Source organism: Papaver somniferum, chromosome 11, assembly GCF_003573695.1.
Source record: "Papaver somniferum cultivar HN1 chromosome 11, ASM357369v1, whole genome shotgun sequence".
Taxonomy (NCBI): Eukaryota; Viridiplantae; Streptophyta; class Magnoliopsida; order Ranunculales; family Papaveraceae; genus Papaver; species Papaver somniferum.
Window position 1 is genome coordinate 80,914,848 of NC_039368.1, and position 66,503 is coordinate 80,981,350.

General features: G+C 35.5%; 2 protein-coding genes, 1 non-coding gene and 3 pseudogenes across 4 annotated transcripts; 4 read left to right on the plus strand and 2 right to left on the minus strand.

Moving 5' to 3' along the window:
* The first annotated feature begins 11,639 nt into the window (after positions 1-11,639).
* LOC113325566 lies at positions 11,640-11,792 on the plus strand (annotated as a pseudogene).
* A 435-nt stretch (positions 11,793-12,227) lies between these two features.
* On the minus strand, positions 12,228-15,155 carry LOC113323122 (4-hydroxy-tetrahydrodipicolinate reductase 1, chloroplastic-like). 2 transcript variants are annotated; one of them, XM_026571388.1, is made up of 8 exons: positions 14,447-15,155; positions 13,802-14,039; positions 13,565-13,689; positions 13,392-13,466; positions 13,127-13,228; positions 12,754-12,863; positions 12,550-12,637; positions 12,228-12,449 (listed from the first exon to the last, which is right to left on the minus strand). In XM_026571388.1, exons 1-8 carry the CDS (start codon positions 14,732-14,734, stop codon positions 12,381-12,383), a joined length of 1,095 nt encoding a protein of 364 aa, XP_026427173.1. In that variant the 5' UTR covers positions 14,735-15,155; the 3' UTR covers positions 12,228-12,380. The 2 variants fall into 2 exon arrangements, with proteins under 2 accessions (XP_026427173.1, XP_026427172.1); XM_026571387.1 differs by having other exon boundaries at positions 13,565-13,698; positions 14,447-15,154.
* Positions 15,156-17,536: 2,381 nt separating this feature from the next.
* Positions 17,537-18,589, plus strand: LOC113324658. The gene has a single exon (XM_026572957.1). The coding sequence runs from the start codon at positions 17,537-17,539 to the stop codon at positions 18,587-18,589; it is 1,053 nt and encodes a 350-aa protein (XP_026428742.1).
* Positions 18,590-26,774: 8,185 nt separating this feature from the next.
* On the plus strand, positions 26,775-28,547 carry LOC113320907 (annotated as a pseudogene).
* Positions 28,548-28,765: 218 nt separating this feature from the next.
* LOC113325611 lies at positions 28,766-28,934 on the plus strand. Its single transcript, XR_003348072.1, has one exon. It is a non-coding gene; the product is annotated as a U1 spliceosomal RNA (small nuclear RNA).
* A 914-nt stretch (positions 28,935-29,848) lies between these two features.
* LOC113324659 lies at positions 29,849-41,429 on the minus strand (annotated as a pseudogene).
* Positions 41,430-66,503: the final 25,074 nt, after the last annotated feature.

The window sequence follows — 66,503 nt, forward strand, 5'->3', positions numbered from 1 at the left end:
ATCCCAGTAGGATACTGCGCACTTGATTCCCTTAGATGATCTCACCCACAACTAAGAGTTGCTACGATCCAAAATCGCAGGCTTTAACAATAAACAAATCTGTCTCACACGGACAAGTCTATCAAAGGATCAATATATCTCCCACAGATAAACCCTAAAGGTTTTGTTCCGTCTTTTGATAATAATCAAGGTGAACAGGAACCAATTGATAATCCGGTCTTATATTCCCGAAGAACAACCTAGATTAATCAATCACCTCACAACAATCTTAATCGTATGGTAGCGAAACAAGAGGTTGTGGAATCACAAACGATGAGTCGAAGACATTTGTGATTACTTTTTATATCTTGCCTATTGGAGATATCAATCTCAAGCCAATCAATCTGATTTTACTCGTACGATAGAAGATACAAGATCAGATCACACAACTACTATAAAAGTAGTATCGGTCAGGCTTCACAATCCCAATGAAGTCTTTAAGTCGTTAACCTGGTTTGAGAAAAGAAAACCAGAGGGTTAAAGGAGAATCGACTCTAGTACGCAAACTAGTATCACACGTAAGTTGTGGGGATTAGTTTTGCACAATACTAGATGTCTCCTTTATATAGTCTTTCAAATCAGGGTTTTGCCTTGGTCACAAAGCAAAAAATATCCACGATTAGATGACAACCTGATTTAGATTCAAGCTATAATTTCTCAACCGTTAGATCGAAAACTTAGCTCGTTATACACACTTGACAATGCACGCTTCTAGGTTTGTTAACAGTACCCAAACGTATGCACTTGTTGGTTCAAAAATAGTTAACCAAATGGTTAGCCCTATGAGCATCTCATATCAACCATGTTCTTCTTCACCATAACTAGTTCAAATGACTCAAATGAACTAGTTAGAGAGTTGTTCAATTGCCAGGAAGTATTATGTACTACACAAGACACAATTGAAGCAAAGATGATTTGATTCACTCGAATCATTTCATGAACTTTATAGTCACGGTTTGCAAACTGCATTCCTTAGTATTTATAAGTTTAAGTTCAGAAATCATCTTCAGATATATAACCTTTCTCAAGTTCGCAGGCTAGGTTCGCGAACTTAAGCAACCGGTAGAGTTTACAAACTCCAGCAGAAAATCTTGGAAAAGACTTTCATCGGTTCGCGGACTGCATTCGCGGACTAGTCTAGTTTGTCAACTCCAGCAGAATTTCTCGGGATGAGAAGTTCGGCAGTTCACGGACTTGGCTCACGCCATTCTCCGATTTCTCTTGATCAACAAAGTTCACAAACTTTGGTTCAAGGAATAGGACTTATACATAAATGTGTTTCCACAATAATGTTTATGTCCACCATTGGTTATGTAATCTAAACTCTCATTTCAATCATTGAAACATTCTTAGAGGATGTTATATAGTTGTCATTCACAAACCATTTCTCGTCAAAGCAATTTTCAAAGTGATTGAAACATATCATGACTTTCGTCATTAGGTAAAGATAAACTTGATCGAAGCGAAACGCTTACAACACATATTTCGAGATATAGATAGGCGAGGTATACTTGGCTCGAAATACCAAATGTGTATAATCCAGTGTATATATATAGCATACGACTTCTTGTCTCAAAGAATAGGAGATAGAGTAGATAGAATTTTGAGTGACAGATAAGTTCAAGTCTTCACATACCTTTTTGTCGAGAAGTTCCACCGGTTCCTTGAGTAGTTCTTCTTCTTGTATGATGAATCTCCATGAAGTCCTTGAGCTCAACTACACTTTCTATCCTAGTCCGAAACTTAGCCATAATAGACTAAAAATCAAGATTTATAGTTTTGATCACTAACATTGACAAACATGCTTAAGATAGCAACACATGCGAGGTTGACCGAGCAATGCTCTAACAAGTTGGATTTTCTCCACTTTGTCCTACCCCATTTTAGCATTTGTATCTCGTCTTTAATATCTGAAACAATTTGGCCTATTGAAGGAAAATTAACATCAAAGCACAAAGACATACTATACAAAGATATATAATAAGGTAAAAACTTGGTCTCGGAGCTAATGCTAATGAAATGTGAGCATTTCCATCCCCATCACTTATCTTTAACAAAAAATAAAATCAAAAATGATGGAGAGTATTTATAAAGATCGTTTTTTCCACGAAGTTTTTTTTTTTTTGTGAAGGTAAATCTCAAAGTTGAAAAAAGAACTATTAGAATAAGCCGTGATTGGTTATCTTCAATTTTAATCTAAAATTCCAAATACCATATCGTAAACTAATAACACGACACCAGTGACTTGAGTTTGAAACTCGCCAACACCAAATTCTTTACCAATCAAAATAAAAATAAAAACTAATAACATGATATCTTTGAACGTTATTACCATTTAGCCAAATTATAAGGCAAAACAGTTCAATTGTATTCTACTAAAAAGTCACATCTTGTACCCACTCTCTCTCTATCTCAATCTGAACAGTCGGACGCATCTTCATCTTCAAAAATGATGAAATCAGTTACCCTATCTTCTTCATTCTTTTTTTTTTGTTCAATCTCTTATCCAGGTTACCAATATAATCATCATCTTCAAAAATCACCAAGAAACCAAGTACCTCTCTTCTTCCTTCTTTTTTCTTTTTGTTTCTTGGTTTTTCTTCATCCTCTTTCTTTAATATCCTATTTCTCAGTAAATTAGAGGACATCCTTGTAGCAAGAAAGGCCAACATAATGCTGGAGAAGAAGGTTAGTTCTTATGCCATAGCTGAATGGCATAAGAACCACAAATGATGCAACTGTGATAATGAGTGAATTTAAATTTTTATAAATTAGGGATATTATAAATAAAAAAAATCGGGTTAACAAGGAAAAAATTATAAAAAAAAAAGTGAGTGTAAATTCGAATAACTCGAAAAGTAATAAAAATCGAAAACGTGAATCTTATCCGAAAAACAATGAAAGAGAAAAACGAATCTAATTTTCATTCAAAATTGCCTCTGCTTGAAATATAGTAAAAGAAAACCAGGTTTTACATCTTTCTATGAGCAGATAATTACTTATCTTCTTAATGTGGTTTGGATAACATTCACAGATTGAGAAGCAAACATTAAGTTAGAAGGTAAAATAATTCCTTATGCCACATCTTAACGGAATGAGAGAGGGATGTTACATGTGCAAGGAAGAATCCGTAAATCTAATGATGCGACGTATAAAGAAGTAAGTTTTTCAAACTTTTCTGTTTATTTAGACTTCTTGAAGTAAAACTTAGGGTTCTGAAACCAATTAAAGTTTTTGTATTCTTAACATGCATACAATTATGTTTTTAAACATGAAACCATCGGTACGCTTGATGTGATCTTGATACCCTTATAAATTAAGGTTTTAAGTGCCATGTAGTACATTAAGTTTAAAATGTTATATGTGTTTTGTATTTTTCGCCTTCATAATCCGTAAAAAATAAATATGACATGGGGAATTGTTAGAGTAACAGGTAATGATGCATTGGTATCTGCAGATGACCATTGAGTTGTATCATCTTTGAAATTACAACATTTGTGTATTGATATATATTATATATTTGTATTATTAAATGAGTACCGTAAATGTTAAATGCACACTTGAAGATAAACATTACATGTCTTTGCGCTAATAAGTTAAAATATAGTATTTATTTTTAAAATAAATAATAGTAGTAAAGTGTGGGAGCTCAGCTTGTCGCTAAACTCCAAGCCCAGTCTTAATTATAATTATTGTCATAAACGTCTTCAATTAAGTATGGTGATATGATAAAGAAAGATATCGATGTTTTTAAACAATTTGTGCTAAATTGTTGGGTTGTTCCCGATTTAGATTCTTGTGAGACACCAGGATGTTTGTGTAAACACAAGGCGGAAAAAGAAATGTGTTCTCAGATGGGAACAATGTGTAACCCGTGACCCTATCTGATGAATGCAAATGCGGGGATCAAAAGTTTCTATTTCCGATACTTTTAACTCTATCTTTATACCAGTTTAGCACTTTTCATTGGGAAACATATTTTCCTAAGCTGAGCTAAACAATTTGTTTCTATGTAAATTCCTAAGCAACTTAAATTGGAGAAACAAAAAAAACATGAAATATGCAAAGAAAGAAAAAAACCTAACATTTCAAATACGTAGATTGAAAATCAAATAAATCTCTTACTTAGTTATGTGGATCATTAAACACTTTCTAAAATGGTTGTATCCAGTGAATTCACTGTGCACAGGAAACAATCTCTTGTGCCATGTTGCTAAAGAGATTTGGCATGAGAAATCCTTTTCCTTCAATTTTATGATTTACACTCCTAATAGCTTTTTTCACTGAAAATTCCAAATTCTTCGATTAGAAGACAAGAAGAAGAAGACAAGAGAAGTAGAAGAAATTACCAGCGATATTACTAGAGTTGTTTTCTTAAGGATAAAGTTAAGTACAACTCCATATTCAGTAGGCGCCATTTTATTTTTGTGTTGTTAAATGAATTTTATCCTTTAAGAAAGAAAATTATGTCTATTTGTGTCATTTTTTATTTTTTTCGACACCTTTTATTTGAGTAGTAGCATGAAATAAAAATTTGGCAGTCCGAGGATCATAGTTCATCGCAAATATTTTTTTTTCTGTATAAATAATTTTTTTTGTCTAATAATGGAATAAACAGTGTTTGTGACGGATTCCGCAATTAATAAAATCAAAAAAATACAACTAAATGTTTTATTTAAAATGTTGATTCATTTTCAGTGATACTCGGTTACTCGCTATGCTTCCTAGGAGGTTTAAGGAGCCAAACCAAAATGTAATTACTTGACCGACTAATTCACCCAAGCCTATAAACTTTGGCGTTTAGCTTGTAACTAAACCGTTTGGAGGTTTATTTGTTGGTACGTCGAGAAACAAGATTTCAAATAGATTAGATTTATTTTTTATTTGGGAAGACTGTGAGCTAGCGAAGAGAGAAATTGTCATATTTTTCTTACTCATAACCTAGTTAAGATATTTTCTTGGAATAACAATTATGGGATATTTTCGATTTTTCTAATGTTAGTTTTGTAGGATTTAGTTAATCAAATTTAAAGTTATTTGAATTGGGTGTAATAATAAAAAAATGTGAAAACATCATATAAATATAAGTTGTTTGATACTTAGCTCCGTTGTAACGGAAGTGATTTGACGAAACGTGTGATGGATTGCATCACAACTTATCGGTGAGATGCAACAAATTTGACAAGTAATATATTTCCTCCTAAAATCCTACGTAGATGAGTAATTACTTGACGCATCTGATGTCTATGGTTTAAATGCATTTCTAATGAAATTGATATTTTTTTATTATTATTATTATTATTTCATTTTCAGTGATATTCGATTTTTGTTATCATTTTTATTTTTTATTTGCAAATGGTAATATTCGGTTACTTATTATGTTTCTTAGTCGGTTTAAGAAACCGAACCAAAATGTTATTAGTTGGCCGACCTAATTCGCCAAGGCTATAAACATGGATGTTTAGCGGATAACTGAACATAAGAAGGCTTGGGGGAACCTAATACTGGTACCATTGAGATACAAGCTTTCATATAAATTAACGTTTTTTGTTTTTAAGATGATAGTAAGCTAATCAAGAGAGAAGTTGTAATATTTGTATTTCTCATAGTCTAGGTAAGATATTTTCTTGTTATATTTATCGCATGTTTCGTTTTCTTGTTTTCATATATTATTGAACAACCGAAAAGAGTTCTCCTATGTGATTAAAAAAATGCATGCTATGTGAGGAAAAAAGTGCAATCCCCAAACTTGACGTTTTTAATTTCTTTCTTTCTTCTAATTATGTTAAATCTAAGTTAAAATTCATCATTTACCCAACTCTTATTACAACTTTCTCAAATGACCGTCGAATAAGAAACTGAAAAACAATAAATTTCTCCAATTTCAATTCGCTTTCTATATTGATTTTTCTAATCTTAGTTTCGATCGGATTTAATGGATCAAATTTAAAGTATTTGTGTTGGGTTCAATAACCAAAAATGAGAAAACATAAAATAAACAAAAGTTATTGATACTTAGCTTCATTGTAATGGAAGTGATCTGACGAAACATGTGATAAACTGGTAAATCACGCTCTCGGCACACATCTTATCAGTGAGATGCAACAAACTTGACAAGTAATATATTTCCTCATAAAATCCTACATAGGTGCATTGCTACTTGACGCATCTGATGTTTATGGTATAAATGCATTTTTTAAGGAATTGATCAATCTGCAATGAATTGGATGTTTATGGTTTTAAAGGCATCTCCCTTGCTCTCCGCATGGGTTGGTTCCTAAGCAACCAAGTGTTGACATGCTTGGGCATAATCTTGTGGAGAAACGAAAATTGTTTGGAAGAAACTTAGGTAGTAAGACGCAGGGTCCTGCTTCCTTCCCTATTTGTCTAGTCCTCAGGTAGATTCCTACTCCGCGCGCGTCTCTGTTTGGTTGGAAGATATTTAATGCCCGTTCAGGTAGTTATGTTCTAGCATGGGTTCGTACGATCATCGCGTTATTTATGGCTTTCCCTTTCCATATAAAGACAACCTGGTGGTACCCACGGTCTTACAATTATTTTTTGTCTAGCTTTTTTTCGTGCTCGTCCGTCGTCCGCCTTTTCCTTTTTTCCATACTCTATTGGAATGACGCGCCTCATCCATGGCTATGTGTTGACCTTAGCGCCCATACCCGCGCAAGTTACATTTTTTTTAAGCGCGCGGAGTTAACGCGATTATTTCTCGTGAAAGCTGAAGTGGAGATGCTTCGAGATCAGTGACAGGGGTATATTATGACTCTGGCGGCGGTGTCCGCCCTTGTTCACCCGGCCTACTTACAGATTGAACTGAAGCGCCTATGTGTGTTGTGGGAAGAGGTAGGTATGTTGCAGACTCTTAGGATGATCCATGAGGACAAATCACGCAAATAATATGATGAGCACGAGGATACTCGCGCTTGTGAAGGAGTCACATGCTTCCGACAAGGTCATAGAGGATGTTCATAGAGTTGTTGACGAGGCTGACATGTCTCTAGTTTTGGTGACCGTTCAACGTGAAGAATCGCTCTTGATAATGCAATCCTTGGATGATGATATTGCTCATTGTTGCGCGATTAAGCTTGCCGAGTGGAGGAACGCAGGTTTTTTTTTGCTTCTTTCTTCCATTTCTCTATTTGTATATAATATATGTTATTAGTTCGGTTGATGTGGGCATCCTCCTCTTTGTTCTTCCTTTATTTGAGGGTCTCCCGTTCGCGCGGGGAGTATCCCCTTCCCCTCTCACTTTTTGGTTGGGGTCAGAGTGTCGAATGCTCCTTCTCCCCTCCCTTTTTTTTGTTGAGAGTTGGTGTTTTGGGGGTGCGAAACGCGTCATTTCACCCAATATATATATATATATATATATATATTATTTTATTTTGTGGGAGGGGGTGAAAAACTTGCACTTCTTCAGAATACTCTTGTAAAAGTGTTGAAAGAAGTGTTTTGTCTTAAAAAACTGAAAGATCATTCCTCATTAGAAAGACAGATTATAACCTAAACTCATAAAATCAACTCAAATGAATCAAACGAAAAAGGTTCCACATCATTCATGTGGAACCTTATGGAAAAAGGTTCCACATCATTCATGTCGGAACAATCTTTATTTACATGAACCTAGTTAATTTTCCTACTAAAAACTTCCATAAGAAAGGGAAAGAAATCATTTCTGCTAAGAAAAACAATTAGAAATGGATTTTATAAAAGTCCTACAATTGTTTCTCACAATCAAACTGATGTACATGATAAGAAAATCCTTAGAATGAGAAGATCATATGAAAATCTCATTAACAGAATTAAAAAAGATTTATATATCTCTAAAGATTCTCACATCAGTTCATTTTCTCCTCATGATCAAACTTGCATGACAAGGAAAGATCAAATTCTTGGGAGAAAATACGTTGGGCAGAAATCTCCAAAGAGGAACATGAATAATGGTTCTGATACTCGTTGTAAGCATGTCAAGGTTTACTCCGATGCAACTTAGTTGTATGGAGTTAGTGCACTTTCATCCAGATAAAGTGCTCATATTATTCAGGATGAGGAAGCACATGAAAGGAGAGCACATCATGGTGTTTGTAAATATAAGAAATTTTTCATATTGTTTTTGTATCTTCATGATTTGCTTCATTCACAAACTTGATTGATGGGATCCGAATAGGTTTGGTTTATCTTTTGATAAATTGATTATTGACTAGGTGTATTAAGATCGACAAGCTGTCATTTGATTATACTCTTCAGTATCCGAATATGGTTGTTCTGTTTGACTTGATCTGGTTCACTTGTTTAATATAGATCTTGGAAAATCTAATAACGGACAAATTTTAATCTATGTTAAACATAAAATCCTTTGTCACAGTCGACATATATATTTTTGATTAATTTATTGAGATATGAGTGGTTACCAAACAACCTAGTACTTTACTATTTTAAAGACGATCAAAAGAGTTGAGTGCATAAGGTCTTCAGAGATACTGAAACAACTTAAGATAGTTGACTCTATCTTAGGATTCACGTGCGCCGGATAGATTGGTTGTAGGTGCAGGGGTACTGAGGAAACTAGGTAAGTAGGGTTAGTTTACTTGGTCTCAAATATACGAAGTTGGTAGTGTCTTTGTATAGCGGCTTAATTATGAAAGTATTCAAAACTGGACTAGGTGCCAGGGGTGTTCTGCATATGCGGTTTCCTCGTTAACAAAATCTTTCTGTGTTATTGACTTTACTTTCGTATTATAATTATTTAGTTATAGTAAAGTAAAAACATTGTACGTTAATCCAAGCAGTTGATATTGATCCTGTAGTTAAATCGGTCTTGTACCGTAACTATTATCAAGTGATTTCTTGTTGTTATATTTTCTCGACTCCATAGACGATCACACAAGGTATCGTACTTATAGGTTGGTATCGAAAAGATTTTGCCGTACTTGGTACCCTCGTCATTTCATTCATTACAATATCAATACCTCTTACCATACACAGACTGATGGTTAGACAGAAAGGACTAGTGCTTGTTTAGAATAATATCTCAGATGTATCATAGATACCACTCATAGACTATGGTCAGAACGGTTTTCCTTAGCTGAATGGTGGTTTAATGATAATTACCACATAAATTTGAAAATGACCCCATTCCAGGCCTTATATGGCTATCAACCAACCAACCAACCTATTTATCTTTTTCTTTTTACTCCACCACTTCTGTAAAAGTTGTTCAAAACTACTTACATGACAGCGATCACATCTTGCAACTACTTAAAGAAGACTTGTTGAAAGCACAAACAAGGATGCAATTATTTGCAGAATCACAGAATGGACATAACCCTCGAAGTGGGTGATATGGTTTTCCCGAATCTCCAATCGTATCGAAAAACTTCAATGGATATTCATAAGAATTTCAAACTATCTTGTAAGTAATTTGGACCCTTTGAAATCGTACAGAAGATTGATGTGTCACTTACAAGTTAAAGTTACCAGTTGGTTCGATAACACATCCAGTGTCTCATATGTCACAACTTAAGAAGAAAATTGGTCAGCATTTCACTTCATCTCCCTCAATGGTACTGGTTGATCAGAATGAATCTATTCTAGTAAAACCAGAAGCTGTACTTGACTGTCGTCTTACTCTTCGAGATGGAGTTTTTGTTCGTCATGTATTCATCCAATGGGTTAGTGCACCTCCAGAAGACATAACATGGGTAGACATAACTACATTAAAGCTCAATTTCCACACTTTATCTCTGAGGACAAGGACACTTAAAAGGGATGGGTATTGTCATGTACCCGTGGGATTAAAAGTCGTTAGACCCAATCATCTTTTTTTTTTCTTTTTTTTTCTTCTGTTTCTATTGTTTGTTTATTTGTTGTCTTTCCTTAGCTTGTTGGGGGACATTTCTGTCTTTTAGAGGGAATATAAGTGAGACTAGGTTAAGTAAGATCTAACGGCTAACAATCATTAAGATCCTTGACGAGAGTTAGCGAAGGTGTTTATTATCAATGATTGTAAAAGGCCTCGATCAGGTAATCAAGAAGTTAATTTGGAACGCACAATTGGGGGATAGAAAAAAAGGACAAAAACGGGGTTTAAATATCAAATCAGGGTCACCCCTTATCTATGTATTTTAACTAATTCCTAATCTACCATCACTAATCATGTTTATAGTTAAGTTAATAAATTAGTTTCATAATCATTGGAATAAATCATTATCATTGAATTTATTGATGCAAGATATTTATGATCATGAAAGCTTAGGTGAAGAACCAACCCAAGAAAGTAAACAAGATAAACACACAAGTGCTCCGATTACTCATGTATAGGTATTAATGTTTGAAATTTGATTTTTTTTCATTAAATTCGTCATTGTTGTGCCTGAAAAACTCATTATCAGGATGGTAAAAGTATGAATACCATTCCGGCAGGGACCAAATCGACATGGTATTCATACTTTCACCATACCGATACACAATATCCCCCAATTTTGAAATTGTAAGTACACTGTCGACACATAAAATTTATTATCGAGCATGCCGGCAATAATGTCGGCATGGTACATTGCTTAATTTTCTATGCCGACACATGATGTAAGATTTTCTGTATGTTTTTATCCTAAAATCGGCACGGTACACTTGAGAATCGACCATGCCGGCATAAGAAAATTTTGTGACAGATTTTCTGAGTTATTTTGGTCTCGGCATGGTTTTCAAACTAAAAACTGCCAGCACTAGATATCGGCATGGTATTCAAACTAAAAACAATGCCGACAAAAGATATAGGCATGGTATTCAAACTAAAAACAATGCCGACACAAGATAGCGACATGGTATTCAAATAAAAAACAATGCCAGCACAAAATTGGAACTGAAAATTTTCAGTTACAATTTTTGATTCTAACCTAAACAAATTCTTTTAAAACAAATTGATGATTATGTTTCTTTCAAGGAGGCATATATATATAATAGACTAATCGCCAAAGAAATTTTTGATACAACGATGAAATTGTGTTGAAATCGATGATGGAGAAAATGAAAATCAAAAGGAGAAGCCGACAGAGAAGGAGAAGAGAATGAAAAGAAGGAAAAGGAGAAGAAGAAAATAAATAAAAATACTAAAGGGTATTTTGAGTATTTATATATCCAAAAATCACCCCTTAGTAAAAACTGTTGGATGGAAATAGTAATTCATATCCCCAATTAATAAATGTATCCCCAATTGCGCGTTCTTAATTTGAGGCTATATCCTCCAAGGAAGAGAAGGTTATTGTCTACGAAGTATCAAATCTCTTAGTCAATTCACGGCATGTCTAAACTAGTTTTGGCACTGCCTCACGTACTTTTTTGGTTGTCCACTAACCTGAGTTTGAGTTACTTCGTAGTTTAAAGTCGCAATGTACATGTAGCTTATGTGAATTAACTACTCAAAGTTCGACTGGCATTCCAACGAAAATATAAGAGCACCTCCCAAAAAAAGTAAGAAACTAAAGTCATAAAATGAAAGATAATAATAGGAATTAATAGCACCACATTGGTCGGTCTAAACAAAAGATGGAGAAAACATGCCTATACGGATATCTTGAATTATGATTAAAACCATACTTACCTGGACAGGGTCTATGGTTGATCATGAAGAATCTTGACCTAGGCTAGTGACTTTTATTGCACTTTGGAAGGGCTCTCGCCTAAGATCTATCCGCTGAGCAGAATTTACGTCAGAATTTGTTTCCAAGGGTGTGGGCTTCCCCTGCCAATCTTCTACGCCCAAAATGCCAATCATCCAAGCCCAATATTTGCCTAGAGTTTGTTTCAGGTCAGATCTTTATGCACCTAATATCACGGTATAGCTTGTTGCTGGTGGACATGCACCGCATTTGCTTTGCACTACTGCAATGGCCTCGTGCACCCCTACCTAAGCTAAGAAAGATATTGTTTACCAGTTTTAGTTTATTGTTTATTGCAGGCTTTTGGTCTAGTTTTGGGCTAAGTTTCTGGCATTTGGAAACCAATTTGTTGATTTTATGTTATTACAGCTGGAACTTGTGTTCCAGTTTAAAATATAAACAACACAGGTCAATCAAACTCGTCACTGAACCTGGAAGTGGTGCAGTAATCTGAAGTTTCTCTCTAGGATCTTGTCCTGCGAACTGTTAAAACAAGGGAGCAGTGCAAATTTGATACTTACATAATTTAAAATCCGATTCTTGATTCTATAAAGGTGAATCTCATTCAACTATTCTTTGAAACTGATGAAAAAAAAAATATCACTGTTGAAAAACTGATGGCATACAACAACATTTTCCCGTGAAACAGGGTGAAAAATTACAAGCAACCAAGCATTATCGCATGTTACCCTCACGCAAGACGTCAATCATGCTATAGATATGTCTGTCTGCCTTGGACTGGACCTGCAACAAAAGTCCACGAGTCAAAATTTCATCGCAAGCCAAGTACAAATGCTGCTATTGAGAGTTAACCAGAGACGAGCATTTGTTCTTTTCATCTTACCTTCTTAGCCAGGAAAATGGCAGCATCTATTGCACCCTCAGCATATATGGAGGTACCACACACATTATGTTGAAACTCAAACGAAACCCTGTACGCGGAAAGTAGTTTAATACTCATCAGACAAGAGTGGGTTAAAGCCAGTGCTGAAATTGAAATTACATGTACATATATATGTATAGAGTGCATGGGTGGGTGAGAAATCACGTTTTGTCAGGTGACGTTAGATGATACACATGGAACGCATGGCCTTGCAAGTGCTCTTCTGGTACACCCACCATCTCGAGTTGTTGTTCAGGGTCACGTACTTGTTGCATCTGGTTAACAGAGTTACTCAGGTCATCGAAACAAGGTTCTCAGAGAACTTACAGGATTAGCCTAACAAAGAAATTGATGTCGGTATTGAAAAACAAGTAGCCTACAAGTCTTGCTAGTTGCTTAAGTACATAGTGCATCATGCAAAGTCTCGCTAAGACAAAAAGATAACTAAATCCAATCGAATGATATAAACTTAATACAAGAGAGAGAGAGAGAGAGAGAGAGAGAGAGAGAGAGAGAGAGAGAGAGAGTAATGACTTACTTGATCTAATTCATAGGATATCCCAAGCTTTTGGAAGCATTTGATAACATCCTTGGCTGTTCCAGAAGGGTCCAATTTGCTTGATTGATGAGACTCTATTACCTAAGAAAATGTATAGGAATCAGATACTTGTACATCTACAAATTCTATACAAATAAACCAATGAAAAAGATAGATTAACAACCAAAACAGAACAAGAACATAGAGATGATAAGGTTGATGCAATCACAGAGTATATGGCTATCTTTCAAGAGCAAGACTATACCTCTAAAGAATAGCCAGAAAAAGCACCAGGAAATTGCTCTGCCATGATATCCATGGCTGCAATAAATGCAACAACCTAACCAAACAAACAGCATTAGTTCATACGAAAAACCCAGATGCAGAATCAGAAGGAAAAAGAACCGCAATCGAGATGAAATATAAAGATTGTGTCACCTGCTTCCCCATTTGTGGTGAGATTACGGCATAACCTTTTGACTTTTCAACAGTATTGTACAACATCTCCCTGTCTCCTCCAGTAGTTCCCATTACAAAAGGAACTCCAACTTTCGAATATAATTCTGCATTAGCTACAAATCAAAGGTCCAAATATTAGAGAAGGAAACTGAATTTTCTCCTTAAACCAACAATGCTTAACTAAAATACCATACAAAAATTCCACGAAGATTTTACCATTAACCGTAGCCGGGACTGTAAAATCAATCACAATCATATTCGGGTTTTCTTTGAGCAATGAGGTGAGAATGTTTTCTCTTCTACTGGGACCATATATGTGAATCTCTTTACCACCTACTTCCACAATTTGCCCAGACTTCGATTCACTGCCGAAAGATACGGGAACCACCTGAAGCCCTGCAGAAACTCCAGCTTCTATTATTGCCTTACCCATCTTTCCAGTACAACCATTCACCTACAATATAATATACAGCTAAATACAAATGTTTTCACTTGGATCACAAAATTCACGTTTCTTTAATGGAAGAACAAAACAGGAAGTGGTATATCTTCAAGCCAATTTTGTTGCTTGATGCCAGGACGACTTCAATATGCTACATTGCCAGGGAAGCAATACAAAAACTCTATTTTGAATCAGAAAATCAAAACTCGAAACATAAGTTCTCACAAATTGGGGAAAATTTGGCCCTAAATCCCTAAACCCTTAGTTGACAGATAAATATATCCCTAGAAGGCTAGAATCAATATAACACCAGATTGTCAAATGTAACTCTATATTCAATCAATCTTACAACTTTATATGAAAATCAAAAGAAAACCCATTTTGGTATTATACAAAACTAAAAATGTTCAGAGTTTTACCATGATTGGAAATGCAAGATTTTCTTCTGAGACTGATAATGACATTGAAGAAGAAGAAGAAGACAAGGGTTTGTCATTTTTTTGAGTAGCTGTTATTGCTGTAATGGGTTTTTTGTTAATTGAAGAAGAAGTAGAAGTAAAGGGTTTAGAGATTGACGGTTTATGAAATTGTTGACCATTAATGAATTGAGAAACATGGAGATCTGAAGCGGAGAATTGTTTCTCTAGTTGATTACTAACGAAGAAGAGGGGTTTTGATGGAGATTTCAGAATTGAGAAAGAAGACATTTAATCGAAAAATCTGAGATTGGAAGTGTTAAACTCTGAAACATACTGCTTTTGGGCGCAGTGTTTGCAAGAAGATTATAGGTCTACAATACAATCTACATAGCCCAACCTCTCCCAATGCTTAGAAAACGAAGGTATAATAATAGTCCCACATTGTATAGAAAAGAGAAAAGATGGAGAAAACATGCCTATAAGAGAAGCTTGAACTGTAACAAGACAGTCATGCTTACCTGGACGAGGGCCATAAACGAGAAAGAAAGAAGAAGGCAGGTAGAAAGAAAGGGGGAGAGAGAGATTTATCAGGGCTGAATTGGGGGCCTGAAATAGTAATTGGGTAATTGGGCACCCTAACTACAGGACAAAAAAAAAGGTCATTAAATAGGACGGATAAAAAAAAGGTCATGAAATAGGACGGACAAAAAAAAGGTCATGAAATAATAAATAGTAAGTGGAAAAAAAAGGTCATGAAATAGGGCACCCCTAACTACAGGACAAAAAAAAGGTCATGAAATAGTAATTGGGAGTTATCCCTTATCCCAATTTTTTAGAAATGGCTAAACTACTCCAATTTTTTAGAAATGGCTAAACTACTCTTGGATTATTAGTGTTAATTGAGTGTTGATTAGTTGTTAATTAATTTGGGTAGATTAAAATCAGATTTAAGGATAAAAATTTGATAAAAGAAAAATTGTGTTTTTGTGCTGTGGAGAAGAAGAAGTTGAGTTTTGGAGGAAAACTTAGGGTTATTTGAATGAGTGATTCTAGTGGAGGAAATGATGTTGGCGAAGCTTCAAACAACATACATGATTATGTTGATGGTGAGATTGTCTCAACTAATCCTATGGATTGGATGTTTGATGAAAGAGATGTTAATAGAGGAAGCTTTGATAATTGTTGCAAATGAAGATCCTTTTGCTCAAAATGAAGGAACCAATACTCAAAATGAAGAACTCAAAGCTCTAAACAATCAGGTAAACTTCCTATACTCTTCAAATCGCATGAATGGTGCTCCAAGTGGTCGATTCATGGTCACTATGCAACAGTTCAGTGTGAGGGTCGTTAGGTCGTGAGTATAATTAACTAACGACCCTGTAGAGTCGTCAATGAATTGGCACCAAAATAAACGACTCCATTGTTCAGTTATGAAAAATCGTCAATGAGGTTCCTAAAAGCTGATGACTCCATCTTTTAGGTAATATAGAGTCGTTAACTTTATATGTTTAGAACCGAACGACTAAAAAACCTCTTACTCTCTGTAGCTGTCACTGTAAGGGTCGTCAGTTAAGCATTATTATATACGGACGACCCTTTCATATTAAATGAGAGTCGTTTTTTTATACATCTCTAGTATTGACGACTCAAACTGTTTTTTTTTTTTTATAATTTCTGATTTCATAGAACCATTTCATTGAATTGTAAAAGTCATACATCTTTCATAAGGTTAAATATAATACATGATAACGATTCACTTCTACACCCAATCATAAAGCATGTAATTATACATGGTTTCATTGAAGATATAGTAGCAATCATGTAACTCAAACTTTTCCCCACGAAGCACCTCGTAGTATCCATACGCCTTCTTCATCTGAAAGCGCAAACGCAAACATACTTAGTTAGTATCGATCATAGCTTTGGATAAGTTTTACCTCTTGTTTAAATACTTACTCTTATAGCACTCAGCATATCCGGAAAGGCTTCCCTTACGGCCGTAAATTCTCTTTTCAAAACATCACACTCGAATTTTATCTCCCTGAAGCGTTCCTTGACTTGTTTCAACGACCTTGAGTTGAGATTTCCGTCCAATTCCACAAAAACGATGAATATGCGGTTCCACCAAGCATCCGATGTTTCATCAATGTCTTTGTCTAGACTTTCAAAGTGGTTTGTGACTGTCAACCAAGCTCTCGCAATGGCGCAATTCTCTTCGAAAGTGTAGGGAGTAGTCATGGTATTTGCTCTTGTTTTGAGAAGGAGAAGAGAAGGTTGATAATTAGGGTTTTGATAAGGAAGAGGTGAGATATGGGTCTCTATTTATAACATTGAGCGACCCAACTGCCTCAACCACATTTGGTTGAGTTAAATTCTCCAATAAATGCAAATACTATCATGAGTCGTTACTAAAATTCGTGTACAACTAAACGACTCTTAGACTCAGTATATTTCGTCGTCAGGTTGGACATATATAACCGTACGACTCTAGAAGAAAACCGAGCAGAATGGTGTATATATATTTATCAGGGGTCGTTAGTGTACACGGAGAGTCGTCGACCTTTGTTAAAGTGTCAGAAATTATCATTTTAGCAGATTGACGACTCTAATGTAAAATGAATCAAAGTCGTTAATCTACAAAAGATTTGTTGACGACTTTATGTGGTGTCTTTGATCTGCATATAATATCTTGACGACCCTCTAATTTAATGGTTTTGTGTTTTGTTTTTTAGTTGGTAGTTCGACAATGCTCCCATCCAGAAACCGTATCTACATTGGGTCCGGATACCTCCCAACACTATATGACTGATTTGGTACGTTTACCTTAACCGAGTCGATATATTTATATATTCAAATAATTTTATTAGTGATCTCATGGTTGTATAATTTAATTGTTTGCTCAATGTCGACATGGGAAACCAAGGATGACATCAAAGAATGGCTTATCCCTAAGGCAAAAGAGAAGATGTGTGTGGTTGTTCAAAGTAGACACGTCGATGGTAACAAGATGGAAATGGTATATGCGAGAGAGCGGGTAAGAAGGGAGAAAGTCACAAAGGAAAGAATTACAAGTATGAGAAGAAGACGACTATGGTCTATAGAACAAATTCGAAGAAGTGTGAATGCCCGTTCAGGATTGTTTTCAAAAGACGCCATGAAGAGGATCTATTCCGATTGTATATTATTCCGGACGGTCGTCACAACCACCCTCCACCCACAAGTTTATATGGACACCCTGCATATGCCCGGTTGAAACCACATCAGATAGATAAAGTTAGGCAGATGAAGGGATTTAGACCACTTAAGATCCTAAATGAAATAAGGGCGGAAGATAAGGATAACTTGTCCACCATTTCCACAATCAACGCCGCCAAAGCAACGATTAAGAGAACTGAATGGGATGGTAGGTTCATTATGCAACAATCAAAGTGGTTAGCAGAAACTCTTAACTACGCCATGCAAACTAAGGTAGGTCCGGATGAGAAATTGATTCATATTTTTCTTGCACATCCAAGGATGATGGATTTAGCTCAGTGTTTTTACCAAGTTTTATTCATAGATTGCACCTACAAGACAAACAAGTATAACATGCCGATGTTGAACGTGATAAGCCATACTTCGGATAAAAATTCATTCACCGTTGCATGGTGCTTTATGGAAAAAGAAGAAATAGAGGACTATGTTTGGGCGTTGGAACAAGTGAGGTTGATTTACCGTGGAGAAGAGACGCCACAGGTTATATTTACGGATATATATTTTGCAATTATGAGTGTCGTTCGTCAAGTCTTTCCACTTTCTCAACAATTTCTTTGTACGTGGCACATCCAAACCAATCTTTTTTCTAATTGCAAGAATCAAATCCAAAATATCTATACTAAGAAGGGTAATCAACGTTCTAAGGAAGAAGATGAGCGTTTAAGTAAACTTTCCAAAAAAGAGCGAGTGGAAGAGAAAAAGAAAGAAAAGGAAAAATACGATGAAGATGGGGATGTATGGAAAGTTTTTTGCCAAGATTGGGACTATTTGGCTCATTCGAAAACAGAGGTTAAGTATTATGCCAACTTGCAGAATTTTATTGATGTTTGGAGCACAGATCATAAGAAGGTTGTTGAGTATTTCCTGAATACATGGTTAAATCCTTGAAAGGAGAAGTTTTTTTATGCATGGACCAATAGATACAAGCACTTCAAAAATGAGTCTACAAGTCTTGCAAAGCAGCCTCACGGGCGTTTGAAAAAAAAATTGGATCAAAATAGGGGTGGGGTAGTTACCGTACAAGAAGCTATTCACGAGCACGCAGAGGGATGACCTAAGAAAAATAGTCACTCAGATGGAGTTGAGTAAAGACCGTTTTTTGATGCAACACGTAAGGGACAAATCTTTGTTACGGTTGGTAGCACACCAAGTATCATGGTGGGAAATTAACTATATGATGGATGCGCTTATAGATTTTAGAGCAAAAGCGGAGGCGGGAAAGGTGATGAATACGAAGTGTAATTGTACAACCGATATTTGGCTCGGCCTCCTTTGTAAACATAAACTCTATGGGCACAAAGGTTCCATTCCTCTTGAAGATATCGATTCATTCTGGCAGAAACTTTCATTCATCCCAAAGCCCACGGGTTTAGCCGATGATGAATTTGGAGACTTGGAGATTGGCAAGTACATTAACGAAAAAATACCGAAAAATGAATTATGCAGGAAAACCCAATTTGACTGCTAACTTGTGGCCGGCCGCCCGTAAGAGCTTGGGGTTTGAAGAAGAGCTAATCAAACAAAAACCACCCGGAAGACCAACAACTAAAATGTAATTTAGAGAAACTGTTAACAATGACAAGGGTTACGATAGAGACCTATCACGTCATGAGCATGTCCAGGCGGAATATGAGGAGTACGAACAGTCTTTAATTCCTAAGAAACGAGGTCGGTCAAAAATGCAAGAAAATGAAGATATGGATATTATTGAGCATGCGGTCGGTACCCAGCAATGCAAAACTAGTGGTATGGTGACGATAAGAGGAATAAAGGGTAATTCTAAGACACCTAGGGATTCGCAAGGAAGAACACATCGTGTTGCTTACACTTTGTACAAAGAGTATACCGACCAACTTCCTTATGTCATCTTAGATCACCTTATATCCACCGACGACGTTGATGGGGATGGGAATTGTGGTTAGCATGTGGCAACCGAACAATTAGGGCATTTCGAGCAAGCCGACGAACTCAACCTCACCCAAATCGAATATATAAGAATAAGAATGGCGGCTAAACTTGTGGAGGAAAAGCAACTCTATTTAACCATGATCATGCAAGGGGATTCAAAAGAGAAAGAATTAAAGTTCAAAGAGTTGGTATCTAACATGAAATGGCGGAAGGGGTCGAAGAAGGCCGGTTATAAGTTTTGGATGAAATTCCTTTTGGCGGTCAACTTTTAGCGGACACATTCACTTGTGTTGTGATTGTATTCAGCAAAGGCTTTCCGGGTGGCTCTTGTATGTACGTACCCTCAAGAACTAGGTGCGAGGCGGCGATAAAGAAAAGAATAATTGTAATGGCACATGTCAACGATAACCATTACATAGGTTTGAAGATTTCCGAAGAATGTCCTCTACCACGGGTGGCCTATGGTTATTGGGGAGACTACACCTAGGAATGGACACACCAGTACGAGTATGGAATGAACATGTGGAATGCTTTGGAAGGAATACCAAGTACAATGCCTGAACACGTTGACATGTGCAACTAAATGTGGAAGGAGTTGTTTTGTTTTAGGAACTTACTATTGTGAAGCATACTTTTTGGATGTTTATATTATCACTAATACTATGGTCGTTTACATTTAAGCAATTTAGGATAACGACTCCTGTCTTATAAACTTGAGTCGTTAGGTATGTATTCATATATATAAACGACCCCTGTAGTCCAAATGTGATGGTCTCCTGCATGTTTTTGAAATTAACGATCGTTATCGGGCCCATTAAAAATTGAACGACTCTTATCATAGATTGTCAAAGTCGTTAACTGATTATCAATAAACTAACGACTTTGTTAGACCATAAACGAGGGTCTCCTGGATGTTTTGATAATTATGGGTCGTTATCGGTCCCATTAAAAAATGAACGACTCTTATCATAGATTGTCAAAGTCGTTAACTGATTATCAATAAACTAACGACTCCTGGATGTTGGTATACCGGAGATTTATTTGAAACAGGGTCGTTAGTTTACATAACCTCAACCCTAACGATTCCATAAATATACCTTCAACGACTCTTTTTGGAGATACTATTTCCCAAAAAAAAATAGCCGTTGGGCTATTTTCTATATAAAGATTCAACCATACTTAAAACAATCAAAGTATATCATTTTCTCAATGGCAAGTTCGTCATCAACTACCAATTCAATTGAAAGCATACTTAGAAGATGCAAGCGACCAACCAAATCAATATTGGCAATGAAAGAAGAGATACGTAAAAGAAACATGCGACCTACTCAAAAACCATACCCTTTTACGCCATATCCTACGAAGGAAGAAGAAGAGACGCGTGAGGCTAAAAAACGAGGAAAAGAACAAGCACATCTCCGGGAAGTATTCAAGCATGTCGAGGAAGAGACCGAATGGGTTAAAAACTATTACATCGTGAAAGATCTTCCCGAAGAACATCAAGATGAGAGTATATTTTGGACTCAAGTTGGTTGGAGTCCTTTCGTCAATTACCACAAGAAACTACGCTATGATTATCTACCATCCCACATTCGTGATAGGAAGATTCACGTTATGAGATTGTGCACCAAGTACAACGAGTTTATCAATAGGTACAAATGGGATAGACGTGCGGCCCAAGATGCATATACCAAATGGAGAGCAGAGCAGTTTTATCACATCGAAGCCGCAATGGTAGTTGCCTCTCGCACAAAGAAAAGGAATAACATGTAATGTAGATCAACTGTAATGCAACATAAAAATTTATTCCTATGCTACTATTTCCAAGTTTCTAGTAAGTGTCGTTAGCCTTTATATGGGTAGTACAATGACGAGTCAAATTTAACAGATGGGTCGTCAATGCAGAGTCGTTCACTTTTTATATAAATGTCAACGACCCTTTAATAAAATCAAACAGAGTTGGTGGTTTGGCCTACCCTGAGTCGTTGGTCTACAAAAATTGTCTTGACGACTCTAACATTCACTTCATTACCATAGGTTTTGAGTCGTTGATCTGCAAAACTTTTGGTGATGACTCTAACACTTAAAATTTTGAATTTTTCATCTGCAAAACATTTGCTGGCGACTCAAACAAAAAGTTGGCATATTTTTCGGATTTTCACATCATTTTAACATTCATATAAGCAGAACAACTTCTAACATAGTTGTAAACATAATTAACACAAAGATACCGATAGTACGAACTACAGAAAATAATTGTATCTAAGAAAGACGTAAGTTAAAGTCGACAATACTAAAAGACATAAGTTCTAGATGTTAAACCATACACTTAAAAGTTCTAGACATAATTTCTCCTCACCCATGACTACCACCTCGACCTCGGCCTCGACCTACGCCTTGACCTCTCTAGCTTCCTTGACTTGATGATGTGCGGCTTTTCTTTGAAGGACCCTGTCTAGGACTTCCCCTTGGAGAACCAGCTTCTTCTCCACTAGATTGATCATCACCATCTTCCTTTCCTTCACCCTTTTCTGCACGTTCTTGTCTTAGTTGGCTAGCTGTTCTCCTTGTCCTCTTACATTGCTTTGCTAGATCAGCAAACATTTTCTTTGCTTGTGGATTTTCAATGTGTTGGCAGTACTCAGCGTACATACGACTTTTCTCAGGTTCTATCACTTCTCTTTTGTCCGCTTTGCAGCAAAATGACTTCATAAAAATCTTCACCTGTTCCCTCTGTTTGCATTCAAATACCGATTAAGATTAACATAATTAAAATTGTATGTAAATGATTAACACAATTCGAAAAATAAGTACTTACCACAAGCTTAAGAATAGAAGAGTCATCTCTAGTGTCGGTCGTAGAAGCAGAGGAAGATGCTTTGTTGCTCCTCCTACCCGTAGTCTGATCAATCCTTATCACCCGATCGTAGGAGAAGCCTTCATACCATGGCATGTAATCATCACTTACCTCGTGACCTTCATTAACATGCTCCCACCAAGATATGTCTACCCTACTAGTAGCCATATGCCTATTATTCCAATGCTCAGTCTTAGGCTCAGGTTCGTAAACAACAGCCAACGCCTTTCTGTCCGCCTTGCATTTCTTTAACTTATATTTGAACGGTGGTACATAATCCTCATCAGGTGAATCTTGAATATACCCAAGCTGACGCATTACTCTATTTGGATTGTTCATTGAGTATCCATAAGGGTAAAACAGAGGTCCATGGTAATATGCAAGATCTAGGAGTCCACCTATTCTATCTTCCTTATAGGGATCAAAGTTTACCTCTTTTTCTGTCATGTTGTCCAATTTTTGGCGCATGGCTAACAACTTCAACTTCTGAGTTTCCTCCTTATCTTGACTTCCACTGTACTTGTATCGAGTTCCTCTTGGTTTAGTGTTGTTCCATGTTGGCTCCAATTGGATGTCTCCGTCGTCTTTGATCAATGAGGGAAAATGCTCGTAAATCCACACCTGAAACAACATTAAAACAATAAAAGAAAGTTAAATCTAAAAATATAAAACAACAAATATTACAAACAACGAACAAATTTGATAACTCAAATTACCTGAAGTAAAGCCAAATTCCCGTTCATTTGAGAAGTTCGTTCCCGGGAAGCCTTTCCCAGCTGAGCGTTCAAATGTGCTACTATGGCAGTCCCGACGAATACTTACACACATCCTCCAAGGGATCCAAAAGTTGAAGAAGGTTGACGCTGACTCTGTTTCCTTTGCTATTGGGAAATATAACCGAAGCAAGGACATACAACAAGTATGCGGCTGCCGTCGCACGAACTTCCTTCTCCGAGAGTAGTTCATTGTCTCCGTCTTTCTCAAGTGACCCCGCATACATCTTCCTAATTTCCTTAAGTTTAATCTCTTTCTTTGGGTACTTCTTTCCCTTCAAAAAAAGACCATACGTCGTCTTTTCATCCCATTCAAACAACTTTTCCGTCAATTCATATATTTTTTTCCAATCTAGGTTTTTCTTGAACTTGTCACTCGTGGATTTTCCCTTAACCTGTAATCCTAAAATCTGTTCTGCGTCTTCGGATATCAACGCCATCTCGCCAAAAGGGAATTGGAAAGCATCGACTTCGCCGTAAAACCTCTCAGTAAAACACGATACTGCAGCCTTATCAAATGCAATCACGGAGTTTTGAACGGCATCATACAAACCTGAGTTTTCAACAATGTCTCGCACTCTTGAACATTCACCTTCCAGGGGCCATTTTTCATTTTTGCATAAGAAGATTGGTGTCTAAAAAGACGCGTGTCATTCTTATGATCCTACGAAAGACAAACAAATATAATTAAAACATAAGAAATTAAATATCAACAAATCATATGAAAAGCAAAGTTGAGATCGTTACAATTGTCTCATTGATGGTACGGGCCCACGAGCTATCATATCCAAATAGAACTTTGCCGCCATCTTTAGGTTCACCTCTGGCTTTCCCACCGGGTAGACGAGTAAGCTGCAAACGCGTGGGTGGCATGTGTCGTGCACTCGGTGCATTTGGAACTTTCTTTTTCGGCTGTGGCTGTGGTTGTGTTTGCGCCGCATCCTCCTCATCCTCATGAATATCCTCCTCCTCATCATCATCATCATCACCACTACTACTATCATTTCTTTCCTTACCATTTTCATCATTACCATCATCCTCATCCCCCTCATCCTCTAGAATCTCCTCCTCCTCCACATCATCATCATCATCACCACTACTACCATCATTTCTTTCCTTACCATTTTCATCATTACCTTCATCCTCATCCCCCTCTTCATCACCGCTAGCACCACCATTTCCATCCTCCTCATCATCATCATCATCATTACCTTCATCCTCCTCCTCCTCCTGAATCTCCTCTTCCTCATTTCCATGATTACCACCATCCCCACCATCACCACCATTACCATCATTATAATCATCATAATCATAAGCAACATATTCACCTCCTAAAGCAATTTCGTCATGTTCTGCGACTTCTTCTTCTATGCTTCCAGTTGCAGATATAACAGGAGAGGGTGAAGAGGACAATTCAGACGAATCATCACATGGGTCTCTGGGTTCGCGGATAAGTAAGGCTACCTCACTCGCTGTTTTTCCTCGTAATAGACTGGCATTTAGGTATTTTGTGTTGCGGGGAGGTCTGGATGGAGGAGTTACCAGTGCAAGATTATCTTTTTTATTCTTGCTACTATAGGTCAAAGACAACAAAACAAGAAATATCAAAGGGTCGTCATATTTTTTTTAAAAATAAACGACCCTTTCATTATTGGGACAGAGATCTGTTTAGGCATACCAAAGGGTCGTCAGAATATTTTTTTAAATAAACGACCCTTTCATTATTTGGGACAGAGATGTGTTTAGGCATACCATAGGGTCGTCAGAATTTTTTTTTAAAAATAAACGACCCTTTCATTATTTGGGACAGAGATGTGTTTAGGCATGCCATATGATCGTCAGATTTTATTTAAAATAAACGACCCTTTCATTGAGTTGTGAATGGGGGCCTCACTCGATTAGTATTAGGATTTTAGGTTAGTTATTAGAGAAGGATAAAATAGGTATTTCACCCTCATTTTTGGAAGCCCCATATATTTTTGGGTGTGGGTATAAAATGTGTCATGGCCCCCAATTCAGCCCTGATATTTATCTAGAGACGAAATCAAAAACAAAATCTTGGGTCTTCCAAGATTTTGTTGAAGGAAAAAATAGCGTTTGGTCTTTTTTTAGGTGGGCCCATTCTGTTTAGTCCTTTGGAAAAACGCCTTTACTGTTTGGTCCACAATTATTTAAAAATATAAAACAGACAAAAGTACCCTTCCGTGTTAATTTTTACTTATTTTTTTGTAACAGTTCATTCGTCAAAATGAACTCCTGTTAATTTATACTTATTTTTTCAGAAAACATATAAACCAGAGTTCATTCTAGAAAATGAACTCCATATAAAAAGCTAAAAAAACAGAGTTCATTTCGGAAATGAACTCCATATAAAAAGCTAAAAAAACCAGAGTTCAATCCGGAAATGAACTCCATTTAAAAAGATAAAAAAAAAACAGAGTTCATTCCGGAAATGATTTCCATATAAAAAGCTAAAAAAACAGAGTTCATTCCAGAAATGAACTCCATATAAAAACCTAAAAAAACAGGAAACAGAGTTCATTCCAGAAATGAACTCCATATAAAAACCTAAAAAAAACAGGAAACAAAATTCATTCCAGAAATGAACTCCATATAAAAACCTAAAAAAACAGAATTCATTTGTAAAAATGAACATCATCATCATCTTCATCTTCTTCGACGTCTTCAACAACAGCAGCAACATCTTCGTCTTCAAAAACACCACCGTCTACATCATCAACTCCAGTAGCAATAGAAGATTTGGTTCATTTTTTTTGATGACTTCATCGTCAACAGCAGCAACAGATTTTTGGTCATTTTTGATAAACTTCATCGTCTTCAACGTCAACAGCAGCAGCAGCAGCAACAAATCTTTGTATTCTTCATCTTCTCCATCATCATAATCAGCAACAAAGACAAAAAACATTCAAAAATCAAGATCAACACCATCGACTTTAACGTCAACAGCAGCGGCAGCAACAAATCTTCATCTTCTTCATCATCATCATCAGTAGCAGAGACACAAAACATTCAAAAATCAAGATCGTAATCAACAACAACAACAACAAACACCGTCTTCAACAACATCATCAACATCATCTTTATCATCTTCAACTACAACACGTCATCATCTTCAACAAAACAACAACAAAAAGAAAACATCACAGTCTTGGTTGTGTTCAACAGTAGCAGAGAAAAAAGATTTGAGAGGAAAGAAAAACTAGATCTGGAGAAGAAGAGAGAGAATCTGAATATGAAAAATGAGATATTTTGCTGTTGATTTTTGTATATATGTGGTCCCCCTAGGACCAAACATTATTTTCTAGGACCAAACAATAATATAAGGGTACTTCTGCCACTACCGGATGACATTTACATTATCCATGACATCACCCTAGGACCAAACTATAAGTTTTTGGACCAAACTATAAATTTTAGGATCAAATAGGACCAAACAGACAATTGACTAGGTCAATTGGACTAGACTCTCTCTAATATATTATTTGTAGGACCAATTGGTATTTCCTACTTTGTTGAAATCTCAGAAATTGTTTGATAAATCGCCCAGAGACTCAATATGTTTGGGTTTATGAAATCTCCTATGAAAATAACAAGTGGAAATGTTATAAATATCCCTTCTTTTCATGGATTTCACAAATACCCTTATTCATCAATAATTATACCCCTCATCTTCTAAAATGTAATCCATTTAATTTTGAATCTTATAAATACTCTTTCAATATTAATAAAAATTTAGATGAAAATCATTTCATTCATTATCTCACATGCTGGAAGTGGTGGTGGTGGTGCCACCAGATTTGGGATCAACTTTTGTTGTTGATACCAGATTTTGGTGTCAACTTGGGTTGTTGACACGTAATCTTGATCAAACTAATTTCCGAGTTTTCAATCTTTGTAACAACTTGGGTTGTTGACACCAAATATGATATCAACTTCAGTTCCAAAATTTGGTGTCAACTTCGATTGTTGATACAAAAATCTGGATCAACTTCGGTTGTTGATACAAAAATATGGACCTAACTTATTTCTAAATTTTCAATTTTGTTATCAACTTGATGGAAACGGAGGTGGATTTGGAGGATATGGTGGTCACAATTACGGTGGCGGTGGTGACGATGAGTTGTGGTGGAGTTGTGACGGTGGAATGTTGATGATGGTTGTGAAGTGGTGGTGGTGGTGGCGATGGTTGTGGAGTGGTGGTGGTGGTGAATTTCCAACGCTGGAGTTGGAGGCGGTGGTAGAGTGATTGAGAAAGAAAATTATTGCGTTTTGAAATTAAAAAAACAAAAGTTCTGTGTAATAAATTACTAATATAATTTATTTTTAAAAGGATAAACTTTATATATAAGAGGAGGGGTATATTTAAATGTGATAGGGTATTTTTGAAGGATTTCAAAACTAAGGGTATTTAATTAATATACGCAAATGACGAAGCAGAACTCAGTTGATCCACCTGGGTCGTCTACATCGAACCCATTTGATTCTGATAACACTAAGCAAAGGATGAAGCCTGCAAGGAGGACATCTTCTGAACCAGTTCTATCTGATCAGAAGTCGAATCCCTTTGATGATGATGATGATGGTAGAAAACCCTCTTCATCATCGCACACAGCTAATAGGGGAGGAAGGAATAGCTATCAAAATGACTTCAGTGATTCTGGTGGTTTCGAAAATCAGAGTGTACAGGAACTGGAAAATTACGCTGTGTACAAAGCCGAGGAGACTACAAAATCGGTGAACAGTTGTTTAAAGATTGCCGGGGATATTAGAGAAGATGCTAGTAAGACTTTGGTTACATTGCATCAACAAGGAGAACAAATCACCAGGACTCATGCAATGTGTCAGATATTGACCAAGATCTCAGCCGAGGCGAGAAGCTTTTGGGAAGTCTTGGAGGTATGTTCTCCAAAACATGGAAGCTTAAGAAGACTCGAGCAATAACTGGGCCTCTCATCACTGCAGATGATTCCTCTAAAGCTAAGGCAAGCAAAGAACAAAGAGAGAAGTTAGGTGTAGCACCTATTCCCAAGGGGCCAAAGAACTCTCGAGGATCTGCTGCTGAATCTTCGAGTGCAATGCGGAAGGTCGAGGAGGAAAAGAACAATCAGGATGACGCACTCAACGACTTGAGCAATATTTTGGGTGACCTTAAGTCAATGGCTGTTGACATGGATCAGAGCTCGAAAGGCAAAACAAAGCTCTGGACCATCTTGACACTGATATCGATGAGCTTAATTCAAGAGGTAAACAGGCCAATGCACGCGTGCGCCGCTTGCTTGGAAAATAGAAGAGAAGAAAACCCCATGATGTTGTGCGGTACCAGATTCTTGAATCGTCCCAACCCAGTCTCTTTGTTATAAGAATGTATTCAGGTCATTCTTTTTCGTTCCAGTATAGTTCCTTACACAATATGATGATATAAATATAGTGTTTTGACTTTGTACCCAAAACATGATTATTGATTAATCAAAACATGGCTATTTAGTTGTAAAAAAAAAACAAAAAAAACTTACCTGGAGGGGTCTATGGCTTATCATGAAGGGCTATGGCCTAGGTTAGCTACTTGCATGGCACTTTGGAAGGGCGCTCGCCTAAGATCAATCCTAAGGGGTGGAGTCAATGTCATAATTTAATTTGTTCCTGATGAGGGGGTGTGCGTCCGCGCTGCCCCTGCATTACAAGCCCAAAAATTTAACAGCAGAGCTGTAATGGTTATGGCAGAAAGCTGTAACCTATAACCATCTGGTTCTATTTGTTGTCAACATATATGACCATCGTTTGGGATTTTAAAATTCTTGCTACATTATGGAGTCTAATTTCTTTTGAAAGTAAATCCGGAAATTTTACATTTAAGAAAAGAAGAAACAATTGTATTGTTCGTCCACTCAATTTTTGTTTCTACGGTTTCTACGGTTCCACATATCCTCTTATCCTTATAGTCTAATATTGACAAAGAAAAGGATTGATAAATGATTGAGAAAAATTAATGAAATAGAAGAGCAAGAGAGGATATTTTCCCCTTCTCCATTTCAACTAAAATCGTCAAAATCAATCAAATATATTCAACCAAATAACCAACACAAACTCTGTATCTTTAGGATACAAGATTTCGAAATATACAAAAACACTTCTCCTTACTGCAAGTTAAGAAATTGAAAATGGTTAACTGCCATTTTACAAAACTCATCTGGTTTGCTTTTTCTCTTAACACCATTCTGAACTTTGATATGAACAATGCCGTCAAACAATGGTTTGTGCTTCAAAAAAAACAACAACGGTTTGTTAGCTGGATGAATAATAGTGTTTTAAATCATGCATGCTACTGATAAGTTTGTGGATTGTCAAGCTAAGCCGAGTGGGTTGTATATCTTTTTCTTTTCCTTTTCCTTTTCAGTCTTGACGTCCGCTGCTTGTTAATGGCACGTTCTCGGTGCTCCTAGAATGTTTTCCTTTTCCTCCAATATTTAATTATAACAGACGAAACAACACAACTGTTACAAGAAAAGAAGAAAAGATGCAGATTCTTACACACCTTATAACTGACATGACATCAAAATACAGTACTTATACATTCTTACAAACTAGTCATTAAGGAAGTATGTAAGCATAAAGGAGCTCATTCCAAGTATCAGGGACTCCGGGGAGGCACCAATGCCAACAATCCGAATAACTAACGGGGTCTGATATTTTAACTGGAGTTGATGTATCCCATATTTTCTTAAACACGGATGAACGGGCATCTTTCCTGTATTCTGATAGTTGTGTAATGTTCAGTATTTTCACATCAACACCTCTAACCTTCAATTCATTGACTCTACTCTCCAAGGCCTTCATAAAGTCCGTATTTGTTCCTTGAAATATCGGTTCCGTTTCGTTGTAACAATTTCCTTCTTTGTTCTTTCCCAATTCCCGTGCCCTGCAACATTGTGATGATTGAGAGATATGGTAAATCTAAATGCATTTAGAGTTAATAGTTGAATAGAGTATATTGTTGAGACATAGAGATGATATACCTCTCATGTGCTGGTGATATGGTGTTGAAAAACAATTGCGTCTTTGTACGGTTGATATGATTTTCAAGCCAATCGGACCATGTTTTCAGACCCACTTCAAAATTACCCACTGTTCCTAAATCTTTGTAGATTCCTTCATTAGGTCTTTCAAAGGATCCCCATCTGTTCACAAGTACATGATTTTCTATTCTTACTAGTCGCGCGCATTGTTGCAAATTGCTCAAGAAACCTAATGCCTTCGGTATGATTCATTCAGCTAATAAATGGTTTGTCAAACTTACAAGACTTCCAGTTTTGGTTCCAACCACCAAACGTAGGAATCAAAGATAAGTATATCAGCATCAGACCAGTGAATTGCGTGTTTTTCAATAGCTCCGCTCTGACAATCCGATGTGGTACTCGATGGTACACCGGGTTATCCGAATTTGATTCAACCAACAATGGCGCCCAATATCTCTCATTGGTCGCATTGAATTCCTACACATATTTGTTGGTCAACCATAGATGAATTCTTTTTGATCAACAAACCATAGATCAATTCAAGCCATATATAGAGCATATAGAACTTACAATGGCTGTAAAGATCATCAGAGAGCCATTGGTGTGTCTAGATTTTAGTGCTGATGGGATCACATCTCAGATCTAGGAATTACTGTTTGGTACAGAAATGAGAGGACCGGTTAATGTGTAGTCCACCCATATATTATAATTATCCGCTGGTCCAAAAACATGTTTTTGGACCAGAATCTTTATTCCCTAGTCCATCAACGTGCGGTTGGCACAAGACGGTAGTTTAAATATGCCAAACATACCCTTCTGCAACTATTAATCATGAACAAAACACATTCAAACTCAGTTTCTTCTCAGATTCAGTCTCTCGTTTTATCTGCTGTTGCGTTTTGGTTCATCTCAGTTTTCTGGTAGTGTCTTTCAATTAGGTTCATCTCAGCTTCGAATTAGGTTCATCTGAGCCTCGAATTAGGTTTATTTGAGCTTCGAACAAGGTATTTATCTTTTAATCATCTTCCTCAGCTGTTGTTCTTGAAATCTTGATGAATAATTAGGTTTATTCTGATCCGATTTCTAACAGAATAATTGAATATGATGTATATTGTTATCTATCTCTTATGATTTCAGTTTTATGTTGATTTACATTGTCAATTCAGTTTCCGTTCGATTTTTTAATTTTTTTTTTGTTTGTTTTTTTGTGTTTCAAATAGGTATCTCAGATTCGAATTAGGTTTATCTCAGATTCGAACAAGGTATGTTACTGTAATCACGTTTTTATCTGCTGCTGTTCTGTTTTAGTTTCTTTTGTAAACTGATTTTTGTATTTTTTGATATAGGTTTGTTTTTCATTAGACAGATCATGTAGTAATTTTTGTTCTCTCTTTTTGATATAGCTGCAGTTTCATTAGCATGGTTTTTGTTGATATGATCATAATTCTCAAAATATATGGAACATATTTATTCATAGGCACGGTACATATTGATATGTTGTTTAATGTATGTTATTTATTCTACATGTTATATGCATTCAGAGACTCAATACATGTCAATACGTAGTGCATAGAACATGTCAATACATATCGAAATTTGGAACATATTTATTCATAGGCATGGTACATTTTGATATGTTGTTTAATGTATGTTATTTATTCTACATGTTATATGCATTCAGAGACTCAGTACATATCAATACGTAATGCATAGAACATGTCAATACATATCAAAATATGGAACATATTTATTCATATGCACGGTACATATTGATATGTTGTTTAATTATGTTATTTATTCTACATGTTATATGCATTCATAGGCTCAGTACATGTCAATACATATCGAAATGATACAATACATATCCATACAGAGACTCTTTTTGGTTCATCTCAGTACATGTCAATACGTATCATATCAATATGTGTATTACCAATAGTTAATTATTGGGTCATTTTTTACAGGGTAAAACATGTCTGACGTTGCTCCCGCACCATATTTATATTGTTATTCTCATGTGTACCATAAGCAATACCATTTTGCATATTTGGTTACATCGTTTTCAACTTTAGAGGATTTGAAATTTTGCATCTGTAATATGTGGAGCTGGTTGACTCCATTGACTATTTTGGTTAACTATTTCCAGAATCAAGCGATAGTTCCTATTCTTACAGATGTAACTCTCCAGGGAATCACTGCATTACATTCTGCAAAGCAATCGGCTTTCTTTGATTTGCAGGTAGATGTAATTTCAGCTGGCGCATATAGTTCTTCTAGGTGTATGGAAGTTGACAGTAATGCAGACTTAGTTTTCAGTGCAAAAAAAGTTATTTGAAAGATGGTAAAGAGGTCCCAAATGTGTTTTTTTCAGATGGTTGGGAGAAGATTTTTGATGATACTACACAATTAATCTATGGTGGTGTTTATGTCGTACGTATAGCATGCCAAAAATACTGCATGAGAACTGGATATGAGGTAATTAAGAAGAAGAATGACCTTGAGAGATTCACCGCCGTATGCAGCATGAAAGGTTGTTCATGTAGGCTTCATGCAACTTCCATTGGTAGTTCTCTTGATGTTTTTAAGATAAAGGAATATGAGGGAAGGCACACCTGTGGCGATGGTTATATGTTGAAGAATCCAACAGTTACGAGAAAACTCATGAACAATCTAATTCATGAGCGTGTCAGGCACAACCCTCGCGTAACGCCAGCAGAGATCGTAGATTATATTAAAGTTGCCGGATGGATCGATATCCAGTATCACCATGCATATCATGCACTTGAGTTGTCCCATAAACAGATTTTTGGTAATGATGTCAAGTCTTACACTGATCTTGCTTGGTGGGTGAATGTTGTTAGGGAAACAAACCTCGGGTCATTTATTGATTTCGACTTTAATGATGCTACAAAAAGATTCAACGGACTTTTTGTTTGCTTTGGAGCTTGTAGAGAGGGATATAAACTATGTCGTCCGATGATATTTTGTGATTGTACATTTATCACTGGAACTTTTAGGGGAGGTTTCATGGCGCCAACATGTCTTAATGGCAATCAAGGTAACTAGTTTTTTTTTTTTTTTTTTTTTTTTTTGATATGTAGTGTCTGGTAGTTAGATCACTCATTTTTACTACAATACTGACAATGAGGATACTACTACATATTGACCTTACTGGGTACGAGGTAAACCATACTTCATGTAAATATGTAGTGTCAGCTTTTCACATATCAACAAAGAGGTAAACCATACTACATATTTGACCTTACCGGGTATGAGATAAACCATACTGCATGTCAATATGTAGTGTCAAGCAGTTGGTTATTATTTTCCTTTTAGCAGTTGCTTAACATAACTAATAATTCCTTTTGCAGTTTTTTATCCCCTCGTGTTTGGTTTAGTATCTGGTGAAACTAATAACAACTGGGAATGGTTTTTCAAGAATCTGAAGGAGACTTTGAATGATGATCGCCCAATCACTTTTATGACTGACCGAGGTGAAGGGTTGGTTAAATATATTCTCAAAGTATTCCCTAATTCTCATCAAAGATATTGTTATTTCCACTTGGGCAAAAACTTACCTATCGCAAAGTCTGACGAAAAGTATAAAGAAGTGACTGATGCTTTCCGAAAGGCGACATATGCTCTTTCTCCTGCAACATACGAGGAAGCTCTTCAAGAAATGGTTAATTTGGTAAGGCCTTGGGTTGCTGACTACTGCCACAACATTCCAAAGGAAAAGTGGTCTAGTGCGTTCTTCAAGGGCTGTAGTTATGGTCAGACTTCTTCTAGCGTTGCTGAATCGTTCAATAACTAGATTAACCGCGAGAAGAAGTTACTTGTTGCTGCATTTGTTGACTCGATCAGGTTTGTATCAGTTTCCTTAGTCACAGTACAAGCTTATATGTAGTCTTAATATTTTATTAGTTTTCTTTTTGTAACAGTATTAGTATACATGTTCTGTTAATCTACGTATAACGTAGTATAATAGACTTGCTATTCCCTTGTCGTGTAGGCTACGTATGATGGAAATGATGTCAGAACGTCGTGAACAGAATGTCTTGATGAACCCAGAACTGCTAACCCCTGTGTATCAAGCCTTGATTGAACTACACATTCAAATTGGTCGTCCCTGGAAAGTTATCCAGTCAGATGCTAAGCGTTATGAAGTGCATTCTCCAAGGTTAACATTTACCCCTAATCTCTATCATTTGAATTTTTGTTATTTTCTCTTCTTTATAAGTAGCATGTTCTGTGATGTGGACTCTATCCACCAAACTAGTATCTTAGGTGTACTGAAGATAACATATGAATATGTACTGTGTATATATTCAGTAGATAATATGGGTGTTTTTTGTGTGTGCAAGTCTCATATGGTAGATTTAGAGAGAAAAACTTGTACTTGCCAACGATGGCGCGTTTATGGTTTTCCATGCTCGCACGTTACTGCAGCTATTACTAAATCTGGAGGAAGGATGTTTGATTACGTCGACGATTACTTCAAAGTTACCACTTTTCGTGAGCTATATTCAATAACTATTAGACCTGTTCCTAACCACGACAGGTATGAGTCTTTAATCAGTACATTTTTTGATATTGTTTTTGAGGAACAATATCAAAAACAATATCTATTATATGTAGTTAGGATACTTTATTTTTTCTCACAGACCTGATGAGTATCACATAGACGATACCGTTCTCCCACCAGAAGTAATTAGGGCTCCACCAGGCAGGAAAAAGGGGAAGCATATTAAATCATCATATGAGACTAGTAGAAAATCTGTCAAATGTTCAAACTGTAATTTGAAGACTCATCACAACAAGACAACATGCACTCTTATCCGTCAGTATGAACTTTCTGAAGAATGATTTTGTGCCAGGTATGTATTTCAATCAGTACATATTAAAGATATTTCTTGGGGTAGGATGATACAATACAATGTATTTTTAAGTAAGTAGTATTTCAATCATTACATACAGTACCAACTGAATGTGGTTAATAACTGTTTCTTTTATAGTACATACATCACAAGTGTACTGAAATTACTGTTTTTGTTGTTTCTTAGACATCTTTTGGTTTTTGAAACATTATATGTCTATCAAAATGTAGTTATATTGATCTTTTCGAATAATGAAATATGTCGTTAAGTCTATCAAAATGTCATCATCTATCACCAGTAGTGTAGTATTACATACTGATATTACATGTCAGTATTGTAGCGTAAGCATCTTCAGTATGTAGTGATTTGTAGTGTAACCATACTAATACTACATATCAGTATGTAGTGATTTGTAGTGTAAAATATCATATCAGTATTTAGTGATTTTTGTAGTGTAACCATACTGATATTGTAACAAGAATACAATCAGTAGTTGTGGTGTAACCATCTTCCACTACATACTGACATTCACATCACTTAAAACAAATTTGAACAATTCCATAAGATTAGTTTCAACTTTTGTGGTTTCCCAGCTGATTCACCATCTACAGGGGTCGAAGGGGCAGCGTATCAAAATTATTAATGTGTAGTATACTACACAACAAAGTAACACAACTGGAATATCACTAATATGTAGTATGTAGTATACTAGTAGTAACTAGTACTAGTACTAGTAGTAATATGTTATATATTGGTACTACATATTAATATGTTTTATGTTATATATTAATACTACATATTAATATTGATATGTACTATGTTGTATATTGATACTACATATTAATATGTAATATCAATATGTTATTTTCAACATTGTCATGTTATGTATATAATGATACTACATATTGATATGTAGTATGTTATATATTGGTATGTAGTATGTTTGATACGTAGTATGTTATATATTGATACTACATATTGATATGTAGTATGTAGTATGTTATATATTGATATGTAGTATGCTATGTATTGATACTACATATTAATATTGATACTACACATTAATATGTAGTATCAATATGTTATTTTCAACACTGTCATGTTATGTATATAATCATACTACATATTGATATGTAGTATGTTATATATTGGTATGTAGTATGCAACATGCTATGTAACATTACATAGCAATATGTAATGGTAGACACCACTACAAGAATGTAAGTATCTACCACTACATATTGATATGTAACAGTACATATCAATATGTAATGATAGACACCACTACAAGAATGTAAGTATCCTACCACTACATATTGATATGTAAGTATCTACCATTACATATTGATATGTAATGGTAGACACGACTACAAGAATATAAATATCTACCACTACATATTGATATGTAACAGTAGATACTGATATGCTACTTAGACTACGTACTGATATGCTACTTACCTGTGTGTTTTATTTTCCTTTTGTCTCTTGTATATATTTGACTTTTTGCTCCAAATTAGATTTAGCCCAGTTTTTAACCTCAGAACGCTGAACTTCAACATCATGGAACTTCAATACTGCAGGTGTTGTTGACAATTCAACTTCAGAGGTGGCATTAGCATGAGTTTGATCTTTCGGTGTTGACAAACCAACTTCATCATTGTTGATATTAACATATGTTTGATCTTCCGGAGAACCTTGCATTTCGACCTCAACTATTGGGTCCACATTCAACTCTTCATTGAGTTTGGTTTGAGTAGGTGTACATCCCAAGCTAACATAATCTTCCTGGCTGGCTTCTCTCTGCAAAGGGAAAGCTTTCAGATAAATTTCATGCAACATGAACTCAACCTTTGAAGCCTCAACCGTTTCTCCCTCTTGCTGCATTGTGTTGACTTCACTCCATTTAGAAGATATTGTACTCCTCAAATTATCGTATTTGATCTTCCAATCTTCTCCCCCCAATACTGAGTCATCTTCTTCTTCCTCTTGTTCTTTCTCTTCTTCGGATTCGGAATTGTCATCTAAACAACAAGCTCCAGTATTTTCTTCCTCTTGAATCCTTCATGAGATACGATTAAGGATTTGTTTTTATTGGTTTGTGATCTCGTCTTTGAAATCAACATGGAACTGGTACAAATCAAATAATGTAAAAAAACAACTACATATTAGATATTACCAAAAAAAAAACCTTTTATATTTCTTTCTCTATTAGATACACAGGGAGAACTACATATTGATATGTATCCACATATTTGAATGATAATAAATACATATTGATATGTATCACCACATATCAATATATATTTTCGATGTTATGTATCACTACGACATATTGATATGCTAATAACTACTTATCAATATATACATATTGATGTCGAAACCACATATTGATATACTAATAACTAGTTATCAGTATCCACATACTGATATGTATCACCACATATGAATATGTTATGCTAATAACTACTTATCAATGCAAATATCACTACATATCAATATGTCGAACTACATATGCTTATCAATATATATTTTTATTCGACAAAATATGTACTGCAAGTTTACCTGATACTCAGAAAGATCAATATCCTTTAGGAACTCAGTACACATATTTGTATGATTCCACCTAGCCACTCTTGGAACATACATTCCTTCAGGTTCTGTCACTATATCCTCGGGCGCCACCAAATGGGTATGCTCCGCAAACCATGGCTGCAAGTACATATTAAAATGCAGAAAACACACAAAACAAAAATATATACTATCAAAATGTAGGAAACACACAAAATAAAAAGATTTTTAAAGTAGAATAAACAAATAAAAAAATAAATAGATTCTTACCAATAAATAAACAACACAACCATTTGTGTGTTCTAGGGATTCCACGTTTTCATTCATCTCTTTCTTTAAATGAGAATGGGTGAGGTCAGGCCATGAAATATTCTTGGCCTTATCAAGATCAAGGACGAAACCGATATATTTTTCATTCAAAGCGTTTGCATCACTTGTTGCAAAAAATAATGAAGTGCACATAAATAGGAAGATAAGCCTAACAAGATCTTCGGCATCTTCCTCGTCTTCCTCAGATTCTTCAGAATCTTCATTTGATTGATCACCCACGCTTTGCAGAGACTCTTCATCAAACTTCTTCTTTTTCACATTAATTGGTGTTCGTTTAAGGATTTTCAAGATTGCCTTCACAATCATTGGCCTAGTCACTTTATCACCAGCTTGCATATCAGCAGGAAAAGTCCTTTTGAAGAATTCTGTTTCACGTCATCCACTTTGTTTATTGACTTGTGTAAGCCTTAAATCATAATATTCCCTATTTGAAATTCTTGGCATCCCATAAACAAGTGTCATTTCTTCTGGTGTGGATAACAGCTCATTTGGTGAGCCATGCTTTTCAAAGCAAAATGTAATCTTGTTTGGATCTTGAACTATCACGTAACAACATAACATTTTGGTCATTGCATCTTCAATCTTCAACCAGTGTTCCAACTCAAATTTTGTGTACCAGAACATTAGGAACAGGTTCTCGTATGATGCTTCAGAAATCAGCTTCAGCTGCAACTCAATCAACATAAGTTTTTAAGTGGTCTTAATAGTCTTCGCAATCCCTCACAAGCCCCTAAAACCGCCACGGTATAAACTTCGTGGTTTTCCAGCTCCTTTCTTACGCTTATTACAAGAATCTAAAACTATTACACTACATATCAATATACTATATTAACATGTAGCTATATCATCAATATGTAGTTGTAATATCTATAAAGTACTTGAAATTACATATTATTAACAGTACATATTACTAGCAGTACATATCATATGTAATGGTAGATACCACTACAAGAATATAAGTATCTACCTCTACATGTTGATATATAATAGTAGATACCACTACGTATTATTATAAGTACATATCAATATGTAATGGTAGATACCACTACAAGAATATAAGTATCTACCTCTACATATTGATATGTAATAGGAGATACCACTACGTATTATTATAAGTACATATCAATATGTAATGGTAGATAGCACTACAAGAATAGAAGTATCTACCTCTACATATTGATATGTAATAGTGCGTATGGCATATGTATCTGCTTTGATACAGTAAAAAGTGTACATTAAAATCACATATTTCATATTCCATGTATCTACTGTGATACATGGGAAAGTGAACATTAAAATCACCCTATTCGATTAGTTTCACCATTTACGAGGGTCGAGGGGGCAGCTCCCCCTTGTTATTAAGAATTAATTTGGTTTTAACACTACAAACACTTTTTATTGTATCAAAACACTACATACCTTCTTTCAGGGATACATTACCCCCCCCCCCCCCCCCCTCCCCTTTTTTGCTTTCCCCTTTGCTTTTGGTGAAGGAGTAGCATCTCTCAGGACAAGTGCTTTGTTCCCCTTTGCTTGCAGTGAAAGAGTAGCATCCTTTGTATCCTTTTTTCCTTTTACTTTAGTAGTTGTCGTTGCTGCTTTTCTTTTGCTTTTTTCTTTAGGAGTAGCTGATGCTTTCTTTATTTTGGTTTTTGCTGTAGTAAACCAAAAACAACATCAAAAAAAATATCCTACATATTGATATGTAGTGTCCAACAATATCAAATATCCTACATATTAATACGTAGTGGTATCCACATGCTAATCTACCAACACTACATATGAATATCACACTGCATATCAATATGTTGTGTCAAATTACATACACAACTTATGAAAACATATCAATATGTAATCACAGAGATGTTGTAATTCTATTGAACAAAAAAATATATGAATCACATACTGCATGTCAACATGTTGTGTCAAATTACATACACAACAGATGAAAAACATGTAAAACATATGACTCACAGAGATGTTGTGATTCTATTGAACAAAAAACATATGAATCACACACTGCATGTCAATATGTTGTCTCAAATTACATAAACAACATATGAAAACATGTATACCAGACACTACATACAAATATGTAGTGATTCTATTGAGCATAGAAATCAAAAAGAAAATCGACAACAACTTACCTATTTTCTGATCGACATGTTTCTTCCTCTTTGTTGGTGAAGGAGTAACAACTTTACTCTTACTTCTTGTTATTGGTGAAGGAGTAACAGCAGGGGGGTTTCTTCGGGGTTTGTTGTTGGTGAATCATCATCGTTTTTTCTTCTTCTTTTTGCTAGAGAAGGGTTTTCTTCTGTAATTGTCCTCTTAATTTTTCTATTCAATACCATTTTTTCTCTTCAACTGAATGAAATGAAAATTAGGTCGGAAAGTTATGAAAATTAGGTTTTCTGTAACTGTTGTTGATAGATTTTCGATTTCAAATTTCGGTAACCGCTGTTGATGATCTTTATCGATTTCGTTTTCCTGTAACTGATTTCAAATTTCGGTAACTGAATTTCTGCAACTGTTGAAAGAAGGGAGAGAACTGAGAGAGAAGAAAACTGAAAACTGAGTAGAAGAAAAATGAAAAAGGAACTGACATAATCCCGTGTTATGGGTATAAAGGTAATTGCCGCTGCTTTTTAAACATTTTTTGACCAGCGGATAATTTGTTTATCCCGCTGGACTACACAGTAATCCCGGGTCGGGTTTTTGACTAAACAGAAAATTTCTCATCACAGATTCCACCATGCAAACCATGGAATCCCACTGAGTTGTGCCCATTGAATCTCCAACATAGACCATCATTTTCCCTCTCAGTCTCTCTAGTAATTCTCTGGCATTGAACCTAGCTTATGTTACATTTAACCAGTATAATTAAGATTAAGAGTTTACAAAAACCAAATGTTAATTAGTTGAATCAAAGCTCAGATTGGAAAACATCAAGTAATTAATAAAAGTAGAAAGAATCATAATGACCTTGGTAAGTCACACTGGTCGGATTGCCATCTCCAATTCTGATATCTTAAATCCTTTCTTCCAAACTTCTCACAGGTATACCAATCATTCCAGAGTGAGCACTGCTTCCAAGAATACAAAGGAGGTAGTCGAATTATCGAAAACCCATTTACCTGAAAAGAGATCACAACTTTACTGTGCAGTTGTCAGTTCGCCATAGCCCTTCAATGTCGTCTCGTTGTGCTTTATTTTCGTGTTGTTGTAACCCTTCATTGTGGTTCTGGACATTGTACTGACATTTTCAAAGAAGGGCCAACTACTTTCGCTTATCATATAAACAGCAATGACAACAAAGATGGCGACTAAAATTGTTGTTAGGATATGTAAACTTGGCATGAGAGTTCCAGGCACAACCATTATAGCACTTGTTTTTATTAGTCTCTCTCTATCACTACAATGTTGTTTCTGTATCTCCTTTTCTCTCTGTGTTTCTTTCTTCATTCACGCATATTAGGTACGATCTGAGAGTTGCTGATAATCATACCTTGTCTTTAGAAAAAGTCTTTGAACTAAAATTATTATGAGGTTTTGAATTCTTGGTGTGGAAAGTAGTTGCTGTATTATTTATTCCAAAATTGAGGGGATCCGAATCTGCTCATCCGTAGTTGCGGTGTTAATTTACTAGTGGTGCGTTGCACGTACGGGCACAGTTTGGTTCTCCATAGAAAACAATTCATACCTTTCAAACTTCTTTTATAATTTAACATCCTTTAGAGTATATATATAGGTTTACATCATCCTTTCTTGACTACTTGGAGTAAATGTACAGCGATTCACAGTAAGAAAAACGACATTATCAATCTCCCTTCTTTAAAATGCTAAGTCATATAAGCTTCCACGTCGCACGGTTTGGGTCTCCTGAGGCCGTCGAGAATTTCTGGAAGGGCTCCCTCTAATCAAGGGTAAAGCCCTGCAATATTTAAAACTAATACTTTATACAACGCATCCATATGGACTGCAGATTGTGCAAAATCTCTGAAACATGTATGTCCTCTAGCCAAGGCTGGGATGTTGTATATAAAAGGTTTAATAGTGCTGCTTGTGATTCTACTTATCATGGTTTCTGCATCTTGCTGCTATAAGGAAAATCTTCAGAAAGGTCGGGAGAGGCTCAAGTCATAACCAAGATTCTTAACAATGGAACTACAAAAACTGCGTGGCACACTAGGAATCATATTATGCAGATAAGAGAAACTACCAAATAGTTTCTCTTCATTCCTTCAACTATGGTATCAGCGGCAGGTTCCAATCCTAGGAACTGTGGGTTATGGACTTGTGGTTTGTTCTGCGTTCACCGGCAACATAGCTGATTGGTGGTTTCCTCCCAACTTCCCTTCTTGTATTGCTCCCCTAGTTATTAGTACTGGCAGCACTTCTTTTTGTTAGTTTGTTTTCCTTTTTCTTTTATATTGCAAAAACTAAAAAGATGATCTGCTGATTCACTCATCCAATTCTTCAGTCATGGTTACGAGATTATCTTTGTGTAGTTCATTCATTGGCTGTTAAAATTTAATTTTTAATTCTTTTAATAACATAACATAACATATTCTAGTTGATCTTCCCGCCTAGTGAACAACATAACTACCCTGCCTTAACAGAAAAGAAAACATAACTACCCACATCATCAAATCTGACAATCCTATGGTTTTGTCTGTGATTTTATTCTCCTTCACCTTTATAGGTCACAAAGTATGAAACGCGGACATTACAAAATATCAAACCGAGACGACTACCAACAATAGTCTGGTTTGAAAAACTAAAAAGACAATGTTGAGAAACTGCGATTTAACATGTGTGATTGCAATTTAACAGTCTCCGTATCTTTTCATCTACTTTGAAAAAATAAATAATGATGTTGAGAAATTGCAATTTTTTTTTTTTTTTGCTAAGACAATAAATTTCATTTCAAGAGAAAGATTACAGGTTGAGGAGAAAGTCAGGCTTACCACCCGACCGTTCACCCGATTACATTGTTTCTTCTACGATGCTTTTCTTCCTTATCAGCCAAAGATATGAAAACTCTATTAACATAATCTAATTTTGAAAAATAGAATTTAGTCAAAAGAAATTGACGGTCATCTAAGATAGTTTGAATCCAATTAAACCCACAAAATTATGGTTGAAGCTTTACAATTTAACTTGGAACTTAACTTGTGTGATTGGTTTGCTTGATGGTTTGGAAATGGGCCTGGTAATAATACGAGGCTTATATGAAACATGGTCTAAGAACGATTTTTTGGGATCAGCCTTTTTTGGGACCATTGTTTTATAAGACCATCTACTCTACAATGCTAACGGGTGTCCTAAAGTAGCGAGTTTACTAATTTTTCCAAGCCCTAATTAACACTAACTCTACCTTAAATCGTGAAACCTAATCTAAAAGAAAAAAGAAAAAAAAAATCTGACGCAAGGAGAACTGTTTTCTCCTCTTCTTCTTCATTTCAAACTCGTCTCTATCGATTAATCGTCGATTCATAAAATTTTCATCGTCGATTAATCAATCAACTATATAAATGGTTCGTCGAAAGCAAACCAAAAGACTCCCAGGAAAAGGTCCACCATTAGGACATCTAGCTAATCAAGCAAATAGAATTGAGGAAGAACTTGAACTGGAAGGTGAATAATTGATTCGGCGTAACAGTCGCAAGAACAACCCTGAGTCTGCCATGGGACCGATTCGCAGGTATTTCCCGACAAACTCATTACTTTTAATTTGATTTTCATCGGTTCAATTGAGTAGAAATCATCAAAATAGTGTTCATATGGAAGTTACAGTGTTGAGTTCGGTTAGAATGTGTTTTATTGTTACCCTAGTTTCTTCACCGAACTACCTGGTATGAAGAACACGAAGAACAATTCGGTTCTATAGGATTTAAAACTAGGTTACCGAACTCTGAGTTCGGTTATTTCGTAAAAATTGTTGAAACTGCCGTGTAACCGAACTCTACCTGTATTACAAAAGAAACTCTGTTTGGTTGTTTCGCATAAATGTTTAAAACTGCCATGTAACCGAACTCTACCTGTATTACAAAAGAATTTCTTTTTGCCATGTAACCGAACTGTTCTTTTTTTCCCTGTGTGTTTAGTACCCATACAACCGAACGTTTTCCAATTTGTTCGGTTGCTTCGCAAAAAATTTTGAAACTGTCATGTAACCGAACTCTAACCATATTTGAAAAGAAAAACAAACTTTTCCATGTAACCGAACTTTACTGTTTTTCCCATTATGTTGAGTTCTTTTATAACCGAACTCTGTCCAATATGTTCGGTTTGTTCGCAAAAAACCTTGATAAACCGAACTCTTGGCTAATTACATATATATGTGGAGTTCGGTTTGCTCGCAAAAATGCTTGAGTAACCGAACTCTGCCCTGGAACACGATTTTTTTTCTTGAGTTGTTTTTTTTCGTGAATTATTCCTTATTTCTTTTGTTTAGTGGCAAAGGTAAGAAATCCAACCAACCATTACCATAAGATTTGAGAACTCCCACACCTCGAGGGAAAGTATATTGTGATGTCGGTAAGCGTGGAACCAAAAATGCTAAGTATGGACGTGGGTCATTGTCGGGTGTTGTCATCCAAGACGATGTCAATAGAGATAATGTTGACTATGTGATACAACAAGTTAATGAAGAAATTGTGGAAGACATGGGTAATCAAGAACATAATCAAGGAGGAGGAGAGGAACCATCTAAAGTCATGGGTGGAAATAAGGATGATGGGGATGACAATGAAGAAGATAAGGAATATGGAGATAAGGATGATGTGGATGACAATGAAGAAGATAAGTAAGATGGAGATAAGGATGATGGGGATGACAATGTTGAAGGTGAGGAAGGTATGGATAAGGATGGAGACAATGAAGATGAAGAAGCAGTGGACGACTCGGATGAAGAGGAAGTTGAACAGGAAGAAGTCAAGAAAAAAACTAGAAAGGCGGCTAAAAAACCTTGTGCTAGATATGCATACATTCCTGATGACGATCTGTGTTTTCCACCAAAGAACCTAACTTATGGTACTCCAAGAGATGGAGGGGACGTCTTGTTTGGCTACAAAAACTCATGGGATGATAAGATCTATTCGGCAAAGGTATTGAATCTAACCATGAAGATTTCTCAACGATTTTTTTATATTTTGACATATATTTTTCTATATATATTAGTATATAAGGTAGGATGTTGTTATTGTAAGACCATAATAATGTTGTCCATGTTTTAAAACGTCAAAAGAACAAGATATGGAATGTATAAAATGAGTGTGATGATGTCCGGTTGGCGGTATATGATTGTGTACTTTGGAACGCGATACAACACGCGCACCAAAAATTTGATACTTTCACTGTTACTGCATTTGCCGAGAGGGCTTATCCAGAGACGGATACCTTTCATCTACCGTTTGGCGAGATGGCAATAACTCCGGATGGTTGTTTTTGAATCACAAGCCTACCAATTACAGGAACAAGTGTTCTAGAAGGCTATGATCACTCAATGAGTTATGAATGTCTTGAAAAGTTGGTCGAAAAGTGTCTAGGATGGAGCTCTAGCAAGTCATAATGTGAGTTTAGAAGAGCTGCAAAAGAGCCTGACGAAGGTGATGAGCATAATCCGTTTAACAAATACCGCACGTGCAAGAACATGTTGAAAAAGATCAAGATGACAACCTTGTTTGATGAGTTTAGTGGGACGATCAAGTTGGTTCTTGAACGAAATTTGGTGATGACTGAGGTAAACATTAAGCACCATGTGACTGCTTATTTGTTATATCAACTAGGAACCATTTTCTTTCCCGACACTTCAGGTCACGTGGTAAATACCCATTACCTCCAGTTATTGGACCCCCTTGATGAGGTGAACAACTACTGTTAGGGCATTGCGGTTCTTTCATTCATTCAAGCGGATTTATGAAAAGCTTCGAGGCTTAGGAGTGTTTTCTTTGGAGGGTTATACACCCTTGTCCAGGTACGTCGTTGAATTATCCTTTGTGTGTTTGAAAATTCTCATTGTGAACAAATTGAACTTTGTTTTTGATAAGTGAATGAATGTGTATTGTTACTAATCATACTGCGAGTGTATCATTTGTGGGTTCTTCTCATAGGTTTGGGTGTACGACCACTTCCCTAAACTGAAATTGTCTCATGCTCACAATCCTTGGCCTTATAGGAAGCCTGCAGATGGTAAATATGAATTTTTGAACTCACGGGACAAGAATAAGGAAGAGAAGGTGTTGAGGTTAAGGGAGAAATTGGATGATTTAACGGTTGAAGATGTAGTTTTTCATCCATACACCCTTAATGAAGATGAAGAAGAGGAAGATGTTGATGTTATTGGTTTCTAACATGTCGCGGGTTACAATGAACCGTTGTTTTATCCTGGCGGTTGTACAATGTACAATCCTCGAAGAGTATTGAGACAATTTTCTTGCGTCCAAACTGTCCCAAAAGCGGAAAAGTTCAACTTCAAGGTGATGAAGCAGGGATCTAAGAACAGCAAAAAGAATTTTTTTTCCCAAATACGAACCTGCTCCATCTGTGGCCCATTGGAACAACTTTGCAGATTATATTGTTCCAAATGAAGACTTTCCAGATTCGTATGATGAGCCAAATGTCGCTGACCCAGGATACATTCAATGGTATGAAAGATTTTCTCATCCTCGTGTGATAAAAAAAGTCCAACAAGCCCGTGCTGAGAAAGCGAAAGCGAAGGAAGTGGAGAAACAATCTCAGAAGATTATGAAGAATACACCTACCTGTGGTGATGAGGCCTTGGTCTTATGGAATGTGGCGGTAAGAGATTTACTCTTTTTTGTGCTTTTCAAAATGTTATGAAATATTGAAAAACAAATAGTCATTTATTTATGCTTTTGATTGCAAAAAGATTAGTCAGGTGCTAAATTGATGGCAAAGATTCGGACTGGAGACCCCATGGACACTCGAGAACAAACTGACCTCTACAACCAATTGGGTATTGTTTTTTCACCCAACAATGTTGAAGATCCAATGCCGGTGAAAAGGAGTCGCCAAGAAGAGGAAGATTCTAGTCGAATGGTTCAACAACAAAGCAGTGGAGAGGACACTCATAGTGGCGAAGGAAATGCTAAAGCTCCTAAACGCAAGAGTAGAAAAGTTTCTCGTAGTGGTCGTCGTAAATGAGTGATTGCAACAATTACTACTTTATTTTCTTATGTTTGGAAGACTTTTTTATTGCGGATTGGTAGTTTGTTTTCTTATGTTTGGAAGACTTTTAAATTGTGGCTTTGGTAGTTTATTTTCTTATGTTTGGAAGACTTAAAACAATTAATTATGGTATCCTTATGTTCTTGATGTTCAACTCATGTTTTCCATTACATTTTTTAGATTCAATAAGGTAGTTCGGTTTGATGGCTATATTTCAGGTATAACCAAACTCTGAGTTCAATTTGATCGCAATATTTCAGGTATAACCGAACTCACAGTTCGGTTTGATCACAATATTTCAGGTATAACCGAACTCACAGTTCGGTTTGGTCGCAATATTTGAGGTATAACCGAACTCCCAGTTCGGTTAGGTTCAGAATTTGAGGTATAACCGAACTCAACTCTAAAAGAAAACTCAGAAGTTTCAGTGTTGGGTTCGGTTACCTGGTAAAAAGTTCCAGGTTACCGAACTTATTTGTTCGGTTTCCTGTAAAAAAACAGTATGTTACCGAACTATGGGGAACAAAACATTTTCCTAGCCAATGTTTTGTTCGGTTACCTGCAAAAATTTACCAGGTAACCGAACCCAATACTGGAACTTCTGATTTTTTTTTGAGTGTTGAGTTCGGTTATACCTCAAATTTTGAATCTAACCGGACTTTAGCTCTGAGACAACAATGTACTTGATCTGACTCAAGGAACGACTATTTTTATATCCGTTATACACCTCAATGGTATATATATATGTGTCTTATGGTTACCATTTGTTTCAAAATTTCATAAAAATGGCAGTTCCTAGTCATAAATTTACTCTAGAATAAGATCTTTCTCTTTGTAGAAACTACGTACTATGCTATCCAAAGAGGGGTGACGAACGAAGAGTGAATGGTATTATGAGTAATAGTTTTTGGGGGGAAACTCATGAGAAATTCTGCTCCGAGATAGGTAACCCTCATAACCTTGACCAAATGGCTTTGTTCATTCGATTTCAAAAGATTAGAGAAAGAGTTGTGGAATTTTTGCCTTTATTTCGGATTGTAAGGAGGAATCGACTTAGGGGTGAAACATACGAGGAAATCGTTTTAACATCAAAAAAATGAATGGAGACGATGGAAAAGAAAGGATTTCAAATATGAAGATCATTTCTGCATCCTTAAAGACTTTTTCATAGCGTGTATGGGGTATTAAGTGTTATGTAATTTTATTTCGGCAATGTCCTGTAATTTCATTTCCTAACCGAACTTATGTCATGTAATAGTTGGAAGATGTCCTGTAATTTCATTTCTTAACTGAACTTATATAAGATGCATTTCAAAAAACACAAAAATATGACCAAATAACCCAAAAAATAAGACCAAATTCCAAAAAACACAATCTTTCATTCTTATGTTCATGTTTAAATCATCCTTAGTCTAATTAATGGTACATTTAATCATCCTCAAGTGAAATTTTTCCTTCGTGTATAATTTTGTCCGATTCCCACAAAGCTTTCCACATCTCCATGTTATGTTCATATATAATGCACCAACCCAACATTGTGTCAGGGTTAAATCCAGTCCAATAAGAGTGACTGCAGATCGGAGGCAATGGACAATTGTCTTGTAACCGGAGACCGATAAAATGGTTTTTTTTCAATCAACGCAATCACCACTCTTCTATGTCTAAGTTTCTCGACACATATGGTTGTTTTCGGAGTGTATGTGAAACTAGCACCTTTTGAAAAATAGTGAACCACGCAATTTAATGTGTCGGCGATTAAGTGCCCACATATCGGCATGCTCATCCAATGATCCCTTGTGATTGGATTTGCCCCGTGGAGACGGATTTGATACCTAACGAATTGCATATTGAGACTAGCATCTCCATCGGCCAACATTGTCTTGTAAAATTCCGGTTTCTCCTTTAGATTCATCAACAACCTTTGACATTGACGGACATAAGTGATTTGATTATCGTTATATAACTTGGCACCGTGAGTGAAAGTCCCTAGTTGTTGTACGACAACGTGGAAACCGCAATTACCATCCGGAGGGACGTCATCGGTGGATATGACGCAATCTCTAATGTAAGGAGGTAGATCTTCCAAGAACCTTTTATCAAGATTGGTCCTTTCTTGAAGAGGTGGTGTATCATTAATTGAAGCCTTTAGCTTCACGTCTCGTTGAGTTGGTTGGCTCGGTTCCGACGGAGTAGGTTGAGAGTGCAACATTGGTCCTTTCTTCTTCATATCACTTGTCTCACCCTTTTCAATAATATTCCTAGCCCTTTTCTTAGAATCTTCTTGGTACTTCGCCGCGATATGCTCATGCCCCGAAGGATCTCTAGTAAAAGGGGTCATTTCACTTTTCCTCTTAGCTAACACCTTTGCATATTCGCTAACTTTTTTTTTTGTTTATTTGGTTTTTGGCCTACCTTTTCCCTTGCCTTTATTCGGTTCTTGCACATTCTCCAAAGTGTGTTGATAAATGATTGGACGCATGTCATCCCAAAAGATTTTCCTTTCGAGTTTGTTCTTGTTCTGGTACATCTCGATACGATTCTACCCATTTCATTATCACCAAACTGTTCTCCGACATCGCCCTTTAGAGGAGGGACAAAAATTAATTGTTTCCAATGTGGATTTATATCGCTTAAAGGATATGCCATGTTCATACTTAGCTATCATGTGGCGACAAGGGATTCCCATAGACTTCATCATATTGCAAACACACACCTCATACGGCTTAGTTACCCATAGGTCGATCAAATTCACCTCAACCATTAAAATATTAATGCAAGCATGTGAAACATTATAGTGTAGTCCCTTGAAAAACCGAAGGTCCTCCATTTTCTTGATGTTACCACCTTTGTCTACAATCTTTTTGTACTTCATGATGCGGCTTTTTTGAAACTTCTCTTTAAATATCTCAATCTCGCGGTTGAAGCAACTCTCCATTGCGTTAAACACAACCACAAAATTATCGACACATCCAAAGAGATTTTTCTTCAACCGGTGGTGAGTCGATTCTACCAAACTTGTCGCTTGGTTCCCAAAGTGTTTATGGTGGTTGGTAAAAGCATAAACGAAGCGCTCTTTGTGCGGTTCCAACCATTGCTCCACCACATACGTTACAATATCCTCGGGATATTCGGGGTTAGACCAATGTTCGGTAAATTCGGCAAGATTTAGATAATACTCTTCTTCGGTGAGAGACCAAGTCAATGCCTCCCATTCCCCGAAGAAGGCAACCCATTTAGCAAGATTTATGGTGTATTGTTTATCGAATACCTCTTTTGCATCCGCTTGTTTATCTTCCGGTAGCTTACTAACTCTTCCAATCCTATCCTCTTAGGTGGAAAAAGTTGAGGATTGCACCTATTCATCACATTACACCATATATGAAATTTACAAAGCATATTATGCGCTAGCGGGAAGACTTTCTATATTGTGTTCATCAATGCTACCTCATTATCCGTCACGATAACCCCGGGGATATCATCATCTCGGTAGATCGCCTTCACTTGTTGTAGCGCCCAAGTATAACTTGGTTCTTGCTCGTCCTCTAGAAAACAAAAAGCAACGGTAAATGGTGACTTCGTCGACGTACGACCAACAATTTTCAACGATGGCATCTTGTATTTGTTTGTCTTGTAAGTGCAATCCATTATAAGAACTTCATGGAAGGATTGAGTCAATTTAACACTCTTCGGATGAGCAATGAAGAGATGAGTTATTTCTTCTTCCGGACCTACCTTCTTTTGAACCGCGTAGCCTTTCTCTTGAGCCAAAAAAAAACAATTGTTGCATTACTTATCTATCCTTCCATTCATTCTTTTTAATTGTCTCATTTGAATTGTAAATGGTGGACAAAGATGATACGTTATCCGGGTTATCTTCCTTTAATAAGCGAAGTATAACGGAAGGTGGAATACTCATTTTCCTATACTTCGTAATTTTTTCCATTTCTTGAGGAGTGAGCCTTCCGGCCATTGCATGTCCTTCAAGATCTTCCGGACGAGGGTGGTTATGACGACCTACCACCTTATCCATAGCTAGAAACCATTTCTTCGTTAATTTGCTCTTGCTAAATACTAGCTTGAACGGGCATTTAATTTTCTTTGAGCATGTTGTGTTCTTCCTCGTCGTCTTTCCTTTATACTCATAACCCTTCCTTTTATGATTAACATCGGGATCTACACTTCTCTCACAAACCATTTCAAAACGAGTTTGCCTTTATTTTCCATTCAAAACTAAGACACACTTGACTCTCTTAGCATGTTCTCTAGCCCAATTCTTCGCATCAATAGGTAAGTCAAATACCAACTCATTAGCATAGTGATGAGATGTATCTTCGAACAACATATTAACCGGAGAAGGTTGATCATCCATTGGTATAGGTTGGCATTTCATATACAAGAAATATAACAATATCAATTGGAATTACATTAGAGTTCGGTTACTTGTAAATTTTATCACAATAACCGAACTTGAGGTTCGGTCCATAAAGCAAAGTTGACATGTAGCCGAACAAATAACAAATAAAAAGTTCGGTTACTTCCTATTTTATCTAGGTAACTGAATAGAATCCTGGAACTTCAGATTTTTTGTTTGTTTTTTAAGTTCGGTTGTTTGTGCTTTTGTTTCGAGTTTGCGAAACAACCGAACTTAATACACTTAGTATGTTCTTATATTATGTAAAGTTCGGTTAGCTAGGTTGTAAACATGCAGTTTGCGAAACAACCGAACTTTGTACACTAAGTTAATTCTTATGTGTACGTATGTTCGGTTAGTTATTGGTTAATTGGTTGCGAACCAACCGAACTTTGTACACTAAGTTATATCTAATTTTTACGTAAAGTTCGGTTTGTTAATTTGTTGCGAACCAACCGAACATAACACTGGAATCCTAGAAACTTCCATTAATGGAGAGTTCGGTAACCTGCGTGTTTGGAGAAATTAACCGAACAACACTTTCAGATGAGTTCGGTTACTTGCGTGTTTAGCTAACGTAACCGAACTACATTTCCAGATGAGTTCGGTTACCTGTTCTTCACATAAGGTAACCGAACAAGCCCAAATCCACTTGAAAAATGTACATTTTTAGGAAATTTTTGACCAATTCAACATACATTATCTAAGTTTGAGCATACCTGGACACCGAAATACTCTTCCTCCGGTTGTGGTTGATAAAATCCATCATATTCATCTTGAGATTGAGTTTGGGGAAGAATAGAATCACCATCTAAGAAATAACTCATATCCGGATCATTGTAAAGATTAACAAATACTCTAGGAGAGGATGGGGATGAAGAATCAGATGAGTTTTCATCACTTGAATACCCAAACTTAGTGAATTGGAAAAAAAATTATTTTCCATGTTTTTCTCCTTCATCTTCTCTAACTTTACTCTCTCAATAATTCTACTCATCTAATAAAAAACCCATCTATTAATTTTCTCACTAATTATTTTTAACTAAATCATTTCACTAATCACAGCCTAAAATTAATTATGAGGGTAATTTAGGTATTAATATAAATATCAGATATGGGGTGACCTAGATTTACTTCTAATGTCTTTACCCAAAAAAAAATCATGGTCCAAAAAAAAAAACAGTGGTGCCCAAAAAATCGTTCTAACTAAAGAAAGATTTTGTGGGCACTATTCCTTTTGGAGGGGATCATGATTCTCATTTCATTAGGTAATTTGAAATACCCTTTATCCACATATTTTAGTTAATGGCCAAAGTGTCCATATATTATTTTAATTATTTATTTAAAAAATTATTGTTTATTTTATTCAATTTTTTTTTAAATGTTCTTAAAGAGGATGCATAATCATTTGTCTAGGTTTGATGTCGGTTCAAATAAGTGTTTTTTTTTTCACAGATTAGGGATTGTGATTCTGAAAGGTGTTGGAGCCAAGCTTGTCTCTAGGATTGAAGCTTCTTGTCAACCAATGATCATGATAATTTATAATTTATCTAAGAAATCTTTTTTTTTTTTATTAGGTTTGGTTCTACGAGATCCTGATTCTAGCAATATACAAATTCGCATGTATTTTCCCACAAACCCATTACTTTTAATTCTTTTTTGATTGAAAAGTAATAATCATCAAAGATTCAAAATAGAGAGAAAATGGAACTTAAAATAGCAAGTTGATTTAAGTTTTAAAAAAAAAAATCATAGTTTGTTAACCGAACTTTCTGGAACCAAGAACACGAAGAATACTTCGGCTAGAACGGAATTTTTTGGGCGTAACCGAACTTTTTTATATAACACAAAATGCAGAATTCGGTTAGTTCACAGAAAAAAAATTTACTCAGCCGAACTCTTTTCTGTAAACCCAAATGCTGAGTTCGTGAGTTCGTATTTTTATTCATAGCCGAACTTTTCTGTTCATGTAATTCGGATACTTTTTATTTATTTTCTCCTACCCAAACTTCAAGTTCCACTAGATTTGTTTTTTTTCTCCTTAACCGAACTCTTCTCTGTAACTCATATGTTGAGTTCGGTTATTCGTATTTTTTTCCCTAACCAAAATTTTCTGTTCACCTAGTTCGGCTACGTTTTATTTATTTTCTCCTAGCGAGGTTCGACTATATTATTTTTTTTCCTCCTAGCCGAACTAAATACAAAAAAATTTTAAAAAAGAAAATTAAAAAAGTTTAAAAAAAATTAAATCAAAAACAAAAGTAAAATGAAAAGGTAAATATTTATGTAATTAATGGGTAAGTTAGTCATTTTGTAACTTTAACACCACTTACAAGCGTAGGACGAATGGGCACATCATGGTCCCCTACAAAAAAAGAAAAAAAAAAGGGTGCCCAAAAAATCGTTCTAATTGAAGGCTGTGAAATGCAGACTGATGGGAGAATAAGAAGATATTGTCCTCTAGGGAAATCAAACAATCTCTTCTGCAGTAACTATTCCATGAACATTCTTTTTAACATTTACTAAAATCAATTTTGATGCCTCTCTTTATAAACAGAGCAAGCGAATGGCTACGAGACCAATTGTGATTAACGATGCAGGTTCAACCCTTGAAGCCTGGTAAGGCCCAAACAATGGAGGGGTGCTTTCTGTCATCTATCAAATATACCAAAAAAATTAAAGTTGATAATTCTATATATATAATGTACAAAACAATATTTATCTTAGTGTTTTTAACTTATTAAAGGCCGTGTAGGACTATAACTGAAACATGTAGTTTTTTAACTTATATTTGTTGAGTCAGTTTATCTTCTTAATCTCTTCGCATTCGATTTTTCAATTTTGTTCATAATATACTACAGTGGAATCTCAATATATTAATAACCTCGGGTCCAGTTATAAATAGTATAACAACATCTACAGTTTAATGTTGATGATTTTTCAGCCTTGTCTTAAGAAATTTATCTCCATATATTAATAATCAACAATATAGTGAAAAAATATGGATCTTGTTATACGAAACTATTATTCATATAAGTTCTTTTGGAATGACATTTTAATTTGTTCGGAAGAAAATAAATTAATGATTTATCTTCTAATATATGTAATAGTATTATTAATAGTTATCAAAAAAATCAAAAATTCCCTAATAGCATCACAAGTCATGGATATATACATGCATTTCTGTATGGAACAATAAAAATGTATGTACATCATCTAATACAATTATAAATACATTGAACATACACTGAACATAAAATTTGTGTGTATCTCTCTATATTAATAACTGAAAAATATGGGGGTACCTAAATACACCACCAACTTTTTCTTAGGCAACCTGTATGGACAAACTTAAATATAATTCTGAGAGTTCAACTTAATGAATCTCAATCAAGGAATAATATTCAGAGTTTTATCTCTTTCTCTCACAATCAGAAAGTTGACATAACCAAATCCGTGGACCTGATTTACGTGTGAGAGTTCTTGGACGATCTCAAAAATCAATATCCAAAAATCAATCAAGTCGTATCCAAAAACAACAACAATGGATGTATCTACTTGAGTGAATAACGTACAACCTGTGATATTTCAATTATAAAGATAAACAATATAATGTGGGAAAAAAAAGACACCAAAAATTTTGTTAATGAGGAAATCGAAAATACAAAAAAAACCCGGGACCTAGTCTAGATTGAACACCAAACTGTATTAAGCCGCTACAGACACTATCCTACTACCAATTAACTTCGGATTGGAATGAGTTGAAACTGAATTAAACCCTCACAACAATTCAGTTACAGTCACGCTCCTTCCGCCTCTTGAATACCAGCAAGACTCCACGCAATTGATTCCCTTAGATGACGTCCTTTACAGCCTAAGAGTTGCTTCAACTCAATTGGAGACTTTAAACCAATCTGCCTCCCACAGATAAGCATATATGTGTGATGTTTTGATCGTAAATCAAGGTGACACTGGAAATCGATAGCAATAGACAAAGTATAGCTAACCTCAAAATCCGGACTTATGCTTCCCGAAGAGCAGCCTAGATTATTATTCACCTCACAAGTATTAAACTTGTGGAATCAACAAATTCTGAGATGAAGAGAACTTTGATGATTTATATCTATCTTGATTGATGGAGCAATCTCAACAATCTATCAAGATCAGGATACTCGAGCTATCAAGATAAACGATAGATGGACCTGGATTCACAAATCCCTATGAAGTTTTTGTAGTCGATAAACCCTAGAAGGGTTTTAGGAAGAGGACAACTAGGACACACAAAAAAGTAGTGTCGGGATTCAAAGATCTTAGTTGCTTGAGGTTCCACTTTTATAGACTTTCAAAGCATAGGTTGCTTTAGGTTTAAGATAAGATAGCTTTGGAACCAAGCAATCAATATCCACTGTTATATGAATCTTTGAAATGTGATTGACATATCAAGATATACACTCTGGTTATGATGAATCGTAACCAAACCGTGTATAAAGACAACGTTCATAGCCGAAACTAGCCGATTGAATAATAAACTTAATTATTTTCATAAACACTTAAAACTTTAAATTTCAATCACAATCATAAGTTATAATGTGTTCAATCATGTCTATATAGTGTTCTTAGAGATTTATTCAAATATAAATTATACCATAGAAATAATTTTATGTGCATCTTTAAATATTCGACAGGGAAAGTACGTGTACCAAGTACATGTACTTCATCCTTGTTCGTGACTATATTTGTCATGGTACATGTACCGGGTTTGTGTACCCTTAAGACAAAAATAAGTTCCAGAACATACAAAACTTTTTTGATTTGCGTACCGGGTATGGATACCACACTAGCTTCAAAACCTACAGTTCTTTTTCGGTATACCATTCCTGGTTCACGAGTTCACAGACTTTTTGTGGTATGGATGTCAGGTATGCGTACAACTAAGTCGCTGTCGAATTACATCTACGTCGGTACGTGTACTGGGTATATGTACTACGCCTCCGGACCTATAATAGGTTTCCCACTTTGTTAAACTGGTATGCATACTGTCATGTATCCAGATTCGTAGTAGTTCAATATTTATCTCTAGATTAATTCGAAACATTCACAAATAACATCAATGACACATATCACTTTTCCAAGATATTTTTGAATGATAATCTTGATTATGAACAATAAATTTTTTCTTCACCAAAATTCATCTAGTATGAAAAAATGTTCATTAAGCTTAGTCATATATATTTCGAGGACTAATTACAAGATAAACTTGGCATGAAATTCTTGATATGCCTAAGATAGTCTAATTAGTTATGCGACAACTTCTCATAGATATAAAGATGAATATAACTTGAGAAATAGGTGGTTCAGTCTTAACTTACCTTTTGTTGAAGAAGTTCTCCAGAAGCTTCGGTTGATCTTCGCCTTCAAACGGTAGAAAGCAATGATGACTGTCGTGATGTCCTTTTCTCAAATACACTTCTATTCTAATCTAAGACTTAACTAATTGTAGACTAGAAATAAAGATATATTTATGACAACTAAATTTTACAACAAGCTTGAGATAGCAAGACTTGTGAGTTCGACCGAGCAATTCTCTAACAATCTCCCCCTTTGTCGATTTTAGTGACAAAACTATCAATACATATGGATAAAAAATAAAGCTTTAAAAAATCCTTGAATCCATCATGTGCTTGATTTCCTTGATTTCTTCAACTCCTTGAATTTTTCGTTACTTCAAGTTGCAATGATTCTGAATGGGTCCAATCAGCATCGTTGTTGTTTAAGATCCGTATCTGTATCAATAACAACTTCGAAAACGAATATTCTAAATCATTGTTATACAGAAACATAGGGATTTTTATTAAATATTTCTAAGGACCTAAATGTAAAAATATATATACATAGCAGATCTTAATCACAAAGTTTCATTTCTCTCTTTCGATTCAGCAACTTAGGTTTAGAGGAGAAAAACTATTAGTGCATTTTCTGAATTTCCATTGAACAGATTCAACTAAACAGATTATCGACCAACCCCATTTTATTTGAACGGATTACCCTCACGGCTTTATTTTCTTTCAATCGAATTTTTTGAAGTTTGATATTATCATCACAACTTTGTTTGGTTTCAATTGAATACCAAACACACACTATCAGTTAGTTAGACAACAAATCCCATTTACCGATTCAGTATTCCCCCAATTGCAAAGAAACCTACAGGATTAAGCATTCTCCTCAAATTGTTGGTCTTCAAGTAAAAATATTACTCTTTTTTTTATTTAATCTGATACTACTATGATATGTTGGTCTTGAAGTAATACTACGATTATATGTTTCTCTCCTTAATCGATACTTACATCTTTTTCATAATATGTGAAACCTATAGATATTGATTCTCTCCCCCTTACATGATGATTGGTAAACCATATGTATGTAGTGCGAAACTACTAATTAATTTTCCCCCTTTTTGTCAATAAAACTTGGCAAAGGTACGAAAAGCATGGGATCGTAATGAATTCAACCAAAAGATACTTCAGGATTTAAACAGAATTACATATCCACAAATTTAGATGATTTCACATAATATGAAATACTTAGCTTTCATCTAGGAGATTTAAAATACATGCATCCCCTGTAAATTCCACAACCACGCACCCCACAGAGATATAGCAATTAAGCACCAGTTCATTTAAGAACTCTCCCCCACTTGATGTCATTCCCAAGAAAACAACATGATTGACCTTACTTTAATGAAAAAGAAGGATTTTTTCGGATATTAACAAATCACATGGATTCGTATCCTGAACATTGACTTAAATTAATCTCAACGCAAGTTACGAACAAAGAGATAATTTTAATTGGTATGACTAAACATAAGAATGTCTTACAGAGTGTATAATGCAGTAATAACACAAAAGTGTGATCACACGTAGATCGATACTGTGAGAAAATTCACAAAGAGTTTTTTCTATTTTTAGTTTATAAAAACATAATAGATTTAACTTCTGAGCATAATCGATATCAGTTCAATTTACAAAAAGTAAAGGACACGTATATCTCATAAGACTTTGCAATATATTAACCCAATAATGATTTCATATTGCAAGTTCATCTTCCTAAAACTCTAGAATTTAAATAAATCTAAAAACATACAAGATGAAAAACGTTGAAAATAGCTTGTGTAATCACAATTTTTGCTATTCCAAACCCTAGTTATCCTTCTCAAAAGTAAGAATAAATTCTCACAAGAAGTTTCCGTAGTATTTAAAATCTTTGAATTTTTTTTTATCATCTCCAAACTCCTTATCAACGACTAGGATAGGAACATATGGTTCATGAATGAAAGAGTTAGTTCCTGCAAACCTGGTAGGTTGTTGATTGACAAGTGCTTCTTGTAGTTTAAGAGATTTTTGTAGAATCATCTTAAATACCTACACATCCTTCTTGGTTTTCCTAAGTTCTTCAAGAAGAGTTTCAAACTTTTATAGATTTGAGCATTCCGCTATAGGTTTCTTCTTATTCTTCCTTTTCCTCTTAAGAGGTGAGTCAAAGGATAGAACATCTCTTGTTCCTTTCTAGTTGGATGAGTATCAACAACCATTGGAGCATAGATTTTACGAGAAGATGTTTTGCTTGGAGTCTCCATAATTCATAGGAATAAAATGGATTTGTGAAAAAAAAAATATATTGTTCAACAAGCAAAACTTCTTGTGAAAGAGATATGAGTCTTGAAGTAGAAGATATTTACCATGCAGGATTTCAGAACCTTAAAAGTTCACGTACTAGAGAATACATAAAACCTAAAGAGAATGAAAATCTCACTGTAATCCCTTTTTAAGTTCCGATGATCAAAATTTTCAATACCATTACTAGAAACATAGATTAAGATGAACAGGCACGAGATGGACATCCAAGTAATAATATTCAATTTTGATCAAAAACCTTGATATGCACAGTACTTCTTGTCTCTTTTAAGGGAACATGAGACAAGATGCACATTTAAACACAATTAAATTGTGTTGAGGTGATTAATAGAGTGCTCACCACTAGATTCATGCACGGAATATGCAATATCCTTTTTTACGAGACATTTAGCCCGGACTCTTTTCTTCGTTTGAGATTTTACCTTAACCTCTGAATCAATCAATCTTTTAGAAGAAGAAGAGTTAACTTTACATACCTCAGGATTTGACTTTTGAACAAGTTTAAAAAAAAATTCCAAGCGACTAGCCCTCAGTTGCAGTTTGTTGACATACCTTAGTTTCTGCTTTTAGTTGAAACATTGTGTCAGTTCGTGACCCTCAATGGTACAATAAGGACATGTCAATTTGGAGATTTATTCAGGAACGGAGTTAGCAATTAAGCACAAGGTACCTGTAACATCAAGAGAATTTCCATTAGCATATAAAAATCCATAACTTTCTCCAAATATTTTGATGAAGAGTCATCAATCAAATTATCAAGATTGATATGAGTATTGCTACATCCATCAAAATTGAAAATTTCTTCCAAGAGTGCTACACTTGATCCTTCATCCTCTTTATAATCATAATGATCAGAAGTTTCATCAAGTGTTGCAGCCAAACACTTGTTGCTAGTGTATTTTCTTAGATTTGGATACTCATTAGAAAAGTGACCGAACCCTTTGTACTTGAAGAATTGTGGCATATCATTATCACCATTTTCACTAGAATCTCTGTTTTTGACAGAAATACAATTATGTGGCTTAGGTGACATTGGAGGTTTTTCTCTACTGAACCATTTATTTCTCTTCCTAATAAGTTCTCTAAACTGTCTTGTGATCAATGAAACTGAGTTTTCAAGATCTTCATCTGAAAAATCAGAATCAAAAAGAGTGTCCACGGAGTTGTCAACACTTTCTCTTTTAAGAGTTTTAGTGTTTTTCAGTACCTTGAACGCCATATACTTTCTGGCTTTGGATTGTAGTTCATGTTCAAATATCATCAACTTTCCAATAAGAGTATTTTTTGAAGAGTTTCAAGGTTATTTCCTTCCATGGTGGCATGTTTCTTAGACTCGTATCTTGATGGTAAAGATCGGAGAATTTTTATCACAATATCTTTTTGGGGAATGTCACTAACGCATAAGAAGCATTAACAATTCCAAACACCTTTTGATTAAACTCATCAAATGAATTTATCACCCATACGAAGATTTTCCCAGTCAAAATTTAGGTTTTGAAGCCTAACTTCTTTCTCTGAGGTATCTCCTTCGAATAAATTAAGTTTCTAAGATATGCCAAGCATCTTTAGACTTAGTGCACGAAGTCACATGGTGCTGAAGATTTGGGCTTATGGCTTGGATAATAGTGTTTAACCCGTAAGATTTATGCTTTGCAGCACTTATCTCGGTTTCACTATATCGTCCTAATGGATTCACAACAGTGGTTCCGTCTACAACAATTTTCGGCGCATCGTATCCAATAACTACAAGTTTTCATGTCTTAAAGTCACGGGCTTGTTAAAAAAGCAATTTTAAACTATATGTAATTTATGCCATCAAAAGCTGGCGGCAAGTTTATCGATATTGCACTCGTGTCCATATAGTCAGATTGCTTCAAACACAAACTTGTTAGATCTTAACGTGTTTGCCTGCTCTGATACCAATTGAAAACGCGGGGATACCAAAATACACCACCAAATTTTTCTTAGGCAACCTGTATGGACAAACTCAAATATAATTCCGAGAGTTCAACTTAATGAATATCAATCAAGAAAAAATATTCATAGTTATATCTCTATCTCTCATAATCAGAACGTTTATAGTCTGTGAACCTGATTTCCGAGTGAGAGTACTTGGTGATTCCAAAGATCAATTTCCAAGTATTAATCAAGTCGTATCCAACTCACGAGGATGGATGTATCTACTTTGATTAATTAACTTGTGATATTTCAATTATAAAGATAAACAATATGATATAGAATAATAAATAACACAGACACCAGAAGTTTTTTTAACGAGGAAACCGCAAATGCAGAAAAACCTCGGGACTTAGTCCATATTAAACACCAAACTATATTAAGCTGCTACAGACACTAGCCTACTACCAATTAACTTCGGACTGGAATTGTTAGAGCTCTGCTCGATCGAACTCTCAAGCGTTGCTATCTCAAGCTTGTTTGTAAAGTTAAGTTGATCAAAACTATATATTTGATTTCTAGTCTACTTATATATATGTCTCGGATTAGGATAGAATATGTAGTTGAGCTTTAGACTTCACGACGTTCACCAATTGAAGAAGAAGATCTACTGAGGAGCTTGGAGGAACTTCATCAACAAAAGGTATGTAGAGACTAAAACTTATCTATCACTCAGAAGTCTATTCCATTCTATCTTCTAATGAGACTAACTCGTACAGCTATATAGACTTTTATATTATACACATTTGATATTTCGAGCCGAGTTTACCTCGATTATCTATTTCTAGAAATATGTGTTACAAGCTTTTTGCTTTAGCTATGTTCATCGTATTATTGACGAGTTTAGTTGGAAATAATCTATTTGTTGGAAACTAAATATTAAGTCAAAATATGATCATGTGAAAATTACCTTGAACATCTTATATGATTTGTGTGAGACAGTCATTTGATGTTAGCTCGGGAAGTTTCGTTTTGATCATTCGATCACTTGAAAATTACTTGAAGCTAATGGTATGTGTGAAATTACCATTGTCGTCTTCTAATGATGTTTCAATTATTGAAATGAGAGTTTAGAACAATAACCCATGTCTGGATACAACACGGTATGCATACCCAATATGCCGAACTGTATTGTGATGATTCAGGTCCGGAACTCTTTTTGCGTACCTAGTACGCGAACGGGTTTACCTAAGTTAGGGTCTGGAACGGTTGTTCGCGAACCGGATTTGCGAACGGCTTGACTAGGCCAAGGTCTGGGGCTGATGTTCGCGTACCAGTTTGCGAACACAGTGGTGAAGTTTTAAAATCGGTAATGTATTATTCTCATACTCATGAAATAAAACATTTATGATTTAAGGAATGCAAATTAACTTTCCAAACTGTGGCTTAATGTTCATGAGTTGATTCTTGTATAAGTACTTTGTACGATTATGAATCAAATCGATTTCGTTTCAATTTGTTCATGAATATTTCTATGAGATAGTGAACAATTGAAAAACTATATTTGAACCACAATTAGATCATTTGATTATCTATCATGATTGGTTGATCATCATATTTGATCTAGAAGTGTTAGATGAATACGACTAAGACAAAAGTATTCATATGGCTAACTTCGGTTAACTGTTATTGATCCGACCCAAAATATACGTTTAGGCACGGTTACCCATATCTAAATATAAGTATGTTTCATTTGTGTGTAAGAATCTAAGACCATCTAACGGTGGAGATTGTTTGCTTAATGTCTAAGCAGACTTAGCTCAAATCTTAAATCAGGATTTCATCTAACGGTGAATATTGAATGCTTTGTTATTAAGCTATGTTATCCTTGATAGAAAGCAACTCTGATTTGAAAGACTATATAAGGGAGAACTCTAGCAACTGCAAAACCTAATCCCGACACTTTCTTGTGTCATAGTTGTAAACTAGAGTCGATTCTCCTTTAACCCAGGTTTTCCAAAACCATTATTATGTTAACGACTTGAATACTTCATTTAGGATTCGTGAAGCAAGATCCAGCTATTTTCTCTGTAGTTGCATATTCTGATCTTACTTGTTCTATCATACTGAGTTTTATCTTATCTAAGATTTACTCGAGATTCATCTCCGATAGGTAATATATAAAAATTAATCACAACAATTCTTCGTCTCAGATTCTTGTGATTCTGCAATAACTTCTTCTATTAATCAGTTTGGTTATTATGAGGTGACTAATATTTCTAGGATGCTCTTCGGGAGTATAAGACCGGATTATTAGTTGGATCTTGTTCACCTTGTTTTTTGTATCAAAAGACGGAACAAAAATAGAGTAAGGGATAGACATATCTGCGGGAGACACATTTGTTTATAAGTCTTCAACTTTTCGTAACAACTCTTAGTTGTCGGTGAGATCAAGTGCGCAGAATTCGGCACGGTTCTATAGGCGTAAGGAACGTGACTGTACCTTAATCGGTGTGAGAATTGGTTAGGGCTCAACTACATTCCAGTACGAAGTTAACTTGTAGTAGGCTAGAGTCTGGAGCGGCTTAATACAATGTGGTGTTCAAATCTGGACTAGGTCCCGGGGTTTTTCTGCATTTACAGTTTCCTCGTTAACAAAATTTCGGGTGTATGTGTTATTTCTTTTCCGCATTATATTTGTTTATATAATTGAAATATCGCAGGTTGTGCGTAGTTCAATCAGCTGATAAATCCGACCTTGATTGTTGGATAGAACTTGATTGAAACTTGGGCATTGGTCTTTGGTACCGTCCAAGTTATTTCTCACATCAATCAAGCTCACGGATTTCTATCTGTTCGATTTGCTGATCGTATTGAGAAAGAGATAAAAACTCTTTGATATATTTCTTAATTGAGTATCGCTTTTAAGTTGGTGCTCTTGGAATTATATTGGAGTTTACTCCATACAGATTGCCGAACGAATTATTGGGTGTGGTTGTTATTCCCTCGCTTTTTCAGGATTGTAGTTAAGACAAAATTAAGCCATCCCAACAATTCAGTTACAGTCGCGCTACTTATGCCTCTTGAATCCGAGAAGGACTCTACGCAATTGATTCCCTTAGCCGATGTCACACCAGCTAAGAGTTGCTTCAGCTTAATTGAAGACTTTAAACTAGTCTGCCTCCCACATATAAGCCTGTATGTGATTTCCTTTCCGATCAAAAGTTAGATCAAGGTGATGGAAATCAATAGCAATAAAAAAAGTCTAGCTAACCTCAAAATCCGGGCTTATGAAACCCGAAGTGCATACTAGATTATTATTCACCTCACAAGTATAAAACTTTTGGAATCAACAAATTCTGAGACGAAGCGAACTTTGATGATTTTTGTCTATCTTATTCAAGTGAGCATCTCAACAATCGAAAAATATCAGGATACTCTAGCTATCAAAATAAACAATAACTGGACATGGATTCACGAATCCCAATGAAGTCTTTGTAGTCGCTGAACCCTAAAAGGGTTTTAAGAAGAGGACGACTCTAGTTACAACTAGGACACACCAAGGAAAGTAGTGTTGGGATTAAAAAATCCCAGTTGTTTGAAGTTCTTCTTTTATATACATTCAAAGCATAGGTTGCTTTAGGTTTAAGCTAATATATCTTTGGAACCAAGCAATCAATATCCGCCGTTAAATAAATCTTTGAATCCGAATTACATAACAAGATATACACTCTTATTAGGATGTACCGTAACCGAACCGTGTATAAGACCACACTCATGAATGGTTATCCGAAGCTATCCAACTGAACTATAATCTTGAGCATTTTCATAAACACTTAAGACTTAACTCGAAACACAATCAAGTGATCAAATATTTTTATGGTGTTTTTAGAGATTATTAAAATGCAAATTATCTCGGAGAAATAATTTATGTGCATAAGAATTTAATCGATATGGTAAGTAGATGTACAAAGTACAAACACTTAACATGTTCGTGAATAGTTATGTCACGGTACGTATACCGGTATGTAAACCTTAAGACATAACCGAGTTCCCGAGTTCACAGAAATTTTTCGGTATGCGTACTGGTGTGGATACCATTTAACCATAGTCGAGTTCCGGAGTCCACTGAACTTTTGTGGTACGTGTACTGGTATGGATACCATTTAAACATAGCCACGTTCTGGAGTCCACAAATATTTTCTGGTATATGTATCGTTATGGATACCAAACTTCCACAGTTCCTTTCTAGTACGCTCACTGGTTTGAGTACCAATCCGGATTCACGAGTTCCCAGACTTTTAAAGGTGTGAATACGAATATGTGTACCAAAAATTTATTTGTCGACATATATCTACTCCCTTTCGTGTACTGAGTACGTGCATTAAGGTTTCAAACTTATGACAGTTTTCTCAGTTTGTAAGACTCGTATGTACACTGTCGTATATCCGAATATACATTAGTTTTATATTTCTCTCTAAATCGATTCGAAATATTCCCGAATAACCTCAATGACACATATCACTGTTCTAGGATATTTTCGAATGATAAAATTTGAATCATGATTTTGATTGCGAACAATTAATTGTTCTTAACCGAAATTCATCATGTATGAAAATGTTAATTAAGCTTAGTCATATTTCGAGAACTAATTACAAGATGAATCTTGACTCGAAATTCTTGATATGCTTATTATAATATGATTTTATGCGACATTGTCTCATGGATAGAAAGATGAATATAACTTGAAAAATAGGTGGTTTAGTCTTCACTTACCTTTTATTGAAGAAGTTATCTAAAAGCTTCGGTTGATCTTCGCCTTCAAACGGTAGAACGCAAGGATGACTGCCGTGATGTCCGTTTCTCGACTACACTTATATCCTAATCCAAGACTTAACTAATTGTATACTAGAAATCAAGATATAGTTTTGACAACTAAATTTTACAACAAGCTTGAGATAGTAACACTTGTGAATTCGACTGAGCAATGCTCTAACATTAATAATTACGTGAATTCCCAAGATTATTAGTATATAGAGGTTCTACTGTATGGATAAATATAACCATACTAAGACTAATTACAACCCTTCTTAAATGTCTCTAACCTTATTGATGTAGGTAAACATAACTTTCCTTCATCATCTTCTCTTTTTCGTTTTGTTTTAGTTTACAGCAGAGATAACCTTAACCGCCAAAATATAATACTCTCTACTAAATGAATCTCAATCAATCATATCCAATCAATCAAACCTTAATTTTTAA

Bases quoted from the DNA above. Each gene is read 5' to 3' on its own strand.
- LOC113323122 (XM_026571387.1), bottom strand. From the start codon at position 14,734: ATGTCTTCTTTCTCAATTCTGAAATCTCCATCAAAACCCCTCTTCTTC. The intron at 13,229-13,391 runs GTATAGTCTTGC...ACATTTTCTTAG, and splicing joins TTTCTGGCTATTCTTTAGAG to GTAATAGAGTCTCATCAATC. The intron at 12,450-12,549 runs GTAAGATGAAAA...CTTTTGTTGCAG, and splicing joins CCATTTTCCTGGCTAAGAAG to GTCCAGTCCAAGGCAGACAG.
- LOC113324658 (XM_026572957.1), top strand. From the start codon at position 17,537: ATGGTCTATAGAACAAATTCGAAGAAGTGTGAATGCCCGTTCAGGATT.